Raw genomic sequence first — 71,559 nt, forward strand, 5'->3', positions numbered from 1 at the left:
ACACCGCGGTGAAAAACTAAGGTAAGCAGGCCTTATTTTCTAAAATCTGCTCATTGGATTTATCCAAAGCCTTTGTGTCCAGAATCATAGTAGCTGTGGTCCTAAAATAATAGTTGGAGAAGAAAGTGGAGACAAGTGCAGAAGAATAAGAGATTTTTTGTAATGGTTTAGTGGTGAAATGAAATGAGGATTTTTCTAATGGTTTAATGGTAAATGAGATAAGGAAATAGTACAGAAGAAGGGATGGTGGCCCAGGGTTATTAGAAGAGCCCTAAAGTTCCGTTTCCAGGTCGTGGCTGACCACACTATTTGCTGACGAGTGAATAGAAATATAACGAGGTTATATAAGAGCTTGGCGAAGAGTCCATAGGTGTGGGAACCCTAAAAGTCCACAGGTCGAGGACCTGGTTTGTGTTGAGGCCCTGGGAGGCTAAAGAGAGCTCCCTAAAGTACAGGTCGAGGACCTGGTTCGGGTTAAGGGCAGGGGAGGCTAAAGAGAGCTCCCTAGATTTTAAAGGTCAAGGACCTTTTGTATGAGATGAGAAAAATGTTTTTGATCGTTTTTGCATAAAATGCGCTATGTTTTTGGCTGTTTCTGCGTGAAGTGAGTAGTGCTTTTGGCTGTTTCTGCGTAAAAATGAGCTATGTTTTTGGCTGTTTCTGCATGAAATAAGCAATGTGGATATGAAACTGTATTTTTTTGACACAAAACACACGTTATAGTTAGAAAACACGCTGTATGAATGTCAAGTCTCAATCAGCTTTGTCGGTAAAACAGATGGAGCTGACTGATTAACTTGAATTACATAATAAAAGAGACAGAATAACTCCAAATGAGAGTGAATAAGTCTCTTTAGGCTTAGCGAACATATCATCTGCACTCACAGCGCAGATAGTAAGGATAAGTGTAAAAACACATAGATTTTTTCATATCACAACTAATAGGGATTAGTTGAATAAGCGGAGACCACCACACCCTCCGCAGTGAAGACGGGTAACGAATGAATGAACTGTACTAACAAATTGTATGTGTAAGTGAGAGAAATACAGCGCGCCCTTGTGGATGCTCTAGGCAAGATTTCCTCACCTGAAACACAGGTTGAAGAAGGAAATACCACAGAGGTCATTGGCGCTGTCTCACTAATCAATACTGGTGAGCTAGAGCCCCCTATGGGCTAAACCCCTCGTCAGTCCAAATTGTCACTAAAAATCAGCAACATACAACATACTAACAGAATGATGGAAAAAGAACATGTTTGTGGAACGGAGGATGATGGATGGGGACCTGATGACATTCTGAGTACACTGGGAGAACAATTAGCTTGTATGGAGACTGTAATAAATTTGACAAGCAGCCCGGTTGAAGCTACGAGAAATAAGGTTTTATTGAGAAAGTCAGCAGAAAAGGCGATGAAGGAAAAAGGAGTAGATGTTAACAGCAGAGGTAATTGGAGCAGGATCTGGGAAGTAAAAGCTGCAGAAGCGAGAGAGAAAAGGCAGGAGGCTGCAGAGACTCTGAGGGAAGCTGGAATGTTGACAAGGAAGAAAGCAAAAAGTGAGGTTGACAGGCAGGCAGCCCGTGTGAGTAAATACATGCAGTGGATAATGTTATGGAACACCGCCAGACCTAATATGAAGCGCGTAAAAAAGGAGCATAAATCTCCACCTCCTTACTCTTCTACTGCTCCGACAGCTGGAATGTATCCATTAATTAAAGTTACAAGCGGTACATTGGACATTCAGCCTGAAGTCCCACTTGATAATGAGAGTGAGTGGTCAAGTGTAACTATGACCTCAGGATCAGACGTTAAAGTCAGTCCCACAGCCCCTGAGACACACAAACCTTATCTGAGAAGCAATGAAACATTAAACAGCATTCCGTCTGCGAACAACCCAGCTGCGCCGTTCGAATTAAGAGCTAAACGTCAGGAAATAGATAACTCACAGAAACAGTTCACTACTCCCTACTTCAGTCAGGGCCTGGTCGCTCCTGACTACAGCACGGGGATGAGCTCCCATGCTCCCCCTCCAGCGCCTTGGGCAAACTGCCCACAAGTATGGCCTAAAGCACCTGAACAAAAGCCAACACCAATTTTTGCATCCTCTCAGTTAAAGGGTGAAGAGCAGGAAGACCCTAACAGAAGTGTAGTGGTTAAGATGGTTCTGGTGGGACATGAATCATCTGATCTCCCTCCAGCAGCCAGTCAGAGTCATGAATCTCTCCTAGAGGAGGAATGGCAGAAGCCGCCCTCTAAGGAAGAGTGTGGGGGAGAAGGGGATTTGCTTCCCACCCTCCATCCCCAGAGCCAGAAATAAGACATACTAGGTCCATGGGACCACCCACTTACCAATTACCCCTGGTGCAGAACAAACCCAACGCCCAGAAAGTCTATCAGCCGTATTCCCTTGGGGACATACAGGCTTTAATAGATAAATTACCAGACATACAGGAGGGTGGAAACACTTGGCTCTCAGACTTTGACACCCTCACTGCTGGACAGGATCTTGCATTGGGAGACTTCAGAGCAGTAATCACTAGATGCACGTCACGCTCACAGGCGGAGGCCTTAGAAAAGGATGCTGGCACAACTCGTGATTCTAATTCTGTACCTCTCGGTAGAGTGATAGCCCAATTAGGCCCAGCAGTCAGAAAGATGTTTCCACTAAAAGATAGCAGCTCAATGTGCAAATTTAAATGGGATGCTAAACAAAATCCTTCAATTTACCTGAACCAAGCCATTGACACCTGGGTGGCCCAAACTGGCCAACACCCATCCAAACGGGGCACGAGCAGCATGTGGTTTAAAAATGCAGTCCTGAAAGGAGTCCCTGATTCGGTGACTCATAAAATGGAAGACAACCCTGATTTGCAGGATTGTGATTTTAGCAAATGGAAAAAACATCTTATTTTTAACCTTAATAAAATGCAGGTAAAGGAAGAAAAAGACTCTGATAACTTAGAAGATTTACAGAAACAATTGCTCAGGGTCCAATTACAAGCCGCAAAAAAGACTTTAGGTGAAAAGGGGGACAAGGTTAAGAAACAAATGGTTGCGTCCACAGCCACACCCCCACCACAGCAGACACTTCCTGATCAGGTTTCACCTATAGCTTGGCAGCCGCAGCCACCATATTCAGGGCAGCCACAGCCACAATATTCAGGGCCATATGTAAACACACCCAACCCATACGCTGCCCAGCGACCACCTTTTGCTGGTCGAACCAGAGGCGGTTTCAGGGGAAGGGGACAGTGGAGGCCAGTGGGCAGCAAAGGGGGACCACGTGCTCAAGACATTTGCTTTAACTGTGGTCAACCAGGACATTGGTACAGGAACTGCCCTTTGCCATACAGCCCACAAAAGGAAGGTCGAGGCAGAGGCACCTTTTCAGGACGAGGAGGGCCTACAGGACCCCACACCCAGATGCCAATGATGGGCTGGGAACAGTGGGAGGGTGGTCCAAGACAATAGGACGCCCCACAGAGAAACTCCGACGGTCAGGGAGCCACGGCAGACCCCCTGCTGTCAATAACTGTAGATGGACAACATCAACCTTTTTTGGTTGACACTGGTGCCACCTGCTCCACCATGCAAACTGTACCGCCCTCTAAGACATCTACGCGCACTATCTCAGTTACGGGCTTCTCTGGGGAACAACAAACTCTGCCTTTCTCCCTGCCACTCCCAACTACGGTGGGAAACCAGACAGTACTGCACAGCTTCGTCTGTTCACCAACAGTTCCAGTCAACTTACTAGGAAGAGATCTCCTCATCAAGCTAGGAGCCACCATTTTGTGTGGACCTACGGGACTTACTGTCACTCTGCCAGAAGGGACTATTTTGCCCTGCACCGGAGAAGCCAGTGATGGCATGTACTTGGTCCAAAAACTGCCTGACATATCAGACTGTGCTGAGATTTATTGGGCTCTGTTGGACACAGAAACCAAGGACACTCCTGGCTTAATGACTCTGTACCAGCAGTGGAAACCCTGGCTGACTCAGGTCCATCCTTATGTTTCTCCCCCTGACCCTCCTCACCTAACATTATTCTATGACAGACATGATTCAGTTTGGTACAAAGAAGCCTTCCAAAATCATTTAGAGGGACAGCAATGGTGTGTACAAACAACAGATATTTATGCTGCACCAGAAGGTGTGGCTGCTGCAGCCAACCTAACCCAAGAACAATTGGCATGGTACATGATGGAAGATGAGGCAGTACCTCATGTCTCTCTTGCTTTACATCCAGCCCATCAGGCAAAAGAACTAGGAGGAATGGTTAAACGTTCCCTAGCAACCACTGATTGGCGTTCAACTCCTCTTCCACAAGTGTCGTATTCAGACTCGACTCAGACATTTAAAATCACTGCGGTTTGTACTAATTCAACACATTTACAACAGGAAACAATTAGCAGATCTCATGGCCGCGAACGAACCGATCACCCTGATGCTCTAACAATGTTAGACTCGCTTCCCACCTCCCTGTGGTCAACAGGCCCCACTGATGTTGGGTTGGTGTCCATCCCACCTGTGACCTTTCACCTAAAAGATCATGCTCCCCTGTGGGTTCCACAATACCCACACAAACCATATGCTGAAGAGGGGATAGCAGACACCATCAATGGCCTGTTGCAGGCAGGGGTGTTGGAACCATCCATGTCAGAATGGAACACTCCGATTTTACCTGTAGAAAAGAAAAATACTGGTAAATATCGAATGGTTCATGACCTGCGTCGTATAAACGCCCTACTTAACACAAACTCACTTCCCGTCCCTAACCCATATGTGGCTCTGACAAACTTACCACCTTCACATGCATGGTTTTCCTGCATAGATTTGGCAAATGCATTCTTTTGTCTCCCACTTCATGAGTCTCTGAGGGACATTTTCTCTTTCACATTCAGAGGGCAGCAATTCAGATACACGCGTTTGCCACAAGGGTTCACCCTGTCACCTGGTTTGTTCAACCAATGTTTGCGTCAGCTCCTAGACACATGCCCCCTACCTGATGACTGTGTTCTAGTGCAGTATGTTGACGATTTGCTTCTGTCAGCGCCCTCTGCGGGCTCCTGTCTGCAAGCTACTCAAACATTACTAACTCATTTGGCCAGGCTTGGATTTAAGGTCAGCCGGTCCAAACTTCAGATAGCCAGGAAACAAGTGTCATTTTTGGGCAGGATGGTTTCACAAGTTGGTGTGTCATTGTCACCAGATCACAGAAACTCCATTCTCCATCACTCTAAACCTGAAACAGTCAAAGACATGTTATCTTTCCTAGGCCTGACAGGCTACAGTAGACACTTCATCCCTAACTATGTTGGTCTCACTGCCCCACTACGTGCCCTCATTGCACCTTTTGGGATGCGTCAACTCACAGCTCACCTGAACTGGACTATTCCAGCAGAAGAAGCTTTCATAAAACTCAAACAACAACTCTCCACTGCTAGTGATTTAGCTACTGCAGACTACAAATCCACATTTTTTCTTGATGTTTCTGGATCAGAAACTCATGTGAATGGAGTTCTGTTCCAGAAAAAAGGGGGAGGTCAGAGACAAGTCTTGATGTACATAAGTGTCATGCTAGATAACATGGAAAAAAGACACCCACCTTGCACACAGCATGTAGCAGGCCTTGCAAAAATTTTACAAAAAACAGCACACATTGTAATGGGCTATCCTCTGAAAGTACTAACAACACACAGTGTAGTAGCTTACATTACATCACAAGCTTTCACCATGACCCCACTAAGACAAAGAAAAATCTGTAAAATCTTAGAGGCCCCACACATCACCTACACACACGAAGGGATAAACATGGCAGACCACATGGGTAATGGGGAGCCTCATTCGTGCGAACAAAGAACAGCAATAGAAGAAAAAGTCAGACCAGATTTAAGTGCAACCCCACTACAAAATCCTGATAAGAACTGGTTCACAGATGGCTGTTGTTACAGAGATGACAATGATGGATTAAAAGCTGCCTGGGCAGTAGTAGAGCAACTCCCTACAGGCGAGTGGTTCACTGCAGGAGCGGAAAAGCTGAAAGGACAACAGTCAGCACAGAGAGCAGAAGTGTTAGCTATTATTGCCGCTCTCAAAATGAGCACAGGGAAGAAAGTAAATATTTACAGTGACTCAGCTTATGCTGTAGGAGCCGTGCATGTTGAATTGAAACAGTGGTTGAGAGCTGGCTTTGTGACTGCTGGGGTGAAACCCATAAAACATGAGTCTGAGATGAGGGAACTAGCAGAAGCTTTATTCCTTCCAGCAGAAGTGGCAGTGATAAAATGCAAAGGACATAGTCAGGGCTCTGACTTTGTATCTAAGGGAAATCAGGAGGCAGATAGGGCTGCCAAGATAACAGCTGAATATCTTCCTGTATATAACCTAGTGGTTGAAACAGTAACTGTTGAAAAAAGCATTGATCCTAGAATATCCATCACAAAAGAAACACTGAAAGACATGCAAGATCAAGCTTCAGCACAGGAAAAAACTTTATGGTTGGCAAGAGGCGCCACTAACACAGATGTTTGGAGAAGTCCAGATGGTAGACCCATACTACCACCTGGCATCAGGCAAACAGCAATGGAAGAAGCACATGGTGTTGGACATGTTGGTGTAGCACAGATGATGAGAAATTTGTCCCCCTGGTGGCATCCATACCTAACAGACATGGCCAGATATTTGGTTAAAACTTGTACAGAGTGTACTCAGTTTGGCATTAAACCTACCCTGAAACCAATCCAAGGTCAATTTCCAATACCAACATGCCCTGGAAAAGAGATAACCATAGATTTCACAGATATGATTGACAGGGTAAAAGGCTACAGGTATCTCCTAGTGTGTGTAGATGCCTACACTGGATGGCCGGAGGCTTGGCCTGCGAAAAAAGAAGACAGCAAAACAGTCATCAAATGTCTGATCAATCATTACATTCCCCAACACGGGTTTCCGGAAAAAATCAGATCGGACAATGGGACACATTTTAAGAACAAAGATCTACAAGAGGTTGAAACCATGCTGGGACTGAAACACAAGTTTGGTTCAGTGTATCATCCTCAGTCCCAGGGAAAGGTGGAAAGGATGAATCAAACGCTAAAGGTCAAATTGGCTAAAATCTGTGCACAGACCAAATTAACTTGGTTAGATGCTTTGCCCCTTGCTCTGATGTCCACACGGAGCTCAGTTAACAAAACCACAAGGTTCACTCCCTTTGAACTACAGACTGGACGGCCGTTTCCAGGACCTGCCACAAAACTACCTCTGACTGCTGACCTGACTGACTCCCTCGACTCAAGGTCATATTATAATCTGTTGCATAGTCTTGTCTCTCAGTTCTCGTTACAGGTTAAGGCTGATCGTACCACCACAGATGCCCCATCTCCACAACCTGGGACAGACTGGGTCCTGCTGAAAGTCACCAAAAGGAAGTGGACGGAACCGAGGTGGACCGGACCCTACAGGATCACGGAGAGGACGTCACACGCTGTCCGGCTGGACGGCAAAGGAGACTCCTGGTACCATTGGACCCAGTGTGCTGCTGCGGAGGAGCCACACCGCACCCTGACCGAGGTCCAAGAGAACCTGTCACAGAGGGAGGAGCCTAACCTGGAAGAGAAGCAGCCGACATCTGCCTGACCAGAAAAGTACCTAAGGACCAGGACGAGAAGCAGCTGACATCTGCCGAACCATAAAAAGGATTCAAAAAAAAAAAAAAAAAAAAAAAAAAAAAAAACAGGAAGAGAAGTAGCTGACTACAGTAGCGTGCCAAGCTACTAATTCTGCGGGACGAGGTAGCATGCCAAGCTGCCACCACATCCTGCGGGACGAGAATATTGATATCATATCCCCCTGCAGCTGCCTGGAGCCAGTGGAGGGACCTCAACAGGGGGAAGAAGTAACCACCCTATGAACATTCTACAAGGGTTCTATTTAACACCCTCATTTATCTTACAAGGGTTCTATTTAACACCCTCATTTATCTTACAAGGGTTCTATTTAACACCCTCCATTTATTTTATCTGGGTTCTATTTCACACCCTCATTTATTTTACAAGGATTATATTTTATACTCACTACTCATTTTTATTATTACTCATTTACCTGTTTAGTATTAGATATATGTTTGCGCTCATTGCATTTCTACAAACTTAATGTACATTCTGATCACTCATTTGTCCTGGCCGGAAGAAGATTCTGAGGGTAACATAATTCAACGAGAATCCTTTCCAATAGTCTGGTATCCAAGTAAACTAAACCGGTTGGCATACAGGGACAGCAGGTTGGGGTTGTGGAACGACAGATACTTTCGCGATTTCACTGACCTAGAAGATTTGGTAACAATAGCAATTTTAGCATATAGTGCGTTCTCTGGCACTGATTACAGCAGCTATAACCCTTACAATTTCTTAAATTAACTCCTGAATAAGCCTAATTATGTCCTGGCCATTCCCTCCCATCCTCACGTGCAGGCAGCGTCTCCTGATCCTACTTCTCACTGTTATCCTGCTATGTATCCCATTGGCTATTTTGTTCCTCTGCAATGATCTCCCCTTACCACTCTTGCCACCCTCATCCCCTAAGCCTACCCCGCTAACACCAACGGCCCATCCTCCACCACCTATTGACCGGCACAAGCGATCCCTACCTCTTCCATCCCCCTCACCTCCTTGTAACTCTGATTTTCTCTATTTAACCCAAGCAATCACTCTGTGTATCCCATTATCCACAGCCACCACGGTTACACTCCCCTACGACATTTTGCCCTCGAACCCTGCACATGGTCATTACACGTCATCTGATCTGAAAGAGCATGTTTGGTACTTAACGTGGGGATCTTACTCTCAATGGAAGTGGAGCAGTCTTGTTGCTGAAACAGGCGATGATTGGTCATCCTGCTCCAAAGGAGTAGCTACAACTTGGCGTACCAGAATCAAATTGATAAAACAAGGCGGATCTAAAACAGGCCCTTTGACTTTCATAATTAGTCCAATAAACTCCCTTGGATGTACCCTATTTGTACTTGCTCCTTGGATTAGTGGGAGCTACTACTGGACAGTGCACCTCTGTGTCCGTAATATTACTTCACCTACCTCTACCGTCTTTGATATTGTCGGGCTAAGTAAATCTCCCCCCTCTCCTGTGTTACTTGACATTGCTGAAGTGAATAAACCCTCTCCAGCGATAACTATTGAGACTAAAAACCCTTCGGTTGATGAGACATTTCAGACGGTTACCGGCATTTCCGCTAGCACTAATAATTGGTTACTCCTGGCTGAACAAGCAGCTAATGCTTCTGATCAGGATTGTCTTGTTTGCCTTTCAGCTCGTCCTACTCTCCGTATTGTACCACCTCCGATTCCTCCAGAATGTTTCCTTCATTTGATGAACGGAACTTCCCTAAATTCCAATTGTACCAAGTTTGGACAAATCTTTCCAAAGCAAAAACCAGGCGATGACATTGGTACGCCCTTCTTTTCCAACATTGTGGCCCCTAATAACTTCAGTTGTATTCATCTAATTGGACGAGGCGGTCCTTTTCTAGGGAATGTCACCACAAATTGGTGCGTTAATACAACCGTGTCAGTTTCTTCACAATTCAAACCCAAAAAGCGTGCCAATCTATGGTGGTGGTGTGGTGCACCTCAGCTCTATAATGGTTTTCCCAGGAAATCTTCAGGTTTGTGTGCCCTTATTACTTTACTGTTACCTGTCACTGTTACTCCTGTAACCCTTCATGATGCCCCTATTTCCAGCTCTTACTCTAGCACCCGACGAAAGCGATCTTTACCAGCTTTACCTGCATTTCACAATCCCACTTATATAGATGCAATTGGCGTTCCCAGAGGCGTTCCAGACGAATACAAATTAGTTGACCAAATAGCCGCCGGATGGGAATCTATTTTTGTCTGGATAACTCCCAATAAAAATGTCGACCGCATTAACTACATCCATTTCAATGTTCAACTCTTAAGTAATTACACTCGTACTGCTCTTGAGGCAGTTCACCAACAACTATCGGCTACTTCCTTGATGGCTTTCCAAAACAGAATTGCTGTAGACATGCTGTTAGCTGAAAAAGGGGGCGTGTGTGCCATGTTTTCTCACGATTGCTGTGTTTTTATCCCCAACAATACGGCCTCGGACGGTAGCTTAACTAAGGCCTTAGACGGCCTCCGCTCTTTGACAGAAAAAATGAAATCCCACTCTGGTGTAGACACCTCCATGTGGGACTCTTGGCTTGATGTATTTGGTAAATACAAATCTCTCGTTTCCTCCGTCCTGGTGTCCATGTCTGTCTTCGCTGCCATTCTTGTTACTTGCGGCTGTTGCTGTATCCCCTGTCTTAGGCACTTAGTCCAGAGATTGATTACCATTGCCATCTCTCCTCCACCTGCTGACCCAATTATCCAGATGCCCTTGTTACTAGCCAATCCTAACATCTATTTGGGAGGGGAACCCTCTGATGATAGTGATGACTCTCATGATGAAGAAGATGTTGTTAGAGTGTGAGAATTTTCAGTGATTTATGTAACAATCCCTTCACCAGTTCATTTCTATGTGTTTTTTGATTGTTTTGTTGTTTTTATTTTTTGATCATTGATGTCCTAGGCATGCCCACTCTGTGCCAAAAGGCGTTCGCCCCAAAATGGGGGGACATGGGGGAATTTTCCCTATTTGACGTACGATAATTAGGGTTTTTCGCCCTCATACGGGTGTGCATGCGATCCATTCATATGTAACATGTTCAGTTCCACATATGATCATGTTTTTTGTATTAGTTTACTGCTAGAAATATGAGAAGCTGTAGTCTGATTGTTTGTTTCTAATGGTATTTTAATCTGATTGTTTGATTGTATTGGTATTTTAATCTGATTGATTGTCTTTATTGGCATTTTAAAACTTTGCTTATTAGATTCTTTTTGATGAAATTTGGTGTTGTTGTTTTGATTTCCTACATCTTTGTTGAACTCTTAAAAGAGTTCAAAAGGGGGATTGAAAATATATGTATTTACCTTATAAGCTTCTTTTATATATTTACCTTTTAAGCTCATTTGTATTACTCTGTGATATGTACACTTGCTCAGATACTCAAGGCCCCTACACAAAGATTTACAGCAGCATGTTCTGTTCTGCAACCTTGAAGGGAGTGAGCACGTTACAGCTCCTCTCACTTTCCTCTCGGCACCGGTGAAATGTATCTTCATGTATCAGGATGCTCCTAGTAATCTCAAGGATGCATGTTCTAGTGATGTATTAATTGTCCACTAACAAGGCTGTTATTTTCACCTGTCATGACCAATGACGTATGTACATGGCAAACTGCGTATGTAACATTCCTGTAATCTTCAATAAAAATCAGCCGTTTTCAGCAGAACGGCGGAGAGTCTGTCCAAAGCAACTGGCAAGAGCAGGTCGCGGGACCTGCTGCAAAAGGGCTCTCCCCCTCTCGAGCGGTGAAACAGTGACTGGACTCCTCTGATCATTTGTCTCCTCATTCTACCAACTCAAAAGGTGTTTAACTCCATCTTCTCCGTACCCGTGCTTGGTCTAACAGAAGAAAAGACCAACAAAAGTATTTTGGAAAATTGTATGCAATGTTTAACTGAAATGCCAGAAAACATCGTGTGGTTTTTTACATATTATCAACCTATGTATGATGATCTTTGTAATAAAAGTATTAGATTCGTTCAAGGTCTCCCGCTTTCATTCGAGGATGATGATTTATTTCCATCGGGTCAAAACCACTTGTTGATCTTGGATGACATGATGTCTCAAACGTCCAGCCATCCTGGAGTGTTAAAATTATTTACGCAGCTGAGACATCACAGAAATATGAGCGTCATTTTAATCACTCAAAATGTTTTTCATCAAGGAAAACATAGTCGTTCCATCAGCTTAAACACCAATTATTTGATTTTGTTTAAAAACCCTCGAGACAAATTGCAAATCAATGTTTTAGCAAATCAAATATATCCTACCCAAAAAAGATATTTCATGGAGAGTTTTCAAGACGCTACGTCAGAACCGTACGGTTATTTAATTGTGGATTTAAAAGCGGAAACGCCAGAATCTTTCCGTCTCCATACGGGTTTACTTCCGGATCAGCTCACTGCGGTGTATTTGTCTAAAACAGAGCCATGTCAGCCCGGATAAAACGCAACGCCAAGATTCTACGTGCTTTGTCACGTATGAAGCCTCGCCAACGTCGGGAGTTTTTAAAAGGGTGCTCCGAGGACGTTCTCAAGGCTTTGTGCGAGATAGCTTTAAACGTGATCAAAGGAAATATTCGTCTGTCACCGCGTCAATTTCAAAAGTTGTCTAAAAGCAAAACGGTGCTCAGGCAGTTGACTCATAACAAAACTAGCCTTTTTAAAAAAAAGAAGCTTTTAGTCGGCCAGAAAGGCTGATTTCTACCCATACTCTTAGCAGCCGCTGCGCCTCTGATCGGCGAACTGATAGGTGGCTTAATAAGGAAATAAACGATGGCTTCTCAAAAAATGTTTATGGTGACCCCCCAACAATTACGTCAGCTTGTTAAACCTACGATACGGGACGTGGCTGAAGAGAATCTTGACTCTGAAATGAAATTAATTATGCAGGAGACGGGATTAACGCCGTATGAGAAAATTAAAAAATACAATGCGCTGCTACAGCGTTATTTAAAGTTGATGAGAAGCGGATTACACGAAAGTGCACCTCCCACTGAACCGCCCACGGTGACGGCTGAGCCTACGTCAGCTGTAGAAACAGCAGCTGACACACTCATTAATGAAACGCTACAGAATCTTCCTGTACGCGGAAGAAAAAACGCCGAGTACCTGCTGAAAATGACACGATTAAACTGGACTCCGACGGGGGAATTTAAATATAAAGGCGATGTGCAGAAAGGATCGCACATCCTTGACTTGATTAAAAGCATCAGCAACCCGTTAAAAAAACATCCACAATCAGAACCGACGGGTTGGACTCCTTTCCTAAAAACTCTAGTAGAAAAAAATGTGCCCTTATCTATCGTGTCCAATCCGCTAGCGAAACGTCAGATTACGCAACTCAGGAACGGAGGGGTTGTGCTTCCGGATTCTGAAGACGGTGTTTTGAAGAAAAAAAAGAAAAAACCGAGGAGAAATATCATTTTATCACCAAGCTGGAGCGATGTCCCCACTTTGAAGAAATGGATCAGCTTTACACCTTAACTCTCTTGTTTGTTCAATAAAACTTTATTCAAAACAAATTTCACAGTCCGTGACATTCTTTAAACATTTCAAGAGTACAATTCACCTGTGTGAAGTATACATCATGACGTTTGATGCAATTTGAAAATTTTTTAACAAAATGATAAACCATAGCATCATTTTTATCTACATTTTTATGATATTTAGACAGAATTTGTTTCAGAGAAAGTCCACAAGCCTTATGACACAGGAAAAAAACACAATGCTGGCCACAACGGTCGGATGCAAAACTCTGTAGCTGACGATCCTGATATTGTATTCGTGAACAACGTTCTGTTAGAAAATTCAGGATGTTTTCAGGGTAATATTTAAATTCAGGCGATAGACCGTAAGAGTCAAAAAATGTTCCGAGGCCATTTTGTTCCACAGCTAGCGCCAACCAGTGTTCACCGGGTAAATGGACAGGATGAGTGTTTACCACAAAGTAGGCCGGTAGTCGAATGTTTTTTGGGACGGTAGACAGCTGATCAGACGCGTACACGCCACCAAAATAATCTCCCAGCAGGCTCGATAATATGCCGTCCAATTCGTGATTATCCATTAATAATAATCCACCAATACCTCTCTCTTTGAGTTTATCTCCAGAATGGAGTCGTAACACGCATACACAATGAGTGTAGCCGTGGCTCTCAGAGGTTCTCCAAAGCGCATCTCCATCCTCAGGTTGCCGGTGGAAACGGTTGAAAGCGCCTCCGAGTCATCCGCTGTGTTCAGATTAAAGGCAAAGAGTGTATACCCCTGTTGATATTCCAACCTATTAATCGATAGAGGCAAATCTTTCAATTGTCTTGAAGTGGCTGTAAACAGATTATAAAATTCTCTGACCGATGTTCCCTGGTAAAAAGTAGGTTGGAAGGCTTTCGATGGAATCTGTTTTCCGTCTCTGGACAACGCCAGATATTCCACATTCATGTGGCGAAAATTAAAAGGCGAAAGATCTCGACGTCCTGTGTAAGCTTCGTGATCCACTAATCCTAAGACGATATATTTAGGATTGGCGCCGAGAAAGAGGTTCTCCAGATTACATATCCTCGAATTTTGTGGAATGGAATAAGTTTTGACGGTCACGCGTGAGAGCGGGTACATGGCGTTTGCTTTTAGTAAAGCAGACTCGTGACCCAAACGTACGGCGGGTGAAATATTAACTTTCTTCACAAAAAGCGATGCACCCAGCAGTTTCAGCTTGTAGGTGGAATCACGCGCCCCCATCAGGCAAAAAGCATCACACGCGCGTGTCAGTTTAATTCTGAGATCGACAGAATTTAAAAGAAGTCTTTCACAGAAAAATATATCAGAATGCAGGGGTCCTATCAGATCCACTTCTCTGGAGTTTTCTGTAAAAGTCGCTCGTTGATTAAGGCCTAAATTGCGTCCGTTAATTACAACGGCGGAATCGTGCGCGCCTGCGGTGTCTTTGAAGAACAATCCCGCGCTGAATTGAGAATTCAAACTCGCTTCAGAAAAGTTCAGCAGGGTTTCGATGATCGCTCTGTAGGGGTGCGTGGCGCTGGACTGTGAAATCAGACGATCGCCGAGAACCACGTCACATTGTGAGAAAATCGTGTTTATCGGGTAATTAATCAGACCGGTGGCAGCACCATCATCTAGCGGGCTGCCGTCATCGTTTGTAATTTTCACCCGCAAAAATAGAAGAGTGTCGTTTAAATCCAAATATTTTTCTCCATCTCCGGGGACAAAAAATTCTACAGGCCCGCCGTCCGTCAGGGCCGCTATGGGTAAAATTTCGCTGTAGATCTTATCTTCGATAGACAACTGCGTCATGGGTACGGTGAAGAGATCCAGTTCACTCAGCGTACATTCTGACGATTTGCTGTGGAGCAGTGACATGATTAAAAAATATCAGAGCCCGTCTGGCGAGACTTCTTCCTCTTTTGCTTGCGTTTTGTAACTGGAGCTTTGATGCGCCGGTCGCTTCGTGATGTAGATGTCTTTAAACGCCTGCCGGGGGGTCATTTGCGAACACGCCTCGACAGAACCATGAGGCCTGACCCCTCTTGGGCATTAGGGTCATTGATTTTACCGACGGCTCTCGTCAACACATCTGACACGATTCCTGTAGCGGCCTTTTTGAGATGCGGTTTAGCCAGAGCAAATCCTTTTTTAACAAAAGGTGATATGAATCGAAACAGTCTTGAAAATATCGATCCAAAGCCACGTCCGTACATATAAGGAACACCGCTAAAACCTGGTAAACCATGACCGGCCTGAGTGACGTAATAATTGATAAAACGGTTGGGATTGTTTCTCTGCAGGTGATAAATCATGTCTGCAAGACGTACGAGCGTAACTGACTCTCTCACCCTGTTTCACGAGCGTTATATTATTGTATTTCTCTGATGTGCGGGCCTGAAATGAAGCCTCACCGTTGTTTTTCCGTATAAGAAGTGAATCGGCTCATTCTGATCAGATTTTATTTCGATATGAATGCTTTCTATATGATTCGTAGAAACGCTGATGTAATCCACAGGATTAAACACATGAGTGACCGTGTGACCGAAGGTCCCTTCAACTTTCACCGTACGTAATAAAGGCGCAAAGACGTCCCCGACCAACTGCTCGGTCACGACATCCGTGTAGCAGTAAAACTGATATAGACCGCCTGTTAAATCGGGTGGGTGAGGCGCCGATTTGATCGGTTCATCGAGGCCTGAAGTACCTTCAGGCGTCAACCACTCACCCGCGTTGAAACCTAACAGATAGGCCAGAGGCGCTAAAAATCTAAATTCTATTTCATCACCGATCTGATATTTGAGAATGGGGTCGGGGAATCTGTGAATGAGATAGAAATCAGGATCAATCTTTCTCATAGCAGTCTCACATTCCATTCTAAGTGTTTGGATAGCTACGTAAAGACATTCGTGTTGCCGTTGACTGGGGTGATCGATCTTGCATCCGTGGCAGATGGTTGGTAAGTGAGCTTTGATCGCCATGTTGACCAAGTGAAGAAGACCCATTTTCACACGGTCTACTTTGTCTTCTGAAAACACCCAGTCAGACAGACGGTGAGGCTACTCATCGGTGCTCTGGATGTCGAGGGGTTGCACATCCTCCTCCTCCTCCTCATGACCTGGCGGCGGCTCAGGGTTTGATGTCACCAAAGGTGGATCAGCCCCGTCGACCCAGGGCCTGAATGGTACGTTCTCCGGAACCTCCATGATGGTGGGGAGTCGTGGTAGGTTATCCTCTGGAAAACACGATGGTGCCGATGCGGGCCTCGGACTGCCGTTGTATCTCGGCGGTGGTGGTGATGGTAGCGATCTGGACCTCGGACTGGTGTTGTATCTCGGTGGTGATGAATCCGTTAGTACCCAGCTCGGTGGTGGGCTCCAAAGGTCTTTAAGGGTCGTCTGATTGTAGAACCCCGTCATGCTGATGCCTAGATCGTCTGGATGAAATGGTTTCTAACTGTAAGCTCTTTATAACTAGTGCTGGGTGGGGGGCGTGGTATGATGATGCAACCTCCTCCTCCTCCTCCTAAGGCAGGTCTTAGAACTCCAGCTTTTTTCGCACTGTCAGAATGTCGTTCCAACAGCGGCTGGTACGAAAAAGTGAAGTAATACGATCCTCCACTTCATTTATTTTTTCACACCAGGCTTCGAAAGGTACAACCTGTAGAAGGCGGTAAATTCCGCATACAGAATGCACATTCTCCAGCACAAAAAAGAGCTCAAATCCTCTCACACGGACCGAGGCCTTGAACATCCACTCTCCATCAGCATCCTCTTCCCCCTCCCATGAAGCGCTGAATGCTGTCACAGCGTTCTGGATTTCATCCAACGTTGGAAGAGCTTGCGGCCCGCTGCGATTGACAGGCGGACGAGGTCTCTCTTCATCATCTCTGTGCACCTTGCGTGGAACAGCCAGCCTGAGCACAGTCCAATCGTTGTAGGAGAGAACCGCTGGTGAGTTTGATAAATAGGATTTAAGAGGTTCCCCCTCAACCACATCTTGGATTAAACACAGTTCCTTAGTGTCGTAGCTGAACCGGTACCCAAAACTACCGGAATAGCCGTAAGGTTCCAACTGCCATATTTGCTCCAAGATCTCTTTACCGCCGAAAGGAGGAACCTGCACTCTGCAGATGTAAAATGTAGATTTGCGGGGAGCACCAATTCCAGCCGGCATCTGATGTATAGCGATGGATTTTTCACAAAGCATGGTTTTTGACAGCGGCGTATCCACGCTCTCTTCTTTCACTTTTGAGTTGAAGTTGAAGCGTCGGATGTAGTAGGCACCTCTTCCTCGTGGCTTGGTGCTTCATGCATCTCCTCGTGGTTCATCATTTTTTCTTAGAGCTCGGCTTTTCACCATTCGGACAGATCTGAGCTTTTAAAGAGTTATACACAATAGGATTACACTCAGAAGGGAGGGGGGCTGTGGGAACCGCTGGGTAACACAATAAGAAACTTCATGCGCCATTACACACATTAGCCTATGACGTGGGGAATCATGGACATCTGGACGTTCAACAATACGCCATTGATGATGCGGCGTGGGGGGTCTAGGCCATCTGGACGATCAACAATACACATGTCCATTTGATTAATGATACGGAAGGGGGGGCAAAGATTGAACAATACACCTGTCCATTTGATTAATGATAGGAAGGGGGGGGCAAGGTCAAGGGTCAAATGAACAATAGGACTGAAAGGTCAAAGAACAATAGACCTGTCAAAATGTTTGACGAAAGGTATCTTATAATTCTCTCTGATGCGCCCCGCTCCACAGCATGCAGCGAAACGCATCAGGCGCAAATAAAAGACAGAAAACATTAAAGGAAATGAACCGACATGAACGATCGCGTATTAAATTAGTTTTTGAGGTGGCGACACCTGATTTGATAATGTTACTGTGGCCGTGCTCAGGACGCAGATCTACCGACCGCAAAAACAGCGGAGTGCTCCCTGCTTGGCGGCCGCATCAGTGATCGGTGCGTCACCGGAGGACAACGTGATGCGCCCCAATCCACAGCAGCGAAACACATCAGGCGCAAATAAAAGACAGAAAACATTAAAGGAAATGAACCGACATGAACGATCGCGTGTCAGTACCGACGCTCTGGCACAGCGCGTCCCCCCCCGAGCGCAGGAGCTTGTCACCTGCTGACAGCAGGCTGCTGTCTTTTCCGAGGGCTGCATCTTGCCGGTCATTATCACGTGACAGCGACTAGTTGATGACAGGCATAAAAAGTCACTATAATGAAGTCGACTAGTTCATACAACCCCTGCTACTGCTCCCCAGTGTTCTGCAGCATAATCAGCACGTTCTCTTTGAACTTGATATCAAATTTTCGCCTCCTCTTCGTCTCCGCACGGTTAAAGTTACCCTCGCGGTCTATCACTGGCAAATCAAAAGTGAGACGATGACACAACCGCCCCCGTACTTGCCTGTTACCACATTCCACCCGGCCACAATAAGAGACCGGCCATTATTCACCTCCGCCGACTCCGACACCGGCCAAAATATGAGACCCGGCCGTTAATTGAATACAGGCCTGTATTAGAGGATTTACTGTATTCACCTTATGAGTTACCTTTGAACTGCAGTTCTAAAAGATCTACCGACTGCAAAAATAGCGGAGTGCTCGCTGCTTGCCGGCTGCTTCAGTGATCGGTGCGTCACCGGAGGACAAGGTGATGCGCCCCGCTCCACAGCAGCGAAACGCATCAGGCACAAATAAAAGAATAAAAAACAGAAAACATGAAAGGAAATGAGCCGACATGAACGATCGCGTGTTAAATTAGTTTTTGAGGTGGTGACACCTAATTTGATAATGTTACTGTGGCCGTGCTCAGGACGCAGATGTCCGGAGCGTGTCAACAATCAGAGCTTTGCATGCGCAAGCTGGTTAAGGTTAGGATGGGGGTGAGGGGAAGGTTAAATTGCAAGAGGGAAAAGGTCACAGTTTGGTTAAATGTCCGTTTTACGGCCGGTGTCAGTACCGACGCTCTGGCACAGCGCATTGCCCCCTAATTCTCTTTGAACTTGATATCAAATTTTCGCCTCCTCTTCATCTCCGCATGGTTAAAGTTACCCTCGTGGTCTATCACTGGCAAATCAAAAGTGAGACAGATAACACCCCCCACCCCCCCGCTGTGTTACTTGCTTGTTACCACATTCCACCCGGCCACAATAAAAAAAAACGGCCATTATTCACCTCCGCCGACTCCGACCAAAATGTGATACCCGGCCGTTAATTGAATACAGGCCAATATTAGAGGATTTACGGTTTATATGTCGATGAGTTAAATGCGTCGATAGAGCCTTGATGTCGAGACAAATTTCAAAAGAGGAACAGATCAAATAAAATTGACCAGACAGATAAAACTCTCACTAGGAGACACTAATCAGTCTAAAACTTAGCAGTTATTAGTGGTCCTGAGGGGATGAGCACTCTATTGTCCAGTCACTTCAATTATCTTGTTATGAGAAAAAAGGGAAGCAAAAAATTCTAGCCATGCAAATTTTGCTTACCACATTGACAGATTAATTTTTTACTCATAACAAGAAATTTTGAATAATATTTTACATTATGTTCCTTATTTTAAATGATGTTATTTTTCTAGAGAATTTATTTTCTATTTAAACAAAAAATAAGATAAAATGTCTAAAAATGAGTATTTTTTACATTCTTAGAAATCCATTTTTGCAAGAGCTGGGGCAGTATAGGAGTGGATGAGAAATGTATGTTGATTGGAGCTTTTGGTGATGACTTGGAAGCATCCGGAAAATGTAGGTAAAACAAAAGCAAAGACGGGACAAATAATCACCAACTCTGGCTTGCTTTAGGCCAGAGTCCATAGAAGGGTTAAGTAACTTGCAGCTTATGAGAGGAGATTTAAGCTTTGCAGTATTTTTCCTGGAGCTCCAGCACCTTGTGTTGGACGTAAACACCGGTGTGTTGAGGCACCACTGAATGATTCCAGAAAGAAAAGACTTTATGTCTTTCATCAGTAGCAAATAAGTGCATGTGTACTGAAAAAAGCCAAAGCTTTAAGAGCTCTAAGAGGCTGACCCCCCCCACCCCCGCTTCAAAAGTGCAGGCAAATAGGCTGCTCAGTTAGTGCTTCGCTTGTGCTGATTTGTGCAGGTGATACTGACGTTTGTGCTGCAACGGTTTCTGAGATATTACAAGTTTTATTTTTGCATGATGACATCATCAAATTCCCAAACTGCTCCAAAATGGACCATATCAGTCTACTTTTTTAGTGCTTCATTTGTGCTGATTTGTGCAGGTAAAATTGACGTTTGTGCTGCTATGGTTTCTGAGATATATGCTTGACGTTTTTTCAAATACCATGTGTGCCTTTTATTTGTAAATGAGTTTAATGAAGTTTTGCAAGAAAACCTGTCTCCTTTATGTTTTTAAATAATCTTTATTTGTTGAACATATACAGTAGTAATCAATGTTACTTTTACAAATATTTTTCTTTCATCAGTATGAGATATCAGTCAAAAAAAATACACCACCAGGATTTGAACCCCCATCACCAATCTCCAAGAGCTACCCTACTTAACCACTGTCCCACAGACCTTGCTGCAAATTCTAGTACAAGGGCAAAACATTTTTTTTACTTTATTGTGAACAGAACAATCACCATTTACATTAATGTCTTTCCACAAACGAACAAGCTAGCAGTGTTGCCATCAATACAAAGATTTTGGTTGGAATAAAAGTGTAAAAAGTAGGTTTTTATTGAATTATTTTTACTACCCATGGTATTTTCTGAACAAGTTAAGAGAATTGAAATTAAGCTATACATGCTAAGTTAATACAGGATGTAGTAAACATTAAAATTCACCAACAAGCCAGAAAGTGTGATTTTTTTTTAAACATTTAATATTTTTAGAAACCGATGCTTTTATCTGCTAATTCAGGAAAACTTAATTGGGCTTAATAAAGCAATTCAAAAATAGCCAGGACACTGAACAAAAGTGCTATACAGCACATGTTAAAGTATAAAACAATATTCAGACAGAATAATAGAAACAATTAAACAGTATTTAATTTAATTACATTACATTTTAATAGCACAAAGATAAAAACAAATGGTCAAATATTTTTATGTGTATATTGGTGGAGAACTGGGTTTCTCCATGCTGATTATATAGCCTAGGCATCATTTGATCCATCCTAATCATACTTTCTTTTAATTCTGATTTAGATGCCTCAAAAGCCATCTGTAGACAGAAACTCACTTTTTGAAATCCTTTTCAATTCAAAAGAGGCCATATTCCAAAATGGCAAAATAGCCACTCCAACTGCCCCAGTATGGACAGAGATGAGTCATCAGCTAGAAGACAAGATGTCAGCAAGAGCCCTGTACACCTTTGTGAAGCTGAACAGATATAACATCTGGTCAGTTTTGAAATCACTGATCAGGAAAGTGATGGTGAAACAGAGGTAGATTCCGGGGACATTTCCTCTGGACGAGAAAACTGTCTGGCCTTTAAGCTTGAGGTACTTTCTGAGGACTGGGTCAAGTTCATTCCAGAAAAGGTTAAATATAAGGACAAGTTTTCTCATTCTCAAAAAAGAGAATACACCATTTTGAAGCCCGGCACTTGGACTCATATCTTGAACGATCTTATCTGGAAGAAAGTGAAAAACACATGCACACTTGTTTTCCGAAGAGCGAAGATCCATCCAACCACCAACAATAATTGTTTGAAAATTAGAGGCCACTGTAAGGAATGCCAAGCTCAGTTGGAAATGTCATGTGACACAGAGCCAGCAATTAATAGTCCAATGGTGCTCCAGTGTTCTATTACATAAATAAACGTCTTCCAGCACACTGGCTGTTCCAAGCGGTTCATGTCTGGAAACTTGCGTGACAAGATTTCCAAAGAGCTATGTGAAGGCAGGATGGAACCAGCTGTATGGAGGTCAGGCAAGGCAGCAGATCTCATGGATGTTGGAGATCCTGAGCCAAGCCACCTTCCAAAATTTGGCCACCCTGCGAAAGGCCAAACAAGAGAGGAAAGATTTGGAATCAGGGCACAGAGATCCCATTGCATCTTTACATCTATTTAAATATAGTGCACCAACCTGTGTTAGTATCCGAGATATTGGACTGGACAGGTTTTTTTGTCACTATTGGAGTCAAACTCAGTTGCCTGTTTACAAAACGTTGTCCAAAAAACTCCCTCATCTGTGTGCTTTGATGCAACGGGCTCAGTTGTGACAAAACTGCAAACACAAAATGGCAGATCTGGTCAAGTCTTTCTTTACCAAGGCATTCTGACAGCAAAAAATTGCTTGTGTTGTCATGAGTAATCCTTTGGTTGGTGCTCCAGGATAGGGGCAAATAGGTTAACTCCCTGTCATACCAAATGCCACCCTGTGCATTTCACCTTAATGAGAAATGACCACTGAAATTGTACTTGGTTATATTTCAGTTTCTTTTTAATATTAAAATAGACAATATTTGACAATACCCTGTCACAATATTTATCACACTGACCTTTAGTGCGAATGCCAAAGATACCGTTACACCTAAGCATTTCTGTGTAAGGTTTTGTAAGTGGTTACTTTTAATAATTTGTCAATGCAATATAAAGGTATTCATTGTAGTCGTCGTCATCTTCCTCTGCTTATCCGGGTCCGGGTTGCGGGGGCAGCATCCCAACTAGGGAGCTCCAGACCATCCTCTCCCCAGCCACCTCCACCAGTTCCTCCGGCAGGACCCCAAGGCGTTCCCGGACCAGATTGGAGATGTAACCTCTCCAACGTGTCCTGGGTCGACCCGGGGGCCTCCTGCCGGCAGGACATGCCCGGAACACCTCCCCGGGGAGGCGTCCAGGAGGCATCCTGACCAGATGTTCAAACCACTTCAGCTGACTCCTTTCGATCCGGAGGAGCAGCGGTTCTACTCTGAGTCCCTCCCTAATGTCCGAGCTCCTCACCCTATCTCTAAGGCTGAGCCCGGCCACCCTACGGAGGAAACTCATTTCGGCCGCTTGTATCCGCGATCTCGTTCTTTCGGTCATTACCCAAAGCTCATGACCATAGGTGAGGATTGGGACGTAGATCGACCGGTAAATCGAGAGCCTGGCTTTCTGGCTCAGCTCCCTCTTCACCACGACAGATCGGCTCAGCGTCCGCATCACTGCTGACGCCGAACCAATCCGCCTGTCGATCTCCCGATCCCTCCTACCCTCACTCGTGAACAAGACCCCGAGATACTTAAACTCCTCCACTTGAGGTAGGACCTCTCCCCGACCCAGAGCTGGCAAGCCACCCTTTTCCGGTCGAGAACCATGGTCTCAGATTTGGAGGTGCTGATCCTCATCCCAGACGCTTCACACTCGGCCGCGAACCTACCCAGCAAGAGCTGAAGGTCAGAGCTGGATGAAGCTAGGAGGACCACATCATCCGCAAAAAGCAGAGACGAGACCAAACTCGACACACTCCACACCACGGCTGCACCTACAAATTCTATCCATAAAGGTAATGAACAGAACCGGTGACAAAGGGCAGCCCTGGCGGAGTCCAACCCTCACCGGGAACAGGTCCGACTTACTACCGGCTATGCGGACTAAACTCACGCTCCTCTGGTAAAGGGACTGAATGGCCCTTAACAGAAAGCCACCCACCCCATACTCCTGGAGCGTCCCCCACAGGGTGCCCCTGGGGACACGGTCATAAGCCTTCTCCAAATCCACAAAACACATGTGGATTGGTTGGGCAAACTCCCATGCCCCCTCCATCACCCTTGCACGGGTATAGAGCTGATCCACAGTTCCACGGCCAAGATGAAAACCACATTGCTCCTCCTCAATCTGAGATTCAACTGTCGATCGGACCCTCCTCTCCAGTACCTTGGAGTAGACCTTTCCAGGGAGGCTGAGGAGTGTGATCCCCCTATAGTTGGAACACACTCTCAGGTCATCACTCTTAAAGATGGGGACCACCACTCCGGTCTGCCACTCCACAGGAACGGCCCCCGATGACCACGCAATGTTGCAGAGACGTGTCAACCATGACAGCCCTACAACATCCATAGCCTTGAGATACCCAGGACGAGTCTCATCCGTCCCCGAGGCTCCGCCGCTGTGGAGTTGTTTGACTACCTCAGCAACTTCTGCCCCCGAGATTGGACAGTCCATCCCCAGGTCTCCCGGCTCTGGTTCCTCCTCGGAATGCGCATTGGTGGGATTGAGGAGCTCCTCAAAGTATTCCTTCCACCATCCGACTATAGCCCCAGCTGACGTCAGCAGCTCCCCATCCCCACTGTAAACAGTGTGAGCGAGTTGCTGCCTTCCTCTCCTGAGGCGCCGAACAGTTTGCCAGAACCTCTTTGGAGCCGATAGATAGTCTTTCTCCATGGCCTCACCAAACTCCTCCCATGCCCGAGATTTTGCCTAGGCAACTGCCACTGCTGCACCCCGCTTGGATATCCGGTACCTGTCTGCTGCCTCCGGAGACCCACAGACCAGCCACGCCTTGTTGGCCTCCTTCTTCAGCCTGACGGCTCCCCGAACCTCTGGTGTCCACCAGCGGGTACGGGGGTTGCCACCACGACTGGCACCGGCCACCTTGCGACCACAGCTAGCAACAGCCGCCTCGACAATCGCAGAGTGGAACAAGACCCACTCGGAGTCAATGTCTCCCACTGCTCTCGGGACGTGGTCAAAGCTCTGCCGGAGGTGGGAGTTGAAGACCGTCTTAACAGGTTCTTCTGCCAGGCGTTCTCAGCAGACCCTCACAATGTGTTTGGGTCTGCCAGGTCTACGCGCCTTCCCCTGCCATCTGATCCAACTCACCACCAGGTGGTGATCAGTTGACAGCTTCGTTCCTCTCTTCACTCGGGTGTCCAAAACATACGGCTGCAGGTCAGATGATACGACTACAAAGTCTATCATCGACCTGCGACCTCGGCTGCCCTGTTACCAAGTGTACCGATGGGCATCCTTATGCTCGAGCATGGTGTTCGTTATGGCCAAACTGCGGCTTGCATAGAAGTCCAATAACGAAACACCACTCGAGTTCAGATCAGGCGGGCCGATCCTCCCAATCACACCCCTCCAGGTCAAGCTGTCATTGCCCACGTGAGCACTGAAGTCCCCCAGCAGGATAAAGGTATTCAGTAAAATGTAATATTCCATTAAAATATGGATCCTTTAATATTGATTGATGATGAAACTAGGTAATTTAGGTATGCCAGGGAACACCACTGTATAATAATTTGACACGGAGGCAAAAATATAGTTTATATAAAACATCTATTTCTTGCTATATTTCTATGGTGATGCAGAACAAATTATTATAAATGAGTTAAGGTGATATCAACTGAGACACTGAATGAGCAATGATGAAATATGAGCTTAGATGTTATGTTAAAACCTAATTAAGTGTCTTAGAAAATTGTGATGTCTGGGTTGTAAAATAAGTCTGGCTGAATGTTTACTTACGTTTAACCCTCCCACTGTCTTTACTGGTGACCCCGCGAGGAAAATTGACCACTGAGCAGGGTTGATGGTTTATCCCTCAGGTCCGTGGGGCAGGGGTGAGGAGTGAGCACCACCTCACCCCTGCCACCTGGACCTCAAGGGATAAACCATCAACCCTGCTCAGTGGTCAATTTTCCTCGCGGGGTCACCAGTAAAGACAGTGGGAGGGTTAAATTATCCAATTACTAAAACCATCCAACACCAGGTGTGAGCACAGTACCCATGTGATGACAATACTGAAGTTATTGTCTTTGGAAATAAGAAGATAGGATGGAGGTTATTGATCAACTTGGTCCAGTTTAGAGATCTTGGTGTCATAACTGATGCAGACCTGAGCTTCACTGGTCGCATTAAGGCTATAGCTAGTTCCGCGTTTTATCTTCAGCATCAAATAGCACGACTCAGAGGTCTCATGTCCAGACACGACGTAGAGAAACTCATTCATGTGTTCATCTCCAGCAGGCTGGACTATTAAACTGTCTTTTTACTGGTCTTCCTGAAAAAGCTGTGAAGCAACAGCAGCTTCAGATTCAGAATGCTGCTGCTAGAGTCTTAACAAGGACCAACAGAACCGAACACACCACTCCTGTGGTCACCAGTATACTACAGAATCCATTTCAGAGTACTTCTACTAGTTTATAAATCACTCAGTGGCATGGGGCCAGAATACATGTCGGATCTCCTTCCTGTATATACAACCAGCAGGGCTCTGAGATCCTTAGGAAGCAGTCAGCTGGTAGAACCGGGTCAGAATCAAACAGGTGAGGCTGCTTTTAGCTACTATGCTGTTCACAGATGGAATCAGCTTCCTCATGACCTCAGATGTGTCCCAACTCTAGAAAGTTTAAATCAGAATTGAAAACCTTCCTGTTTTCATCAGCCTTTGAATCAATGTTCTTATGCTGCACCTTTTGCCCTTGCCTTGCTTCTCAGCGATCCTGCTGGCCATGAAGTCTCTTTGGCAAGCGAGCAGTTTGACTTCTAGATGTCAAAGGCCATATTCCTCTGAATCCGCGTCAGCTGTTCAAAGATAACCTCAGGGTCTGCTGGCCAGAATAAAATATTTTTTTAAAAAGGAGTTAGATAAAAGTCTGGTGTCTTGTGAGGGGACCATGGCTTTGTAGGCTCGATAAGTCAGAAGATATTTCATTAATATTATGAAGTTTTGGATTGTGTAGGCTCTTGGCTCGGCTTGCCAACAAAAGAACCATTTCCAGAATTTGTTTAGCTCATAACATGAAATTAAGATTAATAATATAAATTCTTCAGTTTTACTAAGATTGTTTGAAGCAAAAATCAGTATAGAGCAGTACATTGTTGAGCTCATGATACCATCAATGAAATGCAGCTCCCCAACACCGGCAGCACCTAGGCAGCCCCACATAAGGACATCGCCACCACCGTGTTTCACTGTAGGCACCATGCTTCTCTCTAGCAGTGGAGAAGAACATCATATATGACATTAAACAGCGATAACGACGGGATTTCCTTCTGTTTGGTTTAAAGGCGGATTGCATAAACAAACTGTGACCTGAAGTCTCGAGGGATCTTGCGATCTTGCAACAAGAGCACAGCGAGGAAGTCGTGCCGCTGCCAAGATTCTCCCGGTGTGAAAAGAGCTGCTTTGAAGTTCACGAGTAAACATTCCACTGCCGTTTCGCACCATTGATGCTTCCAACGTGAAACCATTTCCACGGCACACGTCACTCCAGTTCGGCTTTCTACTGCTTTAACTAACTGCAGTGAACTTGCATGGAGATTTTCTTAAACCCTTCTCTTCAGAAGGTGCTGCTGTCGAGGTGTTAACTTCCGTGGACGGTCTTGGCGTCTCTGTAAGACGGTTGCACGTCCATCTTCCGTAAATGTTTGGATCACTTTTGCTACAATATTCTGACAGATATGCAAAGCTTTGCTGATCTTCTTGTAGCTCTCACCTTTTTTGTGTAAGGAAATTATTTCCTTTCTCAGATGTTGGGACAGTTCTCTTTTATGTGGAGCTGTTGCTGATAAAATGAAATGGGAAGCGCTTTTCTCTGCTAAGTAATGCTCTTTTACCTGTCTGCTGGACACCTCTTAAATGGATCATTACTCACCACCGGTCGAATGCCTGTTAATTAGAATTTTGTGGTCTTAAGTGTGACTTTTCTCCTAGACTATAATTAGGGTGTACTCATTTTTGCAACATGGACTTGAATGGATTTGTTAGGAAAATCAATTTTTTGTCTGTACAAATGAACAAATCTTGTTTGCAATCAATGGCCCACATTTGTGGGAGTATTTAGTACTATGGTAACTCATACAAAATGTTGATACTGAAAGGAAACTAAAGGCTTTCTGACAAATATTGGGGTGTACTCATTTATGCGAGCGCTGTAGATTAACTTCAATTTAAATGAAAATGAATGATGTGTGCTTTGACCACGCCAGTCATGTGCTTTGAGATTGATCAGCTTGTAAAAATGTTACCAGAGCCCCCTTCAGACAGGCCATGAAAAACGGAAATGTTCCGGACTCTGTCCGTAAGACCGTTGTGTCTGAATACAAACATCCGGATAACGTGTTCCGGAATTTATCCGGACGAAGCCCCTAGTAACAGGTCCGGACTTGTTACGGACAGGGTGGCTGCTTCAGACTGGTGAGGTAGAGTTCCGGACAAGGGGGAGGAGGAGGAGGAGGGGACCGGGGGACGCTGTGCGCACCTAGATAGCTCGCTCCTGTAGCATGCGGTGAACCACGGCAGCTCGCCTCCTACGGTACCGCCTAGACGCGCGACGGAGCGCTTCACACCGCTTCAGTGATTCCTTTAACCATTGAGCTTCTTCATCCAGGTCTCTTATGCGTCTTCGTGTGTGCACAATTATGCTTAAGCGCCTCGTGATTTTTATCTTGAGAGGCGCTATAGAAATGATATTTTTTCTTCTTCTTAACGTGAGTCCGATGACCCAATCATTTCCTAAATCATTCAGCCCTACTTTCCAGCATTGCCAAATAAATAAATAAATAAATAGAAAAACAACCGGCATGGCGCATTTATAAAACACAACGTTGCGGTAATATTATGCCGATTTGCCGGCATGGTGGTTTCACAAACAATGCCTGCAGATGAACACTGAGCTTTATCAGAAGGCAGAGGCTGCAGAATGGGAGTGCGCACTCTGTGAAAAATAAATACTCTTATTTAATTTGTAAAATGTATATATGTCATGGTCTGTGTCTGCATCTCCCCTCATGTGTCTCCTTGTGTCCTCCATTCGTTCTCTAGGTGCTCCTTTTGTGTCCTCTAGCGCCCTCATGTGTCATGTCTGCGTCTTCCTAATTTGTCTCCTGGTTTTCCCCATTTGCCCCTAGATCTCCAGCCCTCTAGGTTTCTCAAGTCATTTCCTTTAGTTACAGCCATTCATGATTTATTATGTTTTTCTTATCAGTGTTTATTATTTTTCTCCTCCCTCCCGTTGAATTGTAGTTATGTTTTCTGCTCTTTTGTATTAGGTTTTATTCTTAGGTCAAGTTAGCTTCTCCCCTGATTAGTCATTGCCTTTACCTGGTCCTCCTCCCACACCCCACACACCTGCAGCTCATCTCCCTCTCATCCAGCCCTGTCGTCTCAGTGTCTTGTCTGTGCTTTGTGGTAATTCTGTCAGTCTCTTGTTCCTCGTCTCTAGTTTGCTTGTTCTTCTTGTGTCTCTGTTTTTGGATCTCTAGTTTTGGATTTTGGACATTTTGGATTTCGGCTCCCAGCCTTGGAGTTACTTTTGTTTTTGACTCACCTTTAAATAAAGGATTTTACTTATTCTCATCCCTGCCTCGTGTCATCTTGGGTGCTGCATTTTGGGTCCTACAAACCAACCTCTCAACGTGACAATATAAGGTTGACTAATGTCATGTAATTTCTTATTTGCATTGATAGAAACTGAGGAACAGGTGTAAATATTATTTAGAAATTTGTATGTGTACATATAAAGGTTATGTATTTCAGAACTGTAAATAGAGCTAGTTCATTTTGATTTTGTATTGCAGTCTTTTTCATTTTAATACCTTTTGTAAAAAAATTACACTAAATTAAGAAAACAATGTGATTATCGCAGATTGGGTATGTGACACAACCGTTTTTGCATTTGTTTTGGTATTTGTTGATACAGATTACTATTGATTCATTGAATGATTGTAATAGCAGTTTTTGCTGTAATTATTTACTAGTTTTATTTTGTCGATACTTTATGTAACGTTCTTCTAATTCTCCATGACAGCTCATAGTTGCTCAGTCTTTGCTCCTTTGTTTACATAGATCCTTTTGTGTCACCTCCCATTACGTTCCAGTCTCCCTTGTATGTTAATGTTGTGAAGTTAATCTGACGTATACAGGGAGTGCAGAATTATTAGACAAATGAGTATTTTGTCCACATCATCCTCTTCATTTGACCACGCGATCCTACTCGATCGCTTGGAACGATGGGTTGGGATCAAAGGGTCAGCTCTGGACTGGTTTAGATCGTATCTCCAAAACAGGACATTCTGTGTTAAACTGGGTGATGTTTTTTCTTCTTGGGAGGGGCTCCGGTGGGGGGTCCCGCAGGGGTCGATCCTTGGTCCACTTTTGTTTGCCATTTATCTGCTACCTCTGGGGTCAATCTTTCGTAAACATGGCCTATCATTCCATCTGTATGCCGACGATTGCCAGATTTACTCTCCATTGTGTCAGGAGAAAGGTCACTCTATCCAGTCCTTTGTCTCCTGTGTTAATGAGGTGAAGTCTTGGCTAATGTCCAACTATCTACATCTGAATGAGGGAAAGACAGAGCTCATTGTTTTTCACCCCAACAGCAGGAATGTGGATCGTTATGCTGATCTTGGCCCTCTTTCTCCATACTCAAAACCAGTTGTTACCAGTTTGGGGGTGAAACTTGATGTAGGACTTAAATTTGATGCTCACATCAATTCTGTGATCCGGTCCAGTTTCTTTCACCTGAGACGCCTTGCTAAAATCAAGCATATGCTGTCGAGAGCCCACCTGGAGCGGGTACTGCATGCCTTTGTTATTTCTCGGCTTGATTACTGCAACTCTCTATATGCAGGGTTGTGTCAGTCAACACTGCATCGCCTACAGGTTGTGCAGAACAGCGCTGCCAGGTTCCTGACTGGGACCAGGAAACGGGACCACATCAGTCCGGTTCTGGCCTCCCTGCACTGGCTTCCGATTTGCTATCGCTCACAATTCAAAATCCTCGTCTTTGTTTATCATTTCTTCCAGGGTGGTGGTCCCCCTATCTAGCCACACTCCTGAAAAGACACTCCCCATCACGTGCTCTGCGCTCCTCTGACCAAGGCCTGCCCGCTGTCCCTCGGTCTAGGTGTCGTACCCGTGGGGACCGGGCTTTCTCAGTCGTAGCACCGTCACTCTGGAACCAGTTGCCACCCTCAGTCAGGCTGTCCCCTTCTCTGCCAGTCTTTAAGAATCACCTAAAAACACACCTCCTCCGCTTGGCGTTTCCAGAACATGTTTGATTATGGCCCTCTATTATGTTGAATCCATTCCAGTTTTCATTGGTACACTCAATCCATCCACTCAATCCAATTGTGTTTCACACATTTGTATTTTACCGGAATGTTTCATTTATCTTGTAATTTCCATTTTGTATTTTGTAATTTGTATTTTGTAATTTGAATTTCTTTTATTGTTGATTTATTCAGTATAATTACTTACAACTGTACCATGTTCAGCGCTTTGGGCTTCCTGACAGGGTTACGGAAGACGCTTTATAAATAAAGCTTTGATTGATTGATTGATTCATGCATGTTGTCTTACTCCAAGCTGTATAGGCTCGAAAGCCTTCTACCAATCAAGCATATTAGGTGATGTGCATCTCTGTAATGAGAAGGGGTGTGGTCTAATGACATCAACACCCTATATCAGGTGTGCATAATTATTAGGCAACTTCCTTTCCTTTGGCAAAATGGGTCAAAAGAAGGACTTGACAGGCTCAGAAAGGTCAAAAATAGTGAGATATCTTGCAGAGGGATGCAGCAGTCTTAAAATTGCAAAGCTTCTGAAGCGTGATCATCGAACAATCAAGCGTTTCATTCAAAATAGTCAACAGGGTCGCAAGAAGCGTGTGGACAAACCAAGGTGCAAAATAACTGCCCATGAACTGAGAAAAGTCAAGCGTGCAGCTGCCAAGATGCCACTTGCCACCGTTTTGGCCGTATTTCAGAGCTGCAGCATCACTGGAGTGCCCAAAAGCACAAGGTGTGCAATACTCAGAGACATGGCCAAGGTAAGAAAGGCTGAAAGACGACCACCACTGAACAAGACACACAAGCTGAAACGTCAAGACTGGGCCAAGAAATATCTCAAGACTGATGTTTCTAAGGTTTTATGGACTGATGAAATGAGAGTGAGTCTTGATGGGCCAGATGGATGGGCCCGTGGCTGGATTGGTAAAGGGCAGAGAGCTCCAGTCCGACTCGGACGCCAGCAAGGTGGAGGTGGAGTACTGGTTTGGGCTGGTATCATCAAAGATGAGCTTGTGGGGCCTTTTCGGGTTGAGGATGGAGTCGAGCTCAACTCCCAGTCCTACTGCCAGTTTCTGGAAGACACCTTCTTCAAGCAGTGGTACAGGAAGAAGTCTGCATCCTTCAAGAAAAACATGATGTTCATGCAGGACAACGCTCCATCACACGCGTCCAAGTACTCCACAGCGTGGCTGGCAAGAAAGGGTATAAAAGAAGAAAAACTAATGACATGGCCTCCTTGTTCACCTGATCTGAACCCCATGGAGAACCTGTAGTCCATCATCAAGTGTGAGATTTACAAGGAGGGAAAACGGTACACCTCTCTGAACCGTGTCTGGGAGGCTGTGGTTGCTGCTGCACGCGATGTTGATGGTGAACAGATCAAAACACTGACAGAATCCATGGATGGCAGGCTTTTGAGTGTCCTTGCAAAGAAAGGTGGCGATATTGGCCATCAACTCCTCAGGATGAATTTTAATGAATTTGTGAAAATGACCCAATTGTATTGACTGTATTGCACTGAATACAAGTTTGCTTTAATTTCTGAGGATTTCTACAGTAAATCTGTCTGAAATGTGGCACACAGGTACAGTAGGTGTCCCAGAGTAATAATTGTTGAAAGTTGGACATCAACTACTCTGGATGATTTTTTATGAATTTTTGAAAATGACATAATTGTATTGACTGCATGAAGCCGTCTATGCGTTCTGTTCCATGGCGAAATCGAATCTTCCGTTGTTTTGATTGGCTGTGTCAGGTTGGAGGGAATTAAGGTTATTTAAGCGGTTCAGAGTTAATAAAGCGGTAGATATGTTTCACAAGGTGCTGCTAGAGTTATGTGAAATCTTACTTCTGATTTTACTATAAAACATAATAATAATCAACTTCTCCATGTTTGCTCGGAGATGTGCGGAGCATCCTGTCCGCTCATTGGTCAGTGAATGAAACCTCCGTTGATTGGTCCTCGTCCGAGCGACAGCGATGAAAAGTTAAAAATGTTTCAACTTTCTGGGATCGCGTCGCTGGGTCGTCCGTGCACGTGTCGTGCACGAGCGCAAAATTTCACACGCACGTTTTTCGCGTTTCGCTTAGTAGGAGAGAGACCCGCGATTATCGCTTTGTCGCGCATGTCTCATTGAAAATGAATGGAGGAGAGGCGATGTCGCCTCCCGTGTGTCGAGCCCATAATGCTTACCCAACGGTCCTGTAGGAATGGGAGTCGACACATTTAAAACTTCAGTTACGAATGTTTTATTATGCAGTGATATGTTTTACAAACAAAAAAGCCTGAAAACAAAAGCAGAATGAGCAGCTGTTTCTTTAAAAACTAATGTTGATTTTACTGCCCTCTAGTGGGTGGAGCGCTCTGGGTCCTGGACTTTTATCATACATGTAAACATTATTTTAAAATAACATTTAAGAATGCATAAACAGTCAAGACACCCCAATTACCATAAAACATCCTGCTGTGGAGACGGGGAGTCTTATAGGAATAACGCATTCCTGAGGGATGATCTTGTCCACATTGTGATGAATTTACCCATAAAAAAAAAAACATTTTTCCTGTAGAAAATGTGCGCTGAGATAAATATGCAACTTCTTGTGTTGAGTCTAAAGGCCCAGCCGAGTCCATGTAGAACCATGACTCAGTCATGGTAACGCACCTCAGCTCTGAGTTCCTGTGTGACGTAATTAAGCAGGGCACAGGTGACCTGCTGCTGCAGCGTGGCGTTGCCCATCACCAGGGCTATGAGCTGGGCCGCATCCATCCAGTCCAGGCTGTCGAGCACACGAGCCACGTCATCATAGAGCTTCTGTTTCTGGTCAACAGGCAACTCCATCAGGATCTGTGGCAAAGGCCTGAACTGACCGCTGGTCATCCAGGCCCCCAGCAGGCCGCCCACGGCTCCACCTGACCGAGACACGAACAGAAGCTCTGTTATGGTGTGTATAAACACGCGTAAATGTCCAGCTTTCACCAGGCATCAGGATGTGTTCATCACAGCCGACGAGGAGGTTCGGAGGGTTTATGGATGTGGCTCCATGAGGAAGTAACAATTCAGTTTATCTAGCACCACAACAGGAGTCGCCTCAAGGCACTTTACAAAGTAAACATTCCTACTGAACCTACTTCAGTTCATTATTCAAATGAGTTAAGTTTCCCATCGAAGGAAACCCAGCAGATTACACTGAGTCACTAACTTGGGTCAGAATCGTACAGCAATCCCATAATAAACAAGCATGTAGCAAAAGTGGAGAGGAACGCTCCCTTTAAAGGGGCATTATGGAAGTTTGACAGCCAAAACATGTATAGAAATAATAAATGTCTTCTTCATACATTCTCCTGCAATGCCCTGGTCCTGTAGAATGAGCCCTGGCATTTTTACTGTGATTGCCTGTTTTTCTGTAAAATCACAGAAAAAGAGAGATGCTCGGGTCGAGCAGGCTGCTTCATGCGCGTTCACGCTCAGGCATCGCCCGTAGCATTTGCTATCCGTAGCTTTAGCAGCAGAGAGAGAGGCAGTGCCACTTTGTCGCTGTTCCTAACGCCTAGTGACAAAGCTAGCTACATTTCTGAGGACCCTTAGCGACTTTCTGTAGAACTTTCTTCTAGATATTTCCTGCTAATTAGCAACAAAACAGCCATTTTCACTCCGAACCGTTCTTTGATCGCTGTCATCAAGAATATAAAAACTACAGATACAAAAGAATGTCACTGGCGCTTTAGCTCATCTAGTAAGACATTGGACTCTCGTCCAGAAGACCTGGGTTTGATTCTGGATGTGAACATATTTTATTTAGAGTTTCTTTTTACATTAATGGTATATTTTTTTACAGTAAGATGCCCAAATTTTTATTTGAGACTCGCCGAACGGCATTGAATTCACAGATAAAAAAGATGTGGGTTCAACTTTCATTTTGGAACAATTTTTCAAGCAAGGGAAGGGAATGATCTGAGCATGCAGGAGGACTGACCCATCATAAACCTTTGTCGGCTGTGCTGAAGAGAAAGGTACAGAACCACATTATTTAATTAATTAGCTGCGTGTTCTCCTGTCCTCCGCCGCCCCCCCCCCCACACACACACACACACACACACAGGACTGTCTCAGCTGTTATTTTCGTTAAGGAGTGTGCACGTACAGCATGCGCGCCTCGTGCACGAGCCTACTATTGAAGCTGCCGTTACGCTTTTGGCCTGAGGGGGCGATCACGAGCATAAAAAATCAAAAGTCTGAAAAGGTGAACTTCACTGAAAAAACATTTTTGGAAAGAAAGAAAACGATCTTTTAAATAGAGCCTCTCAATGTAAAAATCACGGGGCGCTTGACAAAACCAATAAGTTTTAAATATAAACAAGATTTTAAAATGATTAAAATGATGTTTAAAATGAGAACAAATAAAAAAAATTGTGATAACAAACGTAAGGAAAGGGGGAGAGAAAATGAATAGTGAAGAGGTAATCAGTGGATCCCGGGAAAGGCGGAATAAGAGCAGAATAAGGAGAGGGTGATGAAGGTCGCACCACAGCAGGCTGAACAGGTGAGTCTGCAGCTGCTTTATAAAGGAGACCACTGAGTCCATTGATCTCAGGCTCAGGGGGAGAGAGGTCCAGACCTTTGGTCTTTAAAATGATTATTTCTGACTACAATCGGTCACTCTGAGTTTTTCATACAGGCTAAACATAAAAAAGACAGTCTCCTACACCTATCTCCTTCTGGACTTGAGACGGGGAAGGCTGTGGTTGGCTTAACATCAAAGAAACATGTAACGTCTCTGCTAACCGTTAGCATTAGCTACTCCACCACACAGCAGAACTCCTCCAGGCTTGTGTTATTTGTGGAGACAAAACATCAACGTTGCAGAGCAGAGTTGTGTTGCTCCTATCCAGTTAGAGGTGAGATGTCCAAATATCAGGAAATAAGACTTCTGTCATGTCAAGCTCAGCTCTGATCTGGCTCACTTCTAGTTCCTGAAACAGGTGCACCCGAGCCAACTCGGAACCACCCCAGTTCAGGCTTGAGAACTCCAACAGAACCACATTGTCTACAGGAAGCCGAGACATGACCCCGCTGGTCCCAAACCAGACATAGTTCTCTCCTCATGCTGTGAGATTCTGTCCATTGTCATCACAGACAGGACTGGAGACAAGGACCGGTCCTGGGGGAGTCCAGCCCACACTGGGAATGAGCTTAACTTGATGCTGGGACAGTGGCTGCAGGTATTTATTTAGGTGCACAGAGACAACCTCTGCACCCCCCACACAAATGCTAGGGGGACATTGGTCCGAAACACAAGTAAGAACCCAAATACCTAGGACTAAGAAACTCAGCAAGGGTGAACATCTGGCCCACGTGAAACAAGCCCACACTGAGACTCCACAAGGACGGGTTTGATCCGGGTCCTTACCAACAGCAATGCCTGCAGGCCCACCCAGCAGCCCGCCTACGAAGGCGGTGCCCCCAGCCACCATCGCTCCTTTGGTGGAGTTCTTCACAGCCACCTTCATCTGACCATGGGCGGAGATCTCACAGCACAGGCGGACCACATCATCCATCCTTGGCGCCATCCCAGTGCTGAGAGAGAAAAAAGGGCACAAGCAGCAGACCTCGTACACACCACGTTCACGTCCAGGGTCATCGCGAACAGAACTGTCTCCTCAGCTGGTTTCTCTTTCACTTATGTTTAAACCTCAGAGCAGCAGCAGTCAGCCCACACGTCATTTCACATTAGATCTTAGTGAAATAAGTTCAAATAACCCTTTGAACAGCAAAGAGAAAAGGTTCAGACCGGTAACGGAGGTCTGGATCTTGCCAGAGCTCCGAGCACAGCCCGTTATTTACCTACCTGTGACGCTTTCCTGCTCAGCTGTGTGTGCGGACCCGCGAGCGCCGACCTTTGCTCTCTGATCTCCACCCGAACCCTGCTACAGCTGCCACTTCCGGCTTTACGACGCGATCTACGTCACGGCCGAGCAGAAATCAACACCAAAAAGGTGTTTAAACGCAAAGAAATGATCATTGTTACACGAACAGTTATTAAAATCAACAAATAACCACAAAAGTGTCAAATTAGTTGTTTTTTCCCGGGATATTTTAACATGCGCATGCGCGTGCAGCGGTCGCTCAAACAACGAACTCAACAGCTCGTGACAGACGGTTAGTTTACACGGGTCGTGATGAACTCCAGACAGCTCGTGCCGTGCCTCTGGATGCTGGCCGTTACCTTTCTACTCTTCTCACCTGGTGTTAGCACATCTTACAAGTAAAGAAGAAAGCATTCAAACGCCTGTTGACATGTGACGTAGCACCGGCGCAGCCCCTGATTGGTTGTGGTTCAGTGACGTTTCGGTGTCAGGGACAGCCTCTTCTCGCTGATAAACAACTTTTTGATCACAACAACTTGAGAAGAAGAACCAGATAGCAGGAGCCTTTCTGCGTGGGAGACGTACGCGTCTGTATCAGGTGAGACATGTCTGTGTGTCTGAGCGCGTGTCTGCCTCACCTGTCTTTGTTCTCCCGTCAAAACAAACCCGCTGCACCCGAACCTGGTCCAGCCCGGTGTTGGTTCGGTGCTCAGAAATCCAAACCTTTTGTGACACCAGTCAGGTGTGTGTGTGTGTGTGTGTGTGTGTGTGTGTGTGTGTGTGTGTGTGTGTGTGTGTGTGTGTGTGTACAGTCACATCTTGTACTCTGTGCCAGGACCAGCTGGTGCACCGCAGGTGTGAGATTGTGTTACAGGGTACAAATTGTTCTGAGTCCTGGTGTTGGGCAAGCAGCAGGAGTTCATGGGTACACCTCCATGTTTTATGTATTATAACACCAGTTTATTGACTAGTTCCTGTTACGACACTAGGCAGAACACCGGGAGAGGAAGCAGACACCTGTGGTCGATCTGTTTTACTGACAGCAGGGAGATCTATGACACATCAGCTCTCTGGATCTCTGTCCTGCAGAGGAAACCCATCCAGAACGCATCTTTCATGAACTGATTCAACCAGAGGTCCGCTCTAATGAGTCCCGAGCCTCACAGCTGCACCGAATCGGTTTGCTTTTATACAAAAACAGAACTGGGTTTAACAGACACACAAAAACACGGTGCACACCACTCTAGGTCTACTTCCAGGATGGGGCGTGTCAGCAGCAATCTGGATCAAGGTTCTGGAGGTGGAGCAGCTCCTCGCACTGCGTGGTTTGGGAGGATTGAAGGATCGTCTTTACCCACAATGCACAGCAAAATGTTTGGAGAAAACCAAACAGCTGTCAGCACGGTGGTGGAAGGCTGATTGTTTGGGTCACTTGGGCCAAACCAGGTCACGGAATTAGAAAGTGGTCCCAAATCTGTCATGGTTCTGAGTTCAGACCTCGGTCCATACAACAGTTAGGCTTAGTTCTTAAAGAGCAAGTCACCCCCTACCAGAGTCTAACTCCACTCCCACTTCATGTTTGAAAAATGCAACAAATGCTGTTGCCTGGCAGACCGAGAGGGCGGAGCTGCTAACAAATACACACACACACAGGCTCACGACAGCACTCTGACATCATAATGTACCAGTTTACATCATAGCATACCTCTTAGCCAATAGCAGTGGCAGATTTAAATTAAAATACAGTTCAGAGTTTTTACCTGACAACGGCACAACACTGACAGTTTCAGGCAGTTTTTTATCAGCAAAAAAAAGTTTATTTGGGGGTGACTTGCTCTTTAAATAAACAAGCATGGTGTTTGCTTTTGCTTCCCTCCAGGAGCCGCTCAGGCCACCGTTAGCTCTGCCCTGACGCACACGTTACAGGAGATTATTTTTATCACAGCACTATTTTTAATCTGAGTAATTCCATCCTCTGATTCACTGTTCCCTCAGCTGTTTAAGGACCCAGTTACTGACGTCACCATGACGACGCAACAGCTCAGGCTGCTGGAGGGGGGTCACAGGAGCAGCTGCTCTCTAGATCAGCCTGAGGAGGGCTCCGCATGCTCTCTAAGGATCCTAACATTCCCCTTCTCTCTCTTTTATGGCAGATTCTAAAAAGAAACAGGATGATTGGAAAGATTCTCTCTCACCTGCTGGGGAGTTCTGGAGAGGATCCAGAAGCAGCAGGCGATGGTAAGCTGATGGAGTTGGAGGAGGAGGGGTGGGTCATCGTTTCCCTCCCAGGTGAGACAGCAGCAGCTTTTATTTCCATCTTTCTGAGGGAAAACGGGATGTAAACTGGTGTTTTTGCACTGGGAACAGAGGACGGGGCCCTGTTGGCGCCTGACGTGGACCCTCTGGAGAACCTGCTTATCGAGCACCCCAGCATGTCTGTCTACCAAATGAAATGTAGGATGGGTGAGGCAGAGGAGGAGGAGCTGCTTTCTGATGACGAGGAGGAAGAAACATCCAGGTGAACTTCTGTCTAAACAAAAATGATTTGAATTCCAAATTCAGACCAAACTGTCTGCTGAGCGTTGACTCCCAGTAAGATGAGCATGTGTCTGCAGGCCGGTGGCCGTGAGACGGCACGTTTCCTGGCATCTTGCTGCCTGGGGGCTCCCGCTGCCATATCGCCTGCACCTGATGGGTGTGCAGAGGGCCAGGAGCGAGGCTGAGAGGAAGGAGCTGAGCCGTAGCGCCCTCCTCAGGCAGAACTTGGCTAAGACCCGATTCTGTCCCGGGAACAAACGCCATGGGTGCCTAAAGCGGCCCAGGCAGCGTGTGTACAACTACTGAGCAGTCCTACAGCACTGAGTTACTTCTGTCATTTCACCTCACACACACTCACACACACACACATTCTTGTCTTGCATGCATTGTGAGGACTGTCGTTGACTTCCATTCATTTTAGTGACTGAATTATGCCTGACCCTGACCTTATCTACGACCTAATCCACACCATACCTCTAACGAGTACAGCTCTGTAACAGTGTACCAAAGTGAGTACCAGGCAGCACGTCATCACTTTATCTACCTTATTCCTAGCCCTCCCAAGTTCTTTTGCGTGAAAAAAGCGCCTATCTTCCGTTCCAGCGTTCGACATGGTGACCATCGATGGATGACACCATCTGTTGGCACTAATCCACTTTTACTGGTCGTTTTAGAGACGTACGTTATGAGGGAGCACCAGTTGTCACAGCTCCAACAGAACAGTCCCTCTGCCTACTGCGGTAGAGGTGGAGGATGATGTGAAAATGTGGCTAAAGCTAACATACGGTAGCATTTTATCTACTTTCTTAATTCAGTCACAGTGACATAGATCTGCCAGGATTGTCTAATCCTAGAGTTTCACCGTCTATTTTCTATCAGAAGCTGATGCAGGAGGTAGGTGTAGGAGACTATTTTCATGTTCAGCCTGCATGAAAAACTCAAAGTGACTGATTATAACCAGAAATAATCACTAAAACTTGGTTTTTCAGTGTCACACATCTTTAATGATGTTTTCTTGTTAAAAGCACAATTCAATTAATTTTAGAGTCTAAAATCTGTGTAAATATTTCTGAGTTACTTTTATTTCAAAGTCCAGCGGTCTCATTTATCAAACATTGTGTAGAATCCTTACTAAAACCGTACTTAAGCTCAGCAAAAGAAATGTACTTATGCCTAGTAGGTTTGTGACCTAGCAAACATGGAGAACGCACAGCTGCACGCAAGCTCCGCTTCATAAATCAGAAACTATCCAGACATGTCCTGTGTGTGCACCAAGGGGTACAAGTGATAATGCTGCAGGAATAATGTTATCCTTCTCAGCAGCAGCACGGCAGGTGCTCTCGATGTCCAAAATGTGCGTAAGCCAGGTCCTTAGTCAACTTAAAGTTGTGCACATTTGACTGCTAAGTTTTCTTTTATAAATCCCAAAGTTTGCATAAGCGAGCTTTATAAATGAGGCCCCTGGTCCTCATGCTTTGATGTACAGAGGAAGTGAAATACATCTTCCAAACATCGCTCTTTTAGCCACAAATGTAACGTTCTCTGGTTGCTAATACAACACAGCGTGTTCCTGAGTTGCGAGGGTATCTTCTTTTGGTACTTCTGGAATCTCACTGGATGTTGCTCGCATCATCATTTCTACGTGAGCCGCCCCAGGAATAAAGTGGACAGGTGAATAATTTATCATTGGTCTTCACTATGATGATTAGACAAGTACACACACACACACACGCACACACACACACACTGCATTTAAGCCACTGAACACAACAGACCTGGGTCAGCACTGGGAGGTGGCCGGAGTCAGCGCTACTTTCCGATAATCCAATCACCTCGGGAGTGTGGGCGAGTTGTTGAACGTTTATTCTTGGGTTGCTTTGGTGGTTACAGTTGATGATGATGTTGCAAACATTGAAGCTGGATTAAATCTGAACTCAGGGCCTTTGAGCAGTGGCTCGTTTCCAGCTTGTCTTCATGCTAAATAAAGATATGCAGTGTTCTTAAATGTAAACGTGTGTTTTTCATGTGATTTTCTATACATGTATTTGTAAAAAGCACAAAAACATGAATAAAATGTGGATGTTTTTCTATTTTGGCTGCTGTAGTCAATTGTGCTGACACAGATGATGATGGTGACAGGAACACATCCTCTTCATGGACGAAGGTCTCGTATCTTTCCCATGAACTTCCCCACCCTCTCTGGGTCCAAGGCGTTGGCCCAGTGGCCCCCTTGCTTAAAGTGGGAACCAATGATCATTCCACTTGCATCCAGGTAACTCTCAACGTTGTCATACGTCACTCCGGACCCGATCAGCACTGGGATTCCCACCGAATGAGACACTTCTGCAGAAGCAAAGAGAACCAGCTTGTAGGGTTATGCCTACAGATGTATTTTGGGGTTTTAATTATGATCAATAAGATGTGAATTTCAATATAAATATGAAAATCCAACCTGATTGATCTTGAATATTTAACCAGAAGCATTAAGATTCTTTGTTATTCAGGGACCGTAAGCACATTTCGTATTAATTCAGACAAAGTTAAGCTTATAAAAAGTAAAGGAATTTATTTTTCCTACAAATTATAAGACATGACAACTAGAAAACTATGAGGTGATGAGTGTATGATGTAGTGTAATGTGATGTGTGAATGCGATGTTATCAGAACCCTCGTATCTGGAAGAAACTGAGTATGATTGAATTTGGTCTGCATTAAACTAGAAGTGATGGTTATAAAACGGCATCAGACACAATCTGTGGTGCCTACGTACTCTTTCGGAGACCCCCGGGGTAGATCTGGAATGTGTTGAAGTCCGTGGACCCCAAGGCACCTAAGTCCGTAGGAGAAACCGCAGCGCCACTAGACTGGTCTTCGAGTTGTCTCCAGGTCACAACAGGTAGTTGTTTGCGTCTATGGAAGGACTCTTAAGGAGTCGGAGCTGTGTCAGCTTTGTTCTGAAGGAACCGTTTGCTGTGTCAGCTGCAGCGTGCAACAGGTTTTGACAGCTTGTCAAAAGATGCGGTGGTTCAAAGAGTTTTCCTCCGGTGGCCAGTCCAGAGTTTGGCTCAAACTCATAAAACTCGGGAAGTGATTCTCGCTTTATTAAATCTTATATTATGATTTACTCACAAATGAGAATTTGACATATTAAGGGGGTTTTGTCAACTACCTCAGAAACCACACCTTGCTCAGATACAGGAGCTCTGATTTGTGGATCAGAAAGCAATGTGTCATGGGATTACTTTAACCTTCCGTCTGTCTTTATGGGTGACCCCGCGAGGAAAGTTGACCATTGAGCAGGATTGATGGTTTATTTCTTAAGGTCCACGTGGCAGAGTTGGTGCACACTCCTCACCCCTGCCACATGGACCCAAGGGATAAACCATCAACCCTGCTCAATGGGCAACTTTCCTTGCAGGGTCACACCCATTAGGACAGTGGGAGGGTTAACCTTGTCATCCTGTCGTGTATGAGTGTGTGAGCTGTCAAGTCACGTACGCTTATTATAAGACAAATGGATATTGCAAGGACTCATTCATTTCATCCTTATTAATTTAAGCACAGATGAATCAAAACATTTCATTTAACAACTTGTCTATTCATCATATGATTAATTAACTCATTGTTCATTTCATTACAGGATTTAATTATGAAAGTTCATCCTTTGTTCTGTGAAGCACAGCAGTCTGAGATAAGAGGGAAGCTTTAAGAGAGACTTCGGTGAAGCAACAGTTTGTTGACAATATGTTATCGTGTGTGCCAAGGCACTGCAGAATTTTTCTTGCAGATTAAAGGCGCCAGTTGCAGACCGGACACTGAAGAGGTCAAACTGTAGATGAAAAATGATGATTTCTGGTCGCTACAAGCTTCACTAATGGGCCGACAGACTGGCCAGTGGGCCAAAAGGAGACTTGTCCACAATGTGGCCCTGGGGCCTTTTGTGTCCCCAGTTATATTTCTTTAACAGTGGAATTTTGCCCACTCTTCCCCTCACAGTTTGCTATCTTTATTCAACCACTAGCAGTAGCAATTTGGCAAACAATAGGTATTAAAGGCATAGAGTGTGAGAACATAGAATATAAGTCAGTCTTTATGCAGATGATGTGTTACTTTTTCTCCAGAATTCTATCTATTTCTATAGAATTCTATTCTCCAGATTGATCCCGGTGGCTGCCTGGTGGGATCCGTGTCCCTGGGCTCTGTTGGGTCCTCGGTGTAAGTAAGTAAGTAAACTTTATTTGTATAGCACCTTTCCCAGGCATAAGCCACAAGGTGCTTGACAGCATTGTAAAAGTGTAAACACAAAAAGTGAATAAAAACAGTGAATAAAAACAATCATTAAAAATAAATAAAAAACATCATAAAAGGCCAAGACCACACAGAAAACATAACAGCCCTAAAATAACAATACGAATGCCAGAACAAACAAATAAGTCTTAAGCTTACTCTTGAACTTGTCGACAGAATCAATAGAATGCAGAGTGAGGGGTAAGTTATTCCAGAGCTTAGGTGCTACAGCTTCAAATGAGCGGTCACCTCAAGTGCGATAGTAAGTGTGAGGAACTTTAAGCAGATTAAGATCTCCACTCGTCAGAGCCCGCATAGGGGTGTAGGATTGGATCAGTTCTCTAATGTAGGAGGGAGCTTGTCCATGCAGGGCTCTGAAAACCAGAACCAAAAACTTAAACGTCAACCTAAAAGACACAGGCAGCCAGTGAAGTTCCTTTAGGATGGGGGATTTGTGAAACCTCCTATTCGTGCGCGTCAGGATTCTTGCAGCAGAGTTCTGCAGTAGTTGAAGACAATGGAGCTCCATCTTGTTCAGACTAGGAAATAAGCTATTACAATAGTCTAAACGGGATGACACAAAGGCATGAATGAGGAGCTCCAAATCATTTCTTGACACCACACGTCTAAGTTTTGAGATGTTCCTTAGTTGAAAAAACAGTTTCTCGTTAGCTGCTCACAGTGCTGCACAAAAGCCATTTCACTGTCAAAGATGACTCCTACATTTCTAAGGCTTAACTTCACAGATTGGCCCAAATCGCCCAGGTACTGCTTAATATCCGGGACAAAACCAACAGGGGCAACAACGAGAGTTTCTGTTTTTTTATCATTTAGCTGCAGGGAATTTTCATTAAGCCATTTCTTTATCTCCACTAAACAATGGAGCAAAGAGTCTAACTTATTCAGCTCAGACTGCTTAAAAGAGCAATATAGTGTCACGAACTCCTCCGGTTAACTACACTTCCCAGCATTCTCGCCGCCATTTCCCAACATTCCCGCCACCAGCGTGGCTTGCCGACGTCATCACGCCGACACTATTTACGGAAGCACCGGCGTTCATTCATTACTCAGTCATCGTTCCTACCAGACTTTGAATCGAGTTCTCAGGCTTACCAGCCCTCAAACCCAGCAAAAGGATCTACCCACGCTGTCTACTACCAGTAAGCCAGCTTCCTTATCCTTCCGGAACTGCTACTCAGTCTCGGCTCTCTCCGAGCGCTGTGTCGCTGTTCCCAGGGTAAAGCTGCGTGCTCTGTCTAACCCAACGCTAGCCACTCCGCATCTGGGTCACACAGTTACGCCACAAACCATCTCCGCTACGCTTCAGCTCAGCCGCAAAACCTGACATATAGCTGAATTTCATCAGCAAATAGGTGGAATGAAACGTCACTAAACCTTTGAATGATCTTACCCAAGGGGTCAAATACAACAAGAAAAGAACAGGACCCAGGATGGAGCCTTGGGGCACTCCACTCAACAAATCTGCAGATTCTGACCTTATTTGGTTTGCTGTAACACTAAAGCTACGTTCTGATAAATAAGAGGGGAACCACTGAAGGACTGTCCCTGATAGTCCAGTTTGGTCCCTCAGTCTCATCAGCAGAACCTGTTGATCAACTGTATCGAAGACTGAAGATAGGTCCAAGAGAACCAGAACACTGCATTTTCCCAAATCAGCAGCCATCGTAATGTCACCGGACACTTTCAATAAAACTGTTTCTGTAGAATGAGGTTTACGGAAACCAGACTGAAATGGCTCAAGGATGTTACTTGGGTTGAGGAAGGAAGAAATCTGTTCATAAACCACGTTCTCAAGAATCTTAGAAAGAATCTGAAACTTGGAAATAGGTCTATAGTTGCTAAGGTCAGTTGGATCTAAACCAAGCCCCACAATGCGGCTAAAAATTGAGGCCAACCTGGAAGTACCAAAAATTGCAGTTCCACCCTCATCCGCTAGGGGCTGGTGTCAGAAGCGAGCAAATCCTCATTGACTCCCATGTTAAAAATACCAATTTCACAGCAGAAATAAACATGTTTACAGCCTGGTACCAGAACATGTTTTTGGTTTAAATGATCTAGTTTACACTCATGACAACTCTGAGGGGGGTGAATGTTTTTCTCACTCTTCTGTTTGTGTATTAAAAGCCTAAAATTCTGTATAATTAATGAGCATCCGACCATGTGACCGCCGCCGCAGACCCACGTGACCACAGAGCTAGCTCCGTGGAAAGGCCTCAGTAGAGCCTCGGTCTGGCCTGGAAACTGTTCCAGGATTTTGAGTCTCTGTGTGTGTGTGTTCTTGTTTGGATATTATTTGTGCAATTGTTGGACAAAATGACTTGCTGTGGCATTAATTGCACTAATAGAGCATCCAAGGAGTCTCCACTTCATTTTTTTCGGTAAGTAAAATTATATTTATGTATTTTAGGTCACTGCCGAGCTGAGCTTAGATTTTAACATGTACTGTTTAACCATGAAATTTAAATGTGATAGGGTAAAACCCAGTGCATTTAACATAATGCTGCACTTTAGAAAATGGGTTGAAATATAACATGTTGGTGGAGCTGGGTTCCGACTATCGGCTTGTGGAGCTCTCGGGAGACCGATGTTTTCCACCTATTCTCCCCTCCCCGCAGCTCGGCGCATCTCTGTCTGATCGCGGCTTCCATCTGCTGCGCGGGCTGCCGGCTAGTTCTCGACACATATCTGTCTGATCGCGGCTTCCGTCTGATGCGCGGGCTGCCGGCTTGTTCTCCCCGCAGCTCGGCGCATCTCTGTCTGATCGCGGCTTCCATCTGCTGCGCGGGCTGCCGGCTAGTTCTCGACACATATCTGTCTGATCGCGGCTTCCGTCTGATGCGCGGGCTGCCGGCTTGTTCTCCCCGCAGCTCGGCGCATCTCTGTCTGATCGCAGCTTCCGTCTGATCCGCGGGCTGCCGGCTTTTGAAGCTCTGGATGGAAACCGATGTTTTCCACCCGTTCTCCCATCCCTGCATCTCTGTCTGATTGCGGCTTCTGTCTGCTGCGCAGGCTGCCGGCTCGTGGAGCTCTGGGATGGAAACCTTTCCACCCGGTTCTCCCCAGCGACAGCTCTGCGCATCTCAGTTCGCAGCTACGCTTGTCTGCTGTGTGGCTGCCGACTTGTGGAGGTCTCGGAGACCTCTGTGTTCCACCCGGTTTTACCCAGCGGTCAGCCCGGCTTATCTCTGACTCAGAAGCTGTGGTGTTGTGCACAGTTAACTCCGGTTATAGCTAGGTTGCTACCTCCATTAGCTTAGCTCCCACCTCCGCGTTAGCTTTGGATTAGTTTCAGGTAAGCTCACCTGGTGGTGAGTTGGATCAGATGGCAGGGGAAGATGCCGCGTAGACCTGGCAGACCCAAACGCATAGTGAGGGTCTGCTGGGAACGCCTGGCAGAAGAACCTGTCAAGATGGTCTTCAACTCCCACCTCCGGCAGAGCTTTGACCGCGTCCCGAGAGCAGTGGGGGACATTGACTCCGAGTGGGCCTTGTTCCACTCTGCGATTGTTGCTAACTGTGGTCGCAAGGTGGCCGGTGCCAGTCGTGGTGGCAACCCCCGTACCTGCTGGTGGACACCAGAGGTACGGGGAGCCGTCAGGCTGAAGAAGGAGGCCTACAGGGCGTGGCTTGTCTGTGGGTCTCCGGAGGCAGCAGACAGGTACCGGATAGCCAAGCGGGGTGCAGCAGTGGCAGTTGCTGAGGCAAAATCTCGGGCATGGGAGGAGTTTGGTGAGGCCATGGAGAAAGACTATCGATCGGCTCCAAAGGGGTTCTGGCAAACTGTCCGGCGCCTCAGGAGAAGAAGGCAGCAACTCGCTCACACTGTTTACAGTGGGGATGGGGAGCTGCTGACGTCAACTGGGGCTATAGTCGGACGGTGGAAGGAATACTCTGAGGTGCTCCTCAATCCCACCTATGCGCATTCCGAGGAGGAACCAGAGCCGGGAGACCTGGGGATGGACTGTCCAATCTCGGGGGCAGAAGTTGCTGAGGTAGTCAAACAACTACACAGCGGCGGAGCCCCGGGGGCGGATGAGGTTTGTCCTGGGTATCTCAAGGCTATGGATGTTGTAGGTCTGTCATGGTTGACACGTCTCTGCAACATTGCGTGGTCATCGGGGGCAGTTCCTAGGGAGTGGCAGACCGGGGTGGTGGTCCCCATCTTTAAGAAGGGTGACCTGAGGGTGTGTTCCAACTATAGGGGGATCACACTCCTCAGCCTCCCTGGAAAGGTCTACGCCAAGGTACTGGAGAGGAGGGTCCGATCGATAGTTGAATCTCAGATTGAGGAGGAGCAATGTGGTTTTCGTCTTGGCCGTGGAACTGTGGATCAGCTCTATACCCTTGCAAGGGTGATGGAGGGGGCATGGGAGTTTTCCCAACCAATCCACATGTGCTTTGTGGATTTGGAGAAGGCTTATGACCGTGTCCCCAGGGGCACCCTGTGGGGGACGCTCCAGGAGTATGGGGTGGGTGGTTTTCTGTTAAGGGCCGTTCAGTCCCTTTACCAGAGGAGCGTGAGTTTGGTCCGCATAGCCGGTAGTAAGTCGGACCTGTTCCCGGTGAGGGTTGGACTCCACCAGGGCTGCCCTTTGTCACCGGTTCTGTACATCACTTTTATGGACAGAATTTCTAGGCGCAGCCGTTTTGTGGAGAGTGTCGAGTTTGGTGGCAGGAGAATCTTCCCTCTGCTTTTTGCGGATGATGTGGTCCTCCTAGCTTCATCCAGCTCTGACCTTCAGCTCTTGCTGGGTAGGTTCGCGGCCGAGTGTGAAGCGACTGGGATGAGGATCAGCACCTCCAAATCTGAGACCATGGTTCTCGACCGGAAAAGGGTGGCTTGCCAACTCCGGGTCGGGGGAGAGGTCCTACCTCAAGTGGAGGAGTTTAAGTATCTCGGGGTCTTGTTCACGAGTGTGGGTAGGAGGGATCGGGAGGTTAACATACGGATTGGTTCAGCGTCTGCAGTGATGCGGACGCTGAGCCGATCTGTCGTGGGGAAGAGGGAGCTGAGCCAGAAAGCCAGGCTCTCGATTTACCGGTCGATCTACGTCCCAATCCTCACCTATGTTCATGAGCTTTGGGTAATGACCGAAAGAACGAGATCACGGATACAAGCGACCGAAATGAGTTTCCTCCGTAGGGTGGCCGGGCTCAGCCTTAGAGATAGGGTGAGGAGCTCGGACATTAGGGAGGGACTCGGAGTAGAACCGCTGCTCCTCCTGATCGAAAGGAGCCAGCTGAGGTGGTTTGGGCATCTGGTCAGGATGCCTCCTGGACACCTCCCCGGGGAGGTGTTTCGGGCATGTCCTGCCGGCAGGAGGCCCCCGGGTCGACCCAGGACACGTTGGAGAGGTTACATCTCCAATCTGGTCCGGGAACGCCTTGGGGTCCTGCCAGAGGAGCTGGTGGAGGTGGCCGGGGAGAGGACAGTCTGGAGCTCCCTAGTTGGGATGCTGCCCCCGCGACCCGGACCCGGATCAGCGGAGGAAGACGACAATCTTGATTTTGTTTGTGAAAAATCTCAAAAAGGCGTTGCCATCTACTTCACAGAAAACAGGGGTAACTGGAGGCACAGGACATACAAGGGAATTTATCGTGTCAAATAACACTTTGGGATTTTTCTTAGATGAGATAACCAGTTGACAGACCTGGCATTTTCAACCATCTCGTTATGTGATGACACAAGATCCCTGAGGTAAAGTCTATGAACCTCTAATTTGGACGATTTCCACAAGCGTTCAGTCTTTCGACATAGCCTCTTTTGACTTAGGTTTCTTCATTTATCAAAGGACACAATTTCTTTTGTGTAGATAAGTTGAATTTAACAGGAGCTACCTGATCAAGAATTTAGTGGTTGTTAAAGCAGTTCATGAAAACATCCACATCAAGACAATCCAGAAATAAAAAAGAGGATCAAACATGTCAGAAAAACTATCTGCACTGTTATCAGTGATAAGACGTCTCAGGGACCTTATTTCTAGAGGCTTGGGTCCAGGACTGAAGTTAAGATCAAACAAGACAAAACTGTGATCACTCAAATGGACATAATTTACAGACAAAGTCAAAGTGTCCAGGCCAAGTGTAAAAAACAAATCTAAAATATGGCCTTTCTGGTGTTTAGGTTCTGAAACAAGCTGCTTGAAATTAAAAGCTTCAGTCAGTGATGAAAGTTCCACTGCAGGACAAGATGAGTTGTCATCAACATGAAGGTTAAAACCCCCAAGGATTAAAACAGTTTCCAGTTTTATAACAGAGGACAAGAATGCACCAAAATCCTTTAAAAAGTCAGCGGCAGGGCCAGGAATCACCACGCAGTAGAAAGTAGATGAAGAACCCACTTTGACCATCAGCGATTCAAAGGAAGAAAATTCTTGGCACTGGATCACATTGCATTTATAAGCATTTTTATGCACAAGGGCAATGCCGCCACCACCACGGCGACAGGGGCAGGGCTTCCCAATGAGAGTGCAGCAAGTTGGACAGAGACTATTTAAATTACAGTTTTTCTCAAATGCTAAAACACAAAATCCAATTCTCGAAACCAAATGACCAGTTGCCTAAACACATTTACTAAATCTAGCCATCATTTTCCAACATCATAAACACATTTCACACGAAGACACAATTCACAAAACACAATCCTCTGTCCTCATAAATCTAAACACATTTTTCCTTGCTAAAACACAAGTTGCAAAAGAACTCTGATCATATTCTCAAATGAAAGCTCATGTGCTGCCAAATGCTTGCCACTGTCAGCACTAATTGAACACAATGAACACACCTGTCGTCATTCATTACCCACACAACGACTCGACACTTGTTGCTAATGCTGTGACCACATGTATAAAAGCAAGTTCAGAGTGCAGTTTGCTGAAGATTCCAAACAAACACATTGGACGAAGGCAGAGTCAGGGGAAGAGGAATTCGAGTAAGAGGAGGGAGAAGAGCTGGCCATAGAAGAAGAGGAGGAGGCCATCAAGGGAGAGGAGAAGGTCCAGGAGGGAGAGCAAGACAACCTTGCCCCATCATTACGGAAGAGATGCGAGCAACGGTCATTGTCCATGGCATGACAATGGCTGAAACAGGACTAAAGCCTGGTTTATGCTTCTCCGTCAGCTCCGCAAAGGACAGACACGCACGGATTGACGGAAGCGTTTTGCTCTCATACTTCTCCGTCTCCTGGAGAGTGTTGAAAAGCAATTGCCCGGCAGGACAACAGAGGGCGTAGCGCTGTTCTGTGGTATCATGTCATGTATCGGTCCAAGATCGTGTGTTTATATTGTGTTTTTTGTGTATATAAGAGACTTTTAACACGGACATATTTGTCTCTCATTCTCCCACCTCTTCATGCGCTCCCCACCTCTAAACCCACGTTTCCTGTCATTTCCGTCCACAAATAAAACGCTTGCTGCGCATCTTTTCACTCCTCCAGTCACGGGAGAATGAAACGTTCATATTTTTAGAGTTTTTTCGCGAGGTATTCTTCAAGCTTCTCCGTGTCTGCCGCTAGTTATCCTCGGCTCTCTTTGCAATGGCGGCGCTGTAAACAACAGCGGCGTCCTGACCAATCACAAGCTTGCGTAATCTGTCTCGTTCGACGGATGTTTAAAAAAGTGGGCTCGACTCCGTACGTACTTGCGTGCCTGTTGGAGCCCTACGCAAGGACGGATAATGGCGTTGCGTGTCTCCGCACTGACGCAGACGGAGAAGCATAAATCAGGCTTAAGAGTCCGTCCAAACCTGAGTAGGTTCACCGTGGACACCATTATCAGGGCATTCAGACAACACAACAGGTATTGTACTCTATTGCTTTCTTTGTCACAATACAGTTTTACAAGCCTGTGAAAGTAGTATATTGGTTTCAAATCAGTTGTTGTAAAGCATGTCATTTGACAACACACACGTTTCTTTCTTTAGAGTTGAAAGAATGCCACATAGAGGTAGGAGGGTTTCCATATTTACAGCGGCACAAGAAACCATCATTGTGGATATGGTTCGTGAGAACAACCTCATCAGACTCCGGGAGATCAGAGACAAAGTCATTGCCGATAATGTCAACTTTGAGAGCATTGACGATGTCAGCTTGGCCACAATAGACCGAGTTCTCTGGCGCCAAAAGATGCAGATGAAACAGGTCTATAGGGTTCCCTTTGAGCGCAACTATGCGCGACACAAAGACCTACGTTACAAGTATGTGCAAGTAAGTATACATCCATGTTCACAGTACAGTTAGTGGATATACTGTGTTGCTTAGTGGCCTACATTAGTTTTGGAATATACTGTGCTACCTGCTTGACTGTTGCTCTGAGCATCTGTGCACTTTCACATTTTCACAGAGGATATTATGGTTGGACGCGATGGCCAGACCTCATGAGTACCTCTTCCTGGATGAGGCTGGCTTCAACCTGCAGAAACGAAGGCAAAGAGGCCGTAACATCAGTGGCCAAAGAGCCATCGCTGAGGTTCCTGGCCGACGGGGGGGGTGGGGGTGGGGGTGGGGGTGTTAATATTACTCCTTGTGCGGCCATGGGTTCGGAGGGGCTTGTCCACCGGCATGCTGTCCTTGGGTCTTACAACACCCAACATCTCCTCACCTTCCTAGAGGAGCTAAAAGACATCCTCCTGGACCGCCAACAACACCATCCTGGGCCCGCACATCACATTTATGTGATCATTTGGGACAATGTCCGCTTCCACAGAACAAACCAAATCAGAGTGGTTCACCACCAACAGTAACCAGTAAATGTCTGTCTGCCACCCTACTCCCCTTTCCCGAACCCTATAGAGTTCTTCTCATCGTGGAGATGGAAGGTTTATGACAGACAACCATACACTAGAGAGAACCTCCTAAGGGCAATGGAGCTGGCCTGTGGTGACATCCCAGTGGAGGCCTTACAAGGATGGATTCGCCATTCCAGGGCGTTTTTCCCGCGGTGCCTGGCAAGAGACAATATAGCCTGCGATGTGGATGAGGTGATGTGGCCCGATGCAGCTCAGCAACATGATGCCGCACAGTGATTGTGGTGTGTGTGTGTGTGTGTGTTGTGAATAAAGTAAATAAAAAAATTTCACACCCTGCTCATGTTTTCAAGAGTACTGTTGTGTGCAATAGATTCTGTTTTTGCATTGAGTTGTGTTACAGTAGTGTACATGCAGAATTTTCTATAGATTTATACTCTTCATATGAAACTCACAAATCTAAATGCCTAATCCTCTGCAGAGATCTAATGGGCCATTCCCATCTGTACCGGGTCGGCCCAGGCCGGGTAGCGTAGGTTGTTTACATATCTGGGTGGCCTGGTATTTTTCCGGGCCAACCAAGGCTCATTCTCAGCCCTCTTCTGGAGGGGGTCTGCTTCAGGCCGACCAGGGCCAGCACACCCACTGCTGACAGCAAATTCACACCTTCCATTAGAGCAAGCCTCTGATTGGTGGGTAGAATCAGCCCACATGGGCTTAAGACAAGGATGTGTGGAATCAACCGGGCCAGGCTGGGGCCGACTGGGGCTACCCGGCCCGGGCCGACCCGGTACAGATGGGAATGGCCCATTAGAAGATCTGTAACTGTAAAGTTTCTAAAGATGGGCAAATTGGCAGTTATGAAACAAAGAACCTTCTCACAAATTGAGTATTGTGTTTTCAGTTGTTTTGCTGTAGTGTGTAATGATGTGTTTACGTTTTTGAAAGGTTCGAGCTGCTCCTTTGGTGTGAAAGTTTGAGTTTTGAAGTGAGAAGGTGTGGTTGTGTTTATGTAGTTTTAGAAAAGGGTGTTGTGTTTACACATTGGGGAACATGGAGGAAACGTTTGTGAAATGTGTTTTAGCATTTGAGAAAAACTGTAATAAACTCTTCCTCTTTCTGCGGTGTCTCCAAAAGACACAAAATATCCAATTTTCCCTTGAAAAGAGATCGTTCAATGAATGAGATTTATTTCCAATTGAACGAGCATTCAGCAAGCTGACGTGAATTGTAGATGACGTCATGAGGGCAGTGTCCGTGTTGCACAATGGCATTGGACGAAGGCAGGCCGAGTGGGCATGTGGTTTTCAGCTGGTCGTTGCGAGCTGAGCCGGCGGCACAAACACGGAAGTAGGTAATGGTGATGAAAACTCCAGACCACAGCTCCAACGCCGTGAAGTAACAGAACACTTGTTTGAGTCCAAGCAGGCGGCAGCGTGGACACACCGTCGCACTCCTCAAGGAGAGGAATCCGGCGCAGGCAGCGAACGCCCTCCCGGCGGCTGAAAACAGTGGAATTCCTACGCGCTGTAGCACGCCTACGTTTAACCTGGACACCAGACCGTGAGCCTCTCTTTCTGGATCTCCTACGGGGCTTGCCCGGTACTCGATACAGCAATTAAAATTCAGGTGAGTCCACATTAATTATGAACGGGGGTGGAAAAGCCTGTTTACACCCATCCAGATCATTACAGTTCTCCAACAGCGATCTGGCACTATACGAGTCTTGATCATAGGTCCGTAAAGCCACGACACATTCCTCAGTCATTCGGGCTGAAATGATCACATATACAGAAAAAATGATCATTACAAGTCTAAACATCAGGAGACGAGACGAGGCTCTGCCGATCACAGGCGCAATCTTGGATCCCAAAAAGGTACGTGACTGACGTGTTGGTTGCCCCTGGGTCGCTGGGTTCTGGGCTCAGCTGACTTGAGGGTGGGAGGCTTCAGGTGGGCCTGTGGGCTTGCCGCTGTTATCGCCCAGGACTGCTGATGGACTGCAGGTTGTGGCACCCCGGGGCAATCCTCTGCGCCCCTAAAGAGGGGGATAGGGCTTTTCTGGTTAGTCTCCCTGGGGTTCCTGTGCTCTAGGACAACTCTCTGGGTCTTGGAGCTCCATCTGTCTCCTACACATCTTTGAGGGCAGATCTGTGGCCCCTCACACTCTCTATTGGACGCTCCTATAAAGAAACCTTACATATACAAGCGCATGTACACACACAGGTACTCACATGATGCTCTCATAAGTATGGACTTGGGCACGTTCAACACATGTCTCAAGGCTGTGGTTGGAACTAAATGCACTGTGATGCATTATCGTTTGATTGTTCAGTTAAACAATGTTGATTTTATATTTGCTCATTAGGTTGACGCAGTGATAACTTGATCTTGTTGTATTGTTGTCTCTTTGTTTGTTTTTCTCTTTCTGCAGGTCTAGAAGCAGACTCTTGTTCATCGACTGTTTATTTTTGTGGACCCGGACCCCCCTCCCTCCACCTTTTGTCTCTTCCTTTCTCTTTCACCTCTGTCTCCGTGTCTGGTCGGAATTAAAAAGCGTCCAAAAACACTGACAATAAAGTTTTAAGTATCAGGCGTGACATTAAAGCAGAACGTTTGATGCTCCCCCTGAGAGTAAATCTGTAAGGCTTGTCACCATCATTCAGACATAAGTTCTGTTTGCTTCACAGCCAGACAAGACACGAAAAAAACAAACAAAAAACGGTGGAATTTAGTCTCCTAAAGGACATCAACACTAAAGTTTTAAGGTTCATTTTTACTAATCTGAGAAATATCTTTTGAGCAGAAAAAATTAAGAAATACAATTAAATCGTCTTTGTCACGCTAACACTAGTAAAGACACCCAGATGGTCCGTTAGGTTATGAAAGGTCGCCCTCTTGTGGACACACAGGGATGTAGCTTGTTAAACATTGTAATCACCATCCAAATAGAAACCTTCTGATTATTGCAGCTTTATATCATGACACATGAAGCTGGGATGTCATCAGCAATCCTAATGGATCCGACACCTGGTACCTGTGAGCTCCTGAGGATCGGGCTGCTGCCCGGTCGCTGACCCGGTGAGGATGAGTCCGTCTGAGAGGAAGAACTCAGCAGCGCGGGCTGTTTCCTTGATGGTCACGTCTGATGTCAGGGCATGGGAACTGGGCATGTGCACACACACACACACACACACACACACACACACACACACACACACACACACACACACACACACACACACACACACACACACGCGCACGCACACACACACACACACACACACACACACACACACACACACACACACATTAGACCAGCCTGCCCCCCTGAGCTGTGTGACTTACTGCAGCATCACCAGGTAATCTTTGTGCAAGGTAAAATTTAAGGTGGTGTAAAAGTTAAGCAACGGAAAAGGGAAGGTCCCACGGCTACAGCTCAGTAACACCACTGATCTAATGGAACTTGCAGAACATTCTGAGGGAACATTAATTCCTATCGTGGCTGTTATGTGAGGCTTGTATCGCAGGCCGGTATGGCCGGTGGAAATCGGTGTTTAGTTCTGCTGTGAAGGTGACACTTTTAACATTGGAGTCACCAGCTCAGTGGTCTAGTGGTAGAGTTTCCACCTTGGGACTGGGAGATCAGGGTTCAAATCTCAGTTGGGTCATCCCAAAGACTTTAACAAGAGGACCCAATGCCTCGCCGCTTGACACTCAGCTTTAAGGGGTTGGATTGGGGGGTTAAGCCATCAAATAGTTCCCAAGCACAGCCACTGCTGCAGCTACACACACACACACACACACACACTGCACATTTTGTCACTTCTGTGTTGGCTTCATGTTTGGCAGGCAGCTTGTCAAATATCTAATAACTGATATGGACTCAGAGGTAAATCACTGATTTAGAGAATATCTAAACCTAAACAAACCACTGAGGCAACAGGGACACGACAGGTAGAATGACATCACAGACAATGTTCTTACCTGTGCTTCTTTTTGATGTCAGTGAAGACCTGAACATTTTCAGCTCCAATCTGCTTGCGGTACCTCAGTAAGTCACCAGCACAAGCATTCAGGAGGCCCTCATCGGCCACATGAGAAAAAACAAAACCTTCTGCTCTGATGAAGTCCAGACCTAGAATCACACAACGACCAGTATAGATAAGGTCTGTAGACCTGCTCCACACACGTTCCTCACAGATCATACAATACATGTGTGCATTTGAGAGATAAGACCAAAGATTCTCTTGTGTTGACTGTTTGTAAAATGTGTTTACAGTTACGGTTTATTGTAACTAATGGGGGATTGAACCTGAAGCCAGGGCGACAGCCATCGCTTGCTGGTTAGCGGAGGACAGTATCTGCACTCCTAGTGGCATCCTGGGGCAGATGCTTCTAACAGCAGAGCAGACCACGGTCATGCAGGTGGACACCTCTGGGCCCACGGAGAACGAATAAGGAACGTCGTGCATGTTTTCAACAATCAAACCATCCTGAAACAGGGCTTCATTAGTTACAGTTAGCGAGTTGTCAGGAAAGATCTCATTAAAGTGAAGAAGAAACGTACAACTCCTGCATCGAGATACACTGCAGCCTCACGGCACGCCTCTTCAGTGATCTGGGAAATTCTCAAACACCCCAGAGGAGAACCTGAAGCATAGACAGACGACTAATTACAACTCCTAACTGTGCCGATACTTTTAAAAACAAGTTATTACTAATGCACATGAGAGGTTGTGCTGCACTTTCAAAGAAGAATATACATGTAAACATCAGCTACTTTACCTGGTAATGCTTTGATGTGAATCATCCCAATGACGTTCGATTTTAGGCGCCCAAAAAGGCTCGAAAACTTCATTTTTGTTGCGGTGGTCTTTCCTGTAGCACAGATCAAAGAGAGTGTTGTCTCTGTAGAATGAAAGTCACGTGACTGACTTGAGCAAAGGTCAGTTCAGAAAATCAATAACAAGTGAAACAAGTTAGTTCTAGATAAATCTGTCAGCAACACCCTGGAAGTGAAGTGTTACGCCATCCAGGTGTTTTACTATGATGGACCAATTTTGATGAGGAAAAACAAAATCTCAGCATTGTTTTTCATCAAGTAATAAGTACGTATACAGACATGGACAAAATTGTTGGTAGCCTTTGGTCAACGAAAGAAAAACCCACAATGGTTCCAGAAACTTGAATCACCAAAGCATCAAAAAATAAATGTTATATGAAAGTTAACCAGTCAAAATCAGAAATTGCTTTCCAACGATGCTTCAATGGAAATATCTAAAAAATAAACTCACAGAACAGGCCTGGACAAAAATGATGGTACCCTAGAAAACACTGAAAATAATGTGACCAAAGGGACATGCTGATGTCCACTAATTAGCATCACAGGTGTCTACAATCTTGTAATCAGTCAGAGGGCCTATATATAGGGCTTCGGGTAGTCACTGTGTTGTTTGGTGACATGGTGTGTACCACACTCAACACGGACCAGAGGAAACAGGAAAGAGTTGTCTCAGGAAATTAGAAAGAAAACTATAGACAAGCAAATTAAAGGTAAAGGCTAAAAGACCACCTCCAAGCAGCTAGATGTTCTTGTGACTACTGTTGCACATTTTATTCAGACATTTTAAATCCATGGGACTGTAGTCAACCTCCCTGGACGTGGCCACAGAAGGAAAGTTGATGACAAAGGAAAGAGACGGATAATTTGAATGGTAACAAAAGAGCCCAGAAAAACTTCTAAAAGGTGAACTTCAAGCTCAAGGAACATCAGTGTTAGATCGCACCATCCGTCGTTGCTTGAGCCAAAGTGAGTCCATGGGAGACGACCAAGGAGGACACCATTGTTGAAAACCAATCATAAAAAAGCCAGACTGGAATATGCCAAAGTACACGTTGACAAGCCTCAGAGCTTCTGGGAGAATGTCCTATGGACAGATGAGACTAAGATGGAACTTTTTGCCAAGGCACATCAGCTATAGAGCAGAACATAGGTTCACAGATGGAAAAAAGAAGCATTCCTCCCACTGTCCTAATGGGTGTGACCCCGCAAGGAAAGTTGACCACTGAGCAGGGTTGATGGTTTATCTCTTAGGTCCGTGTGGCAGGGGTGAGGAGTGAGCACCACCTCACCCCTGCCACGTGGACCTCAAGGGATAAACCATCAATCCTGCTCAATGGTCAACTTTCCTCGTGTGGTCACCCTTAAAGACAGTGGGAGGGGCATATGAAGAAAAAAACACGGTCCCTACTGTGAAACATGGAGGAGGCTCTATTATGTTCTGGGGCTGCTTTTTACTGCATGTAGAACAGGGAATCTGTGCAGGGAGCAATGATATCTCAAGATTATCAAGAGATTCTAGAGAGAAATATGCTGGCCAGTGTCAAAAATCTTGGTCTCATTGGCAGGTCGTGGGTTTTGCAACAGGACACTGGCTAAAAACACACAACAAGCTGAGAGAAAAACATTGGACTGTTCTAAGGTGGCCTTCTATGGGCCCTGACCTCAATCCTATTGGGCATCTTTGGAAGGAGCTGAAACATTGAAAAAGGCACCATTCATACATGAGACAACTGGAGCAGTTTGCTCATGAGGAGAGGGCCAGAACACCTTCCAAGAGGTGCAGAAGTCTCATTGACATTTACAAGGCTAGTTTGATCGCAGTGATTACCTCAACAGGTTGTGCAACAAAATATTTAGTTAGGGGTACCATCCTTTTTGTCCAGGCCTGTTCTAAGTGTTTATTTTTAAAACAATTCTGTTGAACCATGGTGGAAGAACAATGTCTGACTTTCATTGGTTAAATTTCATAGAATTTTTACTTATTACTTGTGTCTGATTAAAGTTATTTCTGTGACCGTTGTGGGATTTTTTTCCATTGACCAAAGGGCACCAACAATTTTGTCCATGTCTGTATGTGATCTTTACTAGTGATGTTCACAGGGCTGTCAGTTCTCATATGTGAAAGTCTGAGCGTCCTGTCACTGTGTCCCAATTGTTCATGCGCCCTGGCTGATTGGCCAGGGGGGATGTCCATTTGGCTGACTGGTTAGCGCTCGTGACTCTCACTTGGGAGTCTGGGGTTCGAATCCCGCCCAGGCCCTCATTTCTCCACCTTGCCACACAACCTTTGAACATTTCAAAGAGTGAGAGAGGGTTCGCCGACCGTTTAGAGTGGTGGTGGTGGTGGTGGGGGGGGGGGTATTAATATTGACCTTATTTACTTATTTCTACTCTGTACGGAAGAGGATTAGAGCCACTGACAAGGAAAAAAAGAAAAGAAAGAGAATTCTAACTTTTTTTCTCAGAATTCTGACTTTTAACATCAGAATTGGAAATTCTGGGAAAAAAGTCCAAATTCTCTTTTTCTTCTTTTTTTTCTTTTCAGATGCCCTAATCCTCTTCCGTACCTTTGCCTTTACAGAGGGAACTGACCTTTGTTTAATACAAATTTTCTTTTCGTGAGGAAAATTTAACATCCAATTCTCCTTAACTTCTTTACATCTATCTATCTATCTATCTATCTATCTATCTATCTATCTATCTATCTATCTATCTATCTATCTATCTATCTATCTATCTTCGAGTAGTTGTTGATGACGTCATACACCTGAAGCAGGCGGGGGGGGGGGGGGGGGGGGAGGATCGGTAGGTTCGCTGGAGTTTTTGACAATTAAAATTGCGCCCAAATCGAAAGAAAGAAATGATTTTCTAAGTTAACACATCTCTTTTAACAACGGTAGTTTCTGCATCCTGCTTCAGCCCTCTCCCCCCTCCTCCTGTGCAGCAGCAGCAAACTGATGCACCTGCAGCCTCTCGGAGTTCCTGCTGCTCTAAACATTAAAATAATTATTTCATTTTCTGTTCCTCACTTCTGATTACCTTCAATGGTGTCTGTTTGTTGCAACCAGCAGGTACAAAAACTAACTTGTTTTTATTTGACTATTTTTCTGTCCTGTCTGTTTATTATCTTCCTGCATCTCCTCTCAATCCTAAAGAAAAACTGCTACCTGGGTTCATATATATTCACCTCATGAGTTACCTTTGAACTGCAGTTCTAAAAGATCTACCGACCGCAAAAACAGCGGAGTGCCGCTGCTCGCCGGCCGACTACAACGGGACCGTTTTTGCTGCGGAGTTCGTGCCGGAGCGGAGCGGAGATAGTGGAATTTTGGGGGTGCGTCACCGGAGAACAAAACAGGTGATGCGCCTCGCTCCGCAGCAGCGAAACGCATCAGGCACAAATCACAGACAGAAAACATGAAAGGAAATGAGCTGACATGAACGATCGCGTGTTTAATTTGTTTTTGAGGTGGTGACACCTTATTTGGCCGTGCTCAGGACACAATGTCTGGAGCGCGTCAACGATCAGAGCTTTGCATGCACAAAATGGTTAAGATTAGGATGGGGGTGAGGGGAAGGTTAAATTGCAAGAGGGAAAAGGTCACAGTTTGGTTAAATGTCCGTTTTGTGGCGGGTGTCAGTACCGACGCTCTGGCACAGCGCCTCGCCTCCGCCTCCCGACGCAGGGGCTCATCACCTGCTGGAGGACTGCATCTTTTCAGTCATTATCACGTGACAGCGACTAGTCGATGACAGGCATAAAAAGTCACTACAGAGCCGTGAAGCCGACTAGTCGACTAGTTCTTACAACCCCTAGTGGAATGTGGTAACAAGCAAGTACCACAGGGGGGCGGTTGTGTCATCGTCTCACTTTTGATTTGCCAGTGATGGACCGGGAGGGTAACTTTAACCGTGCGGAGACGAAGAGGAGGCGAAAATTTGATATCAAGTTCAAAGAGAACGTGCTGATTATGCTGCAGAACACTCTGGGGAGCAGTAGCAGGGGTTGTATGAACTAGTCACTAGTCGACTTCACCGCTCTATAAGTGACTTGTTATGCCTGTCATCAACTAGTCGCTGTCGCGTGATAATGACCGGCAAGATGCAGTCCACGGAAAAGACAGCAGCCTGCTGTCAGCAGGTGACAAGCTCCTGCGCGTCGGGAGTCAACAAGCTGTGCCAGAGCGTCGGTACTGACACCCAGTAACATTATCAAATCAGGTGTCGCCACCTCAAAAATTAATTTAACACGCGATCGTTCATGTCGGCTCATTTCCTTTTATGTTTTCTGTCTTTCATTCTTTTATTTGTGCCTGATGCGTTTCGCTGCTGTGGATTGGGGCGCATCACATGTTTTGTCCTCGGTGACGCACCTAACTGATGCGGCCGGCGAGCACTCCGCTGTTTTAGTGGTGGGTAGATCTTTTAGAACTGCAGTTCAAAGGTAACTCATGAGGTGAATATATATGAACCCAGGTAGCAGTTTCTCTTTAGGATTGAGAGGAGATGCAGGAAGATAATAAACAGGCAGGACAGAAAAATAGTCAAATAAAAACAAGTTAGTTTTTGTACCTGCTGGTTGCAACAAACAGACACCATTGAAGGTAATCAGAAGTGAGGAACAGAAAATGAAATAATTATTTTAATGTTTAGAGCAGCAGGAACTCCGAGAGGCTGCAGGCGCATCAGTGAGTTTGCGGCCGCTGCGCAGGGGGAGGGGGGAGAGGGCTGAAGCAGAAACTACCGTTGTTAAAAGAAATGTGTTTAGCTTTGAAAATGTGGGCGCAATTTTAATTGTCAAAAACTCCAGCGAACCATTAGTTCTTTTTGCTCAAATAGAAATTGAGGCCTGCCTCTAATTCTGGCCCTCCTTCCAATAAAGGCCTGGAGCTTGGTGAGCTTGAGTCAAATACAGGCCCGGGCCTGTATTAGAGGATTTACGGTATGAAACATCAATCTGGTCTTTGAACATTTAATCTGAAGACTTCTTTCTTTGACTTATTCAGGGAACACACACTTCATATTAATCCAGACTCAAGAATATAGTTTAAAATGATTTGAATTACTTTCTAAACTAAATGATTGTTCATGACAAAGTATGAATGAAATGGATACACAGATAACAGATGAAATGTAAGCTAGATGTTTTAGTTTTTTTGGATTGCTTACACACTAAAATTAAATGTAGTACACTATTGGCAAAACCTTACACTCAAGAAGCAAAACATCAGCCCATATTTGCACAACTATAAGCACATTGTCAACCTCACACTTGTTGCAAAACTCTACACACACTTAAAATACATCACACACAAAAATATATCATGAAGTCACTTCCTTGCAAAACCAAAGCACTGACTGTCAAATTACCGCACCATCCAACCAGTTGGTTCAACACAGTCATCAGGTGTGCAAATACTTGTTTGCTTAAAGGGACTTTACGGAGTTTTGAATTTTTATGGTCACGATTGCCCCCTCTGGCCAAAAGCGTAACGGCAGCTTCAATAGGAGGCTCGTGCATAAGGCGCATGCTGTACGTGCACACTCCTTAACGAAAATAACAGCTGAGACAGTCGTGTATGTGTGTGTGTGTGTGTGTGTGTGTGTGTGTGTGTGTGTGTGTGTGTGTGTGTGTGGCCCAGAGGACAGAGGACAGGAGAACACGCAGCTAATTAATTAAATAATGTGGTTCTGTACCTTTCTCTTCAGCACAGCCGACAAAGGTTTATGATGGGTCAGTCCTCCTGCATGCTCAGATCATTCCCTTCCCTTGCTTGAAAAATTGTTCCAAAATGAAAGTTGAACCCACATCTTTTTATCTGTGAATTCAATGCCGTTCGGCGAGTCTCAAATAAGAATTTGGGCATCTTACTGTAAAAAAATATACCATTAATGTAAAAAAGAAACTCTAAAAAAACTGTATTCTCACCCAGAATCAAACCCAGGTCTCCTGCACAAGAGTCCAACATCTAACTAGATGAGCTAAACCACCACTGATGTTTCTGGTATCTGTAACATTTATATCCTTGATGACAGCGGAAACAACGTCAAACCAAAGAACGGTTCGGAGTGAAAATGGCTATTTTGTTGCTAATTTGCAGGAAATATCTAGAAGAAAGTTCTACAGAAAGTAGCTAAGGGTCCTCAGAAATGTAGCTAGCTTTGTCACTAGGTGTTAGGAACAGCGACAAAGTGGCACTGCCTCTCTCTCTGCTGCTAAAGCTACGGATAGCAAATGCTACGGGCGATGCCTGAGCGTGAACGCGCATGAAGCAGCCTGCTCGACCCGAGCATCTCTCTTTTTCTGTGATTTTACAGAAAAACAGGCAATCACAGTAAAAATGCCAGGGCTCGTTCTACAGGACCAGGGCATTGCAGGAGAACGTATGAAGAAGACATTTATTATTTCTATACATGTTTTGGCTGTCAAACTTCCATAATGCCCCTTTAATTGTAGACACACCAATCAGGTGTGTAAGCACTATAAAAAGCAGCAGGTGAGTTCAAGCACAATGGAACGAGTCAGAAAGAGTAAGACCACAAGGAGGACAACGAGGAGGAGGATGAGAAGGAGGAGGAGGAAGGGGAGGAAGAGGAATCAACAGGGAAGAGGAAGAGATGGAGGCCATGTACGGTAGAAGAAGAGGAAGATGAAGACAAGAAGATGCTCAAAGAGGACCGAATCTGACAAATGAGATCCACGCAACACTGGTTGACCACGTTGTCAACCATGGCCTTACGCTGAGGGGGGCTGGACTGCGAGTACAGCCAATTCTAAGCTGATACACAGTGGCAAGTGTGATAAGAACATTTCGGCTGGAAAATAGGTACTTGTGCAAATATCACTATCAAAAACATCTGCACAGTTTCAGTAACTGCTTTACAGTACTGTATTCTATGCAGTATCAGCACTTCTGTTACCTTGTCCTGTGAAATTTTTTGTACTTTTGGTTACAGTTTTTTTCTACATAGGATTGAGGGTCAGGAACGACAAGGGGGAAGGCCTCCTATGTTCACAGAACAGCAAGGGGATAGTAAACATGGTTTTTACCAACAATGCTATAACACTCAAACAGCTCCAAGCTAACATTATCAGTAACCATGCCAGTGTCAACAATATCCATTAGGTCTCAATATCAACACTGGCCCGCATCCTAAAAAAACAACATATTCAAATGAAGCAAATTTATCGAGTGCCTTTCGGGCGCATTTCCGAAAGGGTGAAACGACTGCGGCATGATTATGCAGAGGCATGTATTCACTTTAGCAGTGTGATCTTGCACATTATCTCCTAATCCTTTACTGTACTGTAATATGTATACTACATCTACACTGAACTACACAATTTTGCCTGACACTGTTCTTCAGGTAGGACATCCAGCATGAGTTCATTTACATAGATGAGGCTGGGTTCAACCTGACGACAACACGAAGGAGGGGAAGAAACATCATTGGCCACAGGGCTATAGTCAACGTCCCAGGGCAACGCGGGGGAAATATAACACTCTGTGCAGCCATTACACAGAATGGGGCCCATCACCGCCATGGCCATGTGGGCCATTACAACACAGCATTCATACTTACATTTTTGGACCAATTGCACAACGTAACAGCAGCATATCAAATCGATCATATGTAATACATTGTTGTCTGGGACAATGTGTCTTTCTGCCGCTGTGCTCTAGTTCAGAACTGGTTTCAGCAACATCCACATTTCACCGTCCTACATCTTCCACCATACTCTCCATTCCTCAACCCTATAGAAGAGTTTTTCTCAGCATGGCGGTGGAAGGTATATGATCTCTGTCTCCAGGCTGAGGTACCCCTCATCCAAGCCATGGAGGAGGCCTGTGACCAGATGGAGGTAGCAGCAGTACAAGGATGGATTTGTCATTCATGACGTTTCTTTCCAAGATGTCTTGCTAATGGCAACATTGCCTGCGATGTTGATGAAATTCTCTGGCCAGATCCAGCTAGGCGAAGAGGCAATGTCTAGTGTTTTTTTGGCAACAGTAAACTTACAGTACAATACGTAAAGTGACATGTTGTCACAGTGCTATGAATCGCCATGTCAACATTTTGGGCACGTTGAGTTTCTTCAGTGTGCAACATTGGTCTTGTGTAGTGTTTGGTGAATTTACTTTATATTCGTACTTTGTTGATGGTAGCCTGCTCTAATCAAAGGGAGGTAGAAGTGCTAAAAGTGTTTTAGGTTTATCACAGCAGAGTGTAACTCGTGCAAACAAAGTACGGTAAATGTGAAATGTGTGTTTCTTATGGTAAAAAAGTGTGGTTTTTAAACATAAGTGTATAGTTTTTACAAGAGTGTTTTAATATGCATGTGCGGTTTGCTAATTGTGTGTCAGGTTTTGAAAACACGGGCCCCGTTTCGAAAATTGTGCTTAAGCAATCCAGAAAAACTGTAAGCAAAACCGTTCCTAAATATCTGAGAGAGCTTGTGGTGTCGGAGTTATCAAATCAATTTAGCTGTATGGTTTGATAAGCTAAAATTTATTTATAAAACCATCCGATGCAATCGTACAGAGTCTACGCACCGTTTATGTGACGGTTGCCCATCGGCGGTCCAGACGAAAGCAGCCCGAGTGGTGAGGTTCACCGGACGTCGAGACCACAGGAGCCCAAGAGGCTTCAGAGTTCCCTTTGAACTCAGATTTCTAGTCCAGCCATGATGTACAACCAGGGTCTGCAGGTCAGATGTCTGTCTGAGGTGTTGAGTGCTATCACTCGCAAGCATTGTAGAGAAGAATCCAAAGAATGGACGGTCTCAAAATGGTTGTTGACAGTATTGGCCTTATCGAGTGAATGGCGAAGCCTGGCTAGACCAGGAAGTGTTCTCGCTTTAATTAACTTTATTGTTTATAAACTTAGAAAACTCTGAATTTGACACATTTAAAAGGGGGTTAACACAGATGCCTCAGAAATAATGCCTTCTGGAATGAGAAAAACCCGAAGACCCGGAAATTCAGCCAGAACACAGCAGTGAAACGTTAAAGGTTTTTATTTAAAATGTGGAAGGATTAGGGAATTGTAGAAGATTCTGCTATTGGGAAAACTGGAGACGCAGCAGCCTATGATGTGATGACAAGGAGAGGGGCGGGGCTGTCTCGGTGCCAGCTTTGGGAGCTCCTCTTCTGTCTGTGGATTCGACTCCTCTCCTCAAAAGGACACAGACAATTAAGTACAGCCCACAGAAGTTCAAGTATCCAAATCCAAATCAGAGTGAGGTACGGGCAAGGTCATTCAACAAGCAGAAGTTAGCAATACTTATCAGGGGGTAGAGCAGAGATCGGTAGTCTGGTTTTCGGTAGTTTTGTGGATCGGTAGCTTTGGTTCTGGTTTTCAGAGCCCTGCATGGACAAGCTCCCTCCTGCATTAGAGAACTGATCCAACCCTACACCCCTATGCGTTCTATTGATTCTGTCGACAAGTTCAAGAGTGAGCTTAAGACTCATTTGTTTGTCCAGGCATTTGTTTAGTTATTTTAGGGCTGTTATGTTTTCTGTGTGGTCTTGGCCTTTTGTGACATGTTTTTTTTTATCTATTTTTATTAATTGTTTTTATTCACAGTTTTTATTTTCTCATTTTAATCTTTTACAATGTTGTCAAGCATCTTGTGGCTTATGCCTGGGAAAGGTGCTATACGAATAATGTTTACTTACTTACATACTAGTCAAAGCAGTGCACGGTTTTTGTTGTAGCCGAAAATAGGCTGTGTCTGCGGACAATTTTAAAGCCTCTGTACCGGTTTCTTTAGCAACAGGACCGCCGACGAAGCTAAAATAGTTACGTCGTGCAAAAAGAGATCGTCAAGATCCTTTTGGGTAATTATTCGGTATCAAAATCACCGTGTTTTAGCCAAAACCAAGAGCTTAGCTTCAACAGTTTTGCTCCTCTCATGACTCTGGTTGAAGGAGCAGAGCCTCAGGCCTAACTGCATCAACCACAGTTTCCTTAGCCGATCGATGCTGCCATCTTGTGGCGTTTTTTTAACACCCGGCAATAAGTTCATTTTTCTTTTCTGTTTTGTTGTGTCACTAAACGATCTTATTTCTCATAATAAGGTTCCTAGTGTATTATTAAATGTTGTTCAAAGCTAAATTTCTCCTGTGACATAGCTCAGTAAACCGCTGAAGTCAGCTTCCATTCATTTTAAAATAAATTAAAAAGGCTGTACACGTTGTTTTAAAATGAGCTCAGGAGAAATAAGACAAGTAACAGCCCTGATTCTAGAGATGAAAAGCGATTTTCAAATGCAGACGGCTGAGATGATAACTCAGCTCTCCAAACTGTGTGAGGTAGTCACAGAGATTCAAGGAAAAACGAACACGATGCTAAGGAAACGAGCGACAGCTCCATGTTCCTCCGATTTGCCGCCAGATAAACAAGAATCAAAATATTCTGATGGTTTACTCGGCTCTGATCTAAAGCAAGAATCCTCGTCTCCGACTAACAAACCTGACATAAGTTCACAAGGTCATTCTGTTATACCAGATGTAATGCACTCGAACATTAATCTGCTTCCAGAACAAAACCTGCAAGAGTCGGAACCTGTTCCTGAAGTCAACCCCGTCGCAGAGTCTTCCATGATGTTCTTGGGTCACCTGGTCCCAAGGCAGACAGGTGGTGAAGCTCTGGTGCCGGTTAAGCTGACCCAGAATCTGTTCTGCGACGCACTTCTTGACACAAGTTCAGACTTTTCACTGGTAACACGAGCCATGTTCGATCACTTTTACATTTCTTGTGGAAGGGGAGTTAGGCCCCCAGAAATCACACCATGTCCTGTAATTACCAGGACTTCATCTCATGACCTAATCTTGTTTTCTAGATTCGACCTACAGATAACACTCGGTCCGATGACTCTGAAACACCCGGTTTACATCTCCGACCATGCAAGGATGGATTTCGCCCTGGGTGTGGCTTTTCTGAGTCGCATAAATGCTTTCATTGATGACAAAAGGGGGGAGCTCTGGTCAGAGGGGATCCTGCCTTCGGCCCCAGACCTCCACTGTGGCACGGTTGGTAGCTCTGAGCAAGTGGGAACACCAAGTTTGCCACCTGGTTCAGAACCTGTGCCACCACAGATTCAGCTTCCATCACAGTCACAATCTGCTGATTTCTTTCTAGCTGAAACTCTTACTCCAGTGGTCGACCGAGAAAAACAAAAGCTCGTGTTAAGTTATCCTGATTGCAATAATCTTTCTCTTTCCACCATGTTGACAGGTGAACACCTCACCAGTTACATGGATGGGCAGAATCTCAGAAACGACACCCGACTTCCGCCAGAGAACTTCCTTATACCCAAAGCATAATTATCCATTTCATGTAATTAAAATACCTTTATATTGAACCAAGTGATCATTTTATGATGATTCTATTAAACAGTAATAAAATCAATGAGTTTATTAATTACTATCTAATTATTATCATTGTGACTAAGTGTCCTTCTGGGACGGAGCAGCAGATATGGTGTTATGATCTTGAGCAGACATCGTGGCTCCTTGGGTTAATCTGTGGATTCAAAAAGTACTGTATGACCCAGCTTGACCCAGCTGGGCAAATGTGACCTTTGCCACACATCAGAGAACCTTCATCACGTTACGAAAGAATGGACGGTCTCAAAATGGTTGTTGACAGTATTGGCCTTATCGAGTGAATGGCGAAGCCTGGCTAGACCAGGAAGTGTTCTCGCTTTAATTAACTTTATTGTTTATAAACTTAGAAAACTCTGAATTTGACACATTTAAAAGGGGGTTAACACAGATGCCTCAGAAATAATGCCTTCTGGAATGAGAAAAACCTGAAGACCTGGAAATTCAGCCAGAACACAGCAGTGAAACGTTAAAAGGTTTTTACTGAAAATGTGGAAGGATTAGGGAATTGTAGAAGATTCTGCTATTGGGAAAACTGGAGACGCAGCAGCCTATGATGTGATGACAAGGAGAGGGGCGGGGCTGTCTCGGTGCCAGCTTTGGGAGCTCCTCTTCTGTCCGTGGATTCGACTCCTCTCCTCAAAAGGACACAGACAATTACAGTGGGGCAAAAAAGTATTTAGTCAGCCACCGATTGTGCAAGTTCTCCCACTTAAAATGATGACAGAGGTCAGTAATTTACATCATAGGTACACTTCAACTGTGAGAGACAGAATGTGAAAAAAAAATCCATGAATTCACATGGCAGGATTTTTAAAGAATTTATTTGTAAATGAAACGTAAACGTGATTGGTAGCTAAGACTCGTGCTCTCATTGGTTCCACCCAAGTTCCTCCCACTGACGCTAGAATTGAGACAAAAAGATCCGTAACTGTAGGATTTGAGGTTTGTACCTGTAGAATGAAATGTGTGTTTTGAGAGTTTTCATTTCAAACTTGTGCCTTGATTTTTTCAATTTGGAAGTCTGCTAGTTACAAAACGAAAGTTTCATGTTTCTGAATGAATGTTTGATGTTACAAAATGAGTAAATGTACAAAATAAAAGTTTGATTTTACAAAATAAAAAATACATGTACAAAATACAATGTTCCTGTTACAAAACAAGAAATACAAGTACGAATTGAGAATTACAAGTTAGAAAACTAAAGTTACAAGTTACGAATCCAAAGTTACATGTGATGAAACATGTTTGAAGTTACAAAACTTGGTACAAGTTACGCTGAATATTGTCCCAATCCTAGCTCCATATCCGTGCTTTTATCAATAGCAACTGAAAAAGTAATAAAGGACTTTACTTTTTCCTTCAATTGGCTGTCCTAATCCGCTGAAATATCAGAAATCCTGTCTGGAATTGTGTTTCTGGTCAGGCTGATATTTGCAAAAGCTTGGTGCTTTTCAGGGCAAACAATCTCCACTGCCTTCATCATGCACGTTTTTACAAATTTCCCCTCACTAAATGGTTTTGAAGCCACTGCAATTTCATTAGCAATCAGGTAGCTAGCTTTCACTTTAGCATCACTGATATCTCGGCTGTGAGTGAACGCAGACTGCTGTTTCTTCAGTCTGGCCAACAGTTCATTCACCTTCTCTCTTCTCCGCTGTCCTCCAAATTTGTCATATTTTTCGGCATGAAGACTCACATAATGGCGACGAAGGTTATATTCTTTCAGCACTGCAACGTGCTGTGAACACACCAAACACACAGCTTTTCCGTTCACTTCCATGAAAAAATAGGGGGATGTCCATTTTTCTTGGAACGACCTGCACTCTGTGTCCACTTTTCTCCTTTTTGACAGAGCCATCTTGGGCTGAAGCACAAAATGTACAGGTGCTGGCCAGTAAATTAGAATATCATCAAAAGGTTGAAAATATTTCAGTAATTCCATTCAAAACGTGAAACATGTACATTATATTCATGCAATGCACACAGACCAATGTATTTCCAATGTTCATTACATTTAAATTTGATATTCATAAGTGACAACTAATGAAAACTCCAAATTTGGTATCTCAAAAAATTAGAAGATTCTGAAAAGGCTGAATATAGAAGACACCTGCTGCCACTCTAATCAGCTGATTTACTCAAAACACCTGCAAAGGCCTTTAAAAGGTCCCTCAGTCTTGTTTTGAAGGCACCACAATCATGGGGAAGACTTCTGACTTAACAGCTGTCCAAAAGACAATCATTGACACCTTGCACAAGGAGGGCAAGACACAAAAGGTGATTGCTAAAGAAGCTGGCTGTTCGCAGAGCTCTGTGTCCAAGCACATTAACAGACAGGCGAAGGGACGGAAAAAATGTGGTAGAAAAAAGTGTACAAGCTCTAGGGATAACCGCACCCTGCAGAGAATTGTGACGACAAACCCATTCAAAAATGTGGGGGAGACCCACAAAGAGTGGACTGCAGCTGGAGTCAGCGCTTCAAGAACCACCACGAGGAGACTCATGAAAGACATGGGATTCAGGTGTCGCATTCCGTGTGTCAAGCCACTCTTGAACATGAAACAGCGCAAGAAGCGTCTCGCCTGGGCCAAGGACAAAAAGGACTGGACTGATGCTGAGTGGTCCAAAGTTATGTTTTCTGATGAAA

General features: G+C 45.2%; 3 protein-coding genes across 6 annotated transcripts; 1 reads left to right on the forward strand and 2 right to left on the reverse strand.

Moving 5' to 3' along the window:
• Nucleotides 1–33,453: 33,453 nt before the first annotated feature.
• Nucleotides 33,454–37,852, reverse strand: LOC107374312 (protein C19orf12 homolog). 4 transcript variants are annotated; one of them, XM_015942463.3, is made up of 3 exons: nucleotides 37,724–37,852; nucleotides 36,629–36,795; nucleotides 33,454–34,130 (listed from the first exon to the last, which is right to left on the reverse strand). In XM_015942463.3, exons 2-3 carry the CDS (start codon nucleotides 36,786–36,788, stop codon nucleotides 33,865–33,867), a joined length of 426 nt encoding a protein of 141 aa, XP_015797949.1. In that variant the 5' UTR covers nucleotides 36,789–36,795; nucleotides 37,724–37,852; the 3' UTR covers nucleotides 33,454–33,864. The 4 variants fall into 4 exon arrangements, with proteins under 4 accessions (XP_015797949.1, XP_015797947.1, XP_054588417.1 ...); XM_015942461.3 differs by lacking the exon at nucleotides 37,724–37,852 and adding an exon at nucleotides 37,067–37,294; XM_054732442.2 differs by lacking the exons at nucleotides 36,629–36,795; nucleotides 37,724–37,852 and adding an exon at nucleotides 37,067–37,192.
• Nucleotides 37,477–40,094, forward strand: si:ch211-260e23.9 (tumor protein p53-inducible nuclear protein 2). The gene is made up of 4 exons (XM_015942460.3): nucleotides 37,477–37,683; nucleotides 39,239–39,374; nucleotides 39,453–39,603; nucleotides 39,701–40,094. Exons 2-4 carry the CDS (start codon nucleotides 39,257–39,259, stop codon nucleotides 39,927–39,929), a joined length of 498 nt encoding a protein of 165 aa, XP_015797946.1. The 5' UTR covers nucleotides 37,477–37,683; nucleotides 39,239–39,256; the 3' UTR covers nucleotides 39,930–40,094.
• A 1,369-nt stretch (nucleotides 40,095–41,463) lies between these two features.
• Nucleotides 41,464–57,607, reverse strand: zgc:162297 (uncharacterized protein F13E9.13, mitochondrial). The gene is made up of 6 exons (XM_015942459.3): nucleotides 57,462–57,607; nucleotides 57,244–57,326; nucleotides 56,989–57,169; nucleotides 56,661–56,811; nucleotides 55,711–55,838; nucleotides 41,464–41,966 (listed from the first exon to the last, which is right to left on the reverse strand). Exons 1-6 carry the CDS (start codon nucleotides 57,532–57,534, stop codon nucleotides 41,776–41,778), a joined length of 807 nt encoding a protein of 268 aa, XP_015797945.1. The 5' UTR covers nucleotides 57,535–57,607; the 3' UTR covers nucleotides 41,464–41,775.
• Nucleotides 57,608–71,559: the final 13,952 nt, after the last annotated feature.

Source organism: Nothobranchius furzeri, chromosome 9 (genome assembly GCF_043380555.1).
Source record: "Nothobranchius furzeri strain GRZ-AD chromosome 9, NfurGRZ-RIMD1, whole genome shotgun sequence".
Lineage (NCBI taxonomy): Eukaryota > Metazoa > Chordata > Actinopteri > Cyprinodontiformes > Nothobranchiidae > Nothobranchius > Nothobranchius furzeri.

Bases quoted from the DNA above. Each gene is read 5' to 3' on its own strand.
- zgc:162297 (XM_015942459.3), bottom strand. From the start codon at position 57,534: ATGAAGTTTTCGAGCCTTTTTGGGCGCCTAAAATCGAACGTCATTGGG. The intron at 57,170-57,243 runs GTACGTTTCTTC...GCCCTGTTTCAG, and splicing joins TGTATCTCGATGCAGGAGTT to GATGGTTTGATTGTTGAAAA. The intron at 41,967-55,710 runs GTACCAGGTGTC...TTGCTTCTGCAG, and splicing joins CGATCCTCAGGAGCTCACAG to AAGTGTCTCATTCGGTGGGA.
- si:ch211-260e23.9 (XM_015942460.3), top strand. From the start codon at position 39,257: ATGATTGGAAAGATTCTCTCTCACCTGCTGGGGAGTTCTGGAGAGGAT. The intron at 39,375-39,452 runs GTGAGACAGCAG...CACTGGGAACAG, and splicing joins GGTCATCGTTTCCCTCCCAG to AGGACGGGGCCCTGTTGGCG. The intron at 39,604-39,700 runs GTGAACTTCTGT...ATGTGTCTGCAG, and splicing joins GAGGAGGAAGAAACATCCAG to GCCGGTGGCCGTGAGACGGC.
- LOC107374312 (XM_015942463.3), bottom strand. From the start codon at position 36,788: ATGGCGCCAAGGATGGATGATGTGGTCCGCCTGTGCTGTGAGATCTCC. The intron at 34,131-36,628 runs GTAAGGACCCGG...TGTCTCGGTCAG, and splicing joins GCCTGCAGGCATTGCTGTTG to GTGGAGCCGTGGGCGGCCTG.